Source organism: Miscanthus floridulus, unplaced genomic scaffold, assembly GCF_019320115.1.
Source record: "Miscanthus floridulus cultivar M001 unplaced genomic scaffold, ASM1932011v1 os_2624_1_2, whole genome shotgun sequence".
Lineage (NCBI taxonomy): Eukaryota > Viridiplantae > Streptophyta > Magnoliopsida > Poales > Poaceae > Miscanthus > Miscanthus floridulus.
This window is the reverse complement of record NW_027098412.1, coordinates 1-60000: the sequence shown is the minus strand read 5'-3', so window position 1 is coordinate 60000 and position 60000 is coordinate 1. Positions and strand designations below refer to the sequence as shown.

Below are 60000 nucleotides of genomic sequence, written 5' to 3'. Positions count from 1 at the left end.
TTGGCAATTTTGTAGGAATTTATTTACACATTCAAAAATTCTGAAAATTTTTGTGTAGCTTCTGTACATGTTCTAGTATGATTTAAAAATTTGAAACTTGGAATTTGAATAAATTTTTAATGTTCAAATATTTGGTCCATTAATTGAAAAATGCAATTTCCATGATTTTTGTAGGTCACTATATAACTCCAAAAATTATGAAATTTATTTTGGTACACTAATTTATCATGAGGAAGCTTACATAAAAATTTGAGCTTAATTGGACAAAGTTTATTTTATACCTAATGTAGACTTAATTATTTATTTAATTATTTATTCATTTAATTAATGTTTAATCAATTAGGATTAGTTTGACTTTTGATTTGATTGTTGACCTTGGGTCATTAACTTATAATGATCCTTAGTACCTTAATTAGTATTTGAACTAATATCTAATTTGTGATTAGTAAAGCTTAATGACATTTCATGTGATAACAAAATTCATTAACAAGCTAACTTGTCGAAACCCTAAGTGTTGATTAGTGTTGGATCTTGTTTTGGTCATGTTTTGTGACTAGTAGCGTTCCAAGATCCGTTAGGTCAAGTCACATGTGTGGTTCTTAATGATAGGATTTCAGGTTGGTTTTGTTGGCTTACAACTGTACCGCGAAATCAAATCGTTTGCGGGTGTTTTTACATTTTATGTACTGTGGAAGCATCATGTTTACATTATCATCATGTTAAAGCATATGTTATCATTTCGTGTAGAATCCGAGAACGAAACGATTCTAGTTGAGCAAGTTCTGGAAGAATCCCCGGTTGTCACGGGATTTGATAATTGTGGTCCTAATCCGGAACCGGAAATCGTCAACGAAGGCAAGCCCCGGTTTATGCATTAAGCCCTTACCTTGTTTACTTTGAAAAGTTATCACCTATGTTATTTATTGCATTAAGTTGTTTAATTCAAATGTTACCTACTTGATGCATTACCTACCTTGATAATTGTTTACCATCCTTGAAGATGTTTTCGTTTATAAAGGCGTAGTGTGCTTAGTATGCTTTATGATAGGCTTTCAAAGCAAAAGTTTTGATACAATCAAAGATGGCATACTGGCCAAAGAAAGAAAGAATGTAGAATGAATTAGAGACTAGTCGGGTGACTTATCTTGAATGTTGGGTAATGTTACCGACTATGTCGCTTAAAGGCCACTCATTGTGGATCTTCTGAACGAGACACTTTGTAGTACTGGTCACATACTCCGGTAAGCCTACTTCGGCTAATCCGATACTAAGACGAATGCCCGCGCACTGGGAGTGGAGAGATGGCGGGAGTAGCGTGTACCCTCGTGGCTGGAATGTGGCCGGATTTGAGGTGTGCTGTACTCTCGGGTGGCGTGGAGACGGCTTAGTATAGGAGGATCCTGTAGCGAGGTTGATATATGCAAGATTAAGTTCTACATATGTCGTGTGATAAGGAATCCCCAGCTGGGACCTGAATCAATTCGAATTGCCGGTGCTCCGCGGATATGGAGACTCGATTCATTACAGAAGCAATGTAGTACTGGTGAATTACTAAAATATGAGAAAAAGAATGGAATGGGAAGGAATGGAATATGGGAAATGTATATTTAGTTGAGATAATGAACTAAAAGAACTTAGTGGTAAACTTGAAAATAGAATGAAGGATAGTAAGCTTTTGGCAAAGAACTTTTGAATCTTGTTACATCCTTACCTTGCCCCAAATCCCTGCATCTCTAAAGTATTACACCCCGTTACGTCGGGTTAGTCTTGTTGAGTACCTTTGTACTCAGGGTTTGTTAACCCTTGTTGCAGGTGAGTCGCATGCGCAGGCTTGTTTTGGTCCCTGCTGCATGTCAGTGTTTGAAGTCAACGATGATGATGAGGAGTAATGAATGGCCTTTGGACAAGGCACTAGTTTGTTTGATAAATAAAGTTAATGTAATATTATCCCGCTACTATGGTTGTATAACACTTATGGTATTGTAAGTTTGAAAACAACTGGTTTGTAATTATGTTATCTTAAGACTTCCGCTATCTTTTACTCTGGTATATATTTGAATAAACTGTTGTAATCTGCAATGACTGTGATTGGGATCCTGTTTGAAAAGAGAATCGTGGATGATTCGGGTCTCCCTAGGACACCCGACAGACCTGTTGAGTTGTTGGGAACTCTTGTACGCTATCCGAGGTCTGTTAAGACAACGATAGGTGCATGTGGGCCCAATTTCTTAGGAGGTTCTGCCACAGCTGGTATCAGAGCAGTTCCCATCTAAGATCATTGTAGGTTACTTTGGAAAACCTTCAAAATGATTTGGATCAATGAAAGTGAATATGATATTTTGAAAGTTCAATTTCTTTCTTCTTACCTATGATCTAGCCTCAATCCTGACTTATTTGAAAAGTTTGTGGCGGATAATATGATTAGGTTTGTCCTATGTAATATAAAAATCTAGTACTTATGGTTATATTAATCTTTTGTACGTAGATTCGTAAGATCGATTCATGCATCATGCTTGAGCACATTGCATAATAATTCCCCTTAATAATGGTTGGGTAAGTAATGTCAATCCCATTCTTGCTAACCTCCGTTATCCTCAAGCTATTCTTATAGTCCTACCCTAAATTCTTCAGGCTATGGCAAAGACCAAGAAAACCGCACGCAAGTCCACAGGACCTCATGGAGTCCCTCGTCACCAATTGGCACCAAGAAATCACGAGCTTGGTGAAGGAAGTTCCAAGAACCTAGGAGAGGAAGGATCTTCGAGCAACCCCGCCAACGTCGAGAACCTTAACAAGGAGCTCAACACTCTTCGTCGAGCTCATGCCAAAGACCGAGAAGAGCTGGCGGAAATGCAAAGGGGCATCACCATGACCATGGAGCTGCGGAATGAAGCCTGGACACGAGAAGATGCGGCCAATGAACGCGTCAATGAGTTGGAGTTCTACGTAGAGGACCTGGAGATGGACAATGCCATTCTTCACGAGAATGTCCATATGCTGTATGCTCAACTTCATCCTCCTCATGGGGATGGTGAAGTTACCGATGAAGAAATGATTGTAGCTCCAGGGGAAGTCGAGAATGAAGAAGAGGAGGAGGACCCTGAGGAGTTAGTGTACTTCTCAGATGAAGATGAGGTTTCGTCTGATACGGGCACGGATGCCGAAGACTGAAAGCTTGGAGTAGTAGTAGTTCCTTTACGGCTTTCCTAGAGAACCAGGGTTGTCTTGTGGGATGCAAGACATGTAATCTAAATAAGAACCCTTTGTAGTATGCAACCTTTTAAAAGCTTTCAATAAAGAATAATGTAAGTAAATGTGTTTCTCTAACAGATGCATTTACTTACATTATTCTTTATTGAAAGCTTTTAAAAGGTTGCATACTACAAAGGGTTCTTATTTAGATTACATGTCTTGCATCCCACAAGACAACCCTGGTTCTCTAGGAAAGCCGTAAAGGAACTACTACTACTCCAAGCTTTCAGTCTTCGGCATCCGTGCCCGTATCAGACGAAACCTCATCTTCATCTGAGAAGTACACTAACTCCTCAGGGTCCTCCTCCTCTTCTTCATTCTCGACTTCCCCTGGAGCTACAATCATTTCTTCATCGGTAACTTCACCATCCCCATGAGGAGGATGAAGTTGAGCATACAGCATATGGACATTCTCGTGAAGAATGGCATTGTCCATCTCCAGGTCCTCTACGTAGAACTCCAACTCATTGACGCGTTCATTGGCCGCATCTTCTCGTGTCCAGGCTTCATTCCGCAGCTCCATGGTCATGGTGATGCCCCTTTGCATTTCCGCCAGCTCTTCTCGGTCTTTGGCATGAGCTCGACGAAGAGTGTTGAGCTCCTTGTTAAGGTTCTCGACGTTGGCGGGGTTGCTCGAAGATCCTTCCTCTCCTAGGTTCTTGGAACTTCCTTCACCAAGCTCGTGATTTCTTGGTGCCAATTGGTGACGAGGGACTCCATGAGGTCCTGTGGACTTGCGTGCGGTTTTCTTGGTCTTTGCCATAGCCTGAAGAATTTAGGGTAGGACTATAAGAATAGCTTGAGGATAACGGAGGTTAGCAAGAATGGGATTGACATTACTTACCCAACCATTATTAAGGGGAATTATTATGCAATGTGCTCAAGCATGATGCATGAATCGATCTTACGAATCTACGTACAAAAGATTAATATAACCATAAGTACTAGATTTTTATATTACATAGGACAAACCTAATCATATTATCCGCCACAAACTTTTCAAATAAGTCAGGATTGAGGCTAGATCATAGGTAAGAAGAAAGAAATTGAACTTTCAAAATATCATATTCACTTTCATTGATCCAAATCATTTTGAAGGTTTTCCAAAGTAACCTACAATGATCTTAGATGGGAACTGCTCTGATACCAGCTGTGGCAGAACCTCCTAAGAAATTGGGCCCACATGCACCTATCGTTGTCTTAACAGACCTCGGATAGCGTACAAGAGTTCCCAACAACTCAACAGGTCTGTCGGGTGTCCTAGGGAGACCCGAATCATCCACGATTCTCTTTTCAAACAGGATCCCAATCACAGTCATTGCAGATTACAACAGTTTATTCAAATATATACCAGAGTAAAAGATAGCGGAAGTCTTAAGATAACATAATTACAAACCAGTTGTTTTCAAACTTACAATACCATAAGTGTTATACAACCATAGTAGCGGGATAATATTACATTAACTTTATTTATCAAACAAACTAGTGCCTTGTCCAAAGGCCATTCATTACTCCTCATCATCATCGTTGACTTCAAACACTGACATGCAGCAGGGACCAAAACAAGCCTGCGCATGCGACTCACCTGCAACAAGGGTTAACAAACCCTGAGTACAAAGGTACTCAACAAGACTAACCCGACGTAACGGGGTGTAATACTTTAGAGATGCAGGGATTTGGGGCAAGGTAAGGATGTAACAAGATTCAAAAGTTCTTTGCCAAAAGCTTACTATCCTTCATTCTATTTTCAAGTTTACCACTAAGTTCTTTTAGTTCATTATCTCAACTAAATATACATTTCCCATATTCCATTCCTTCCCATTCCATTCTTTTTCTCATATTTTAGTAATTCACCAGTACTACATTGCTTCTGTAATGAATCGAGTCTCCATATCCGCGGAGCACCGGCAATTCGAATTGATTCAGGTCCCAGCTGGGGATTCCTTATCACACGACATATGTAGAACTTAATCTTGCATATATCAACCTCGCTACAGGATCCTCCTATACTAAGCCGTCTCCACGCCACCCGAGAGTACAGCACACCTCAAATCCGGCCACATTCCAGCCACGAGGGTACACGCTACTCCCGCCATCTCTCCACTCCCAGTGCGCGGGCATTCGTCTTAGTATCGGATTAGCCGAAGTAGGCTTACCGGAGTATGTGACCAGTACTACAAAGTGTCTCGTTCAGAAGATCCACAATGAGTGGCCTTTAAGCGACATAGTCGGTAACATTACCCAACATTCAAGATAAGTCACCCGACTAGTCTCTAATTCATTCTACATTCTTTCTTTCTTTGGCCAGTATGCCATCTTTGATTGTATCAAAACTTTTGCTTTGAAAGCCTATCATAAAGCATACTAAGCACACTACGCCTTTATAAACGAAAACATCTTCAAGGATGGTAAACAATTATCAAGGTAGGTAATGCATCAAGTAGGTAACATTTGAATTAAACAACTTAATGCAATAAATAACATAGGTGATAACTTTTCAAAGTAAACAAGGTAAGGGCTTAATGCATAAACCGGGGCTTGCCTTCGTTGACGATTTCCGGTTCCGGATTAGGACCACAATTATCAAATCCCGTGACAACCGGGGATTCTTCCAGAACTTGCTCAACTAGAATCGTTTCGTTCTCGGATTCTACACGAAATGATAACATATGCTTTAACATGATGATAATGTAAACATGATGCTTCCACAGTACATAAAATGTAAAAACACCCGCAAACGATTTGATTTCGCGGTACAGTTGTAAGCCAACAAAACCAACCTGAAATCCTATCATTAAGAACCACACATGTGACTTGACCTAACGGATCTTGGAACGCTACTAGTCACAAAACATGACCAAAACAAGATCCAACACTAATCAACACTTAGGGTTTCGACAAGTTAGCTTGTTAATGAATTTTGTTATCACATGAAATGTCATTAAGCTTTACTAATCACAAATTAGATATTAGTTCAAATACTAATTAAGGTACTAAGGATCATTATAAGTTAATGACCCAAGGTCAACAATCAAATCAAAAGTCAAACTAATCCTAATTGATTAAACATTAATTAAATGAATAAATAATTAAATAAATAATTAAGTCTACATTAGGTATAAAATAAACTTTGTCCAATTAAGCTCAAATTTTTATGTAAGCTTCCTCATGATAAATTAGTGTACCAAAATAAATTTCATAATTTTTGGAGTTATATAGTGACCTACAAAAATCATGGAAATTGCATTTTTCAATTAATGGACCAAATATTTGAACATTAAAAATTTATTCAAATTCCAAGTTTCAAATTTTTAAATCATACTAGAACATGTACAGAAGCTACACAAAAATTTTCAGAATTTTTGAATGTGTAAATAAATTCCTACAAAATTGCCAAATCTCTGCACTATTCAAAATCAGAAAATAAACAAGGCTCACTGTTCTTCTTCCTCAGCATCACTGACAGCCTGGGCCCGCTGTCAGCGACACAACGAAGCCGCACGGTGGCGCGGCCAATTCCGGTCAGCAAAACGCGCCGGTGGTGACTCTCCGACGATACGGATTGCTCCTACATGATCCTCTACTTCCTACGAATCGAACTCAGCTATCAGAAAGGAATACGGTGCACCGGAGACACCTCCACACCGGGCATGGCGGGCGGAGCACGTCGGTGAACGGCGTAAACACGATGATGGTACAGCAGGGACTAAAGCGAAGTGATAAACACGTTCAGGAGCTTACTGTGATCACGATGGTGGACTCGGTGCAGCCGGAGATGGTCTGGAGCAGCCTGGCCACGGTGAGGCAGTCGCGGCGGAGCTCCGACCGGTCACGGGGAAGATGGGTTACGCCGGGCGATTCCGGCCAACACCAGCGACGTGAGTAAGTCGAGGAGGAGCGCAAGACCAATGCGATCACGTTGACGTAGCTGGGAACGACTGACGCGGCTCGACGAGACCAACGGCGAGCGGCGGAGCTATGCGGTGGCGGAGCAGAGCAGAGGGAAGAAATGGGAGCGACGGCGACGACGGTGGTTATTTATAGCCCGGAAGGAGGCGTACGGTGTCGCCAACGCACGGGCGGACTCGCCACGGTGACAACGGCGTGTCACCGCGCGTGAAAGCGGCGAAGAAGGGCGGCGGCAAGCTGACTGCGTGTCGACGGCGGTGAGCAGTGAGGTGGAGGTGAAATTTTGAAAAATTTACAAAACTGCCATTGCGTCCATTTCTCAAATTACTCTCAAATCTTCAAAAGAAGTTGAAAATCTCCAAAAATGAAAGTTGCTCAACTTTTCAAGTACTACAACTTTGATTTAAGAAACATTTTCAAATTCTACCTCCATTTTGAATTTCACATTTGGGGTACATTTACAGATTTGAATCATTTCAAAATTACTCCAAATTTTGTATGCAACTTGAAAAACTTTGAATACCAAAGTTGATCCTTATAAAATAATCTCCAACTTTGCTTTTTACCTCAACCCCAAATTCCTCATGGATTTTGAATTAGTAAAAAGGGGCAAAAAGGACTTTTATAATTTGAATGTGAATTCAAATTTGATTTGGCTTCCTTTTACTTAGATTTTGATTTTTGACCAGTAACATGGCCCATTAGGGTTATTTGAGTCAAAGGACATATGACCTCACATGATCACATGAAATTTAACCCCTGTGGTCATGATCTGTATTTAGGGTTTTTAAAACACATCACATGAAATAACAACATTATGAAATAAACCTTATTTAGTGAATGCATTCAAAACTTTATACTAAATGAATGCTTTGCAATGCACATGATGACATGTCAAATTGTAGTATTAGGTCAAAACACCAGAGGTGTTACAACCCTTCCCCCTTAAAGAAATCTCGTCCCGAGATTTAAAACTTAAGGCTAAGTAATGGAAAAGGAAATGTGTCAAGCTAACACTTTAAAACTTTATTCAAAAAGACGAGCGAGGGGGTTTTCCATTCTGGAATAGATTCCACTTGCGTATAGAATACCCTTCCAGTTTTCTTCTCAGCCGGACCCTTTTGATGGTTCTGAGCACTGCCCTTGTACTGATTTGGAGCTTGAATAACAGGGGCTTTGGTTGCATCAGAATTGTTTTTCCTAGGATACGGACATTCTCGGGAAAAATGCCCGGGTTTACCACAATTATAGCATGGAAAATTGTGATTCTGAGGAGTAGCATTGCGGTTTGCATTGGCATTGTTCTGCTGCTGTGGTGTTTGATGTGTATAAGGTGTATTAGTTGCAGGGCGAATAAAGATTTGTTGCCTGCTTTGGCCTTGTTGTGGGCGGAATGGCGTACGGCCATGATTCTGAGGATGGTATACTATCTTCTGACGCTTGCCACTTGATGATCCGGAAGCAAATATTTTCCTCTTCTTCGCCTCCTTGTGTCGGCGGTAATTTTCTTCCGAAGCGATAGCAATGTTGATTGTTTCATGGTAAGTTGCATTACCACAGGCTGCCATCATTGTCTGAAGTTTAGTGTTCAAGCCTCGAAGAAAATGATTCTTTTTCTTCCTGTCCGTATTGACATACTCAATAGCATACTGAGACAGGTGGTTGAAACGCCCAACATACTGCATCACTGGGTACTCCCCTTGCTTAAGAGCCAAGAACTCTTCTAACTTCATGGTCATCACACCATCCGGAATATAATGTGCCCTGAAGGCATCCTTGAACTCCCTCCAGTTGATTTGGTGACCAGCGGGCTGTACTGCTACCAAATTTGCCCACCAGGCACCAGCAGCTCCTCGGAGTTGCTGTGCCGCAAACCTTGGTTTTTGAACCTCAGTACAATGGATTAGCTCGAACTTTTGCTCTATTGTCCTAAGCCAATCATCAGCTTCTAAAGGTTCGTCTGCCTTAGAGAATACAGGCGGACGTGTGTCAGTAAAATCCACATAAGTTGACTCGTCGTTTCCATTATTGCGACGGCCACGATTAGGGTATGGTGCCTGCTGGTTCTGTGCCAACTCCCTTAGCAGCCTAGCATTCTCTGCCGTTGCGTTGACAAGTGCGGCTATGGCATCTGCCATAGTCGAGGGCATAGGTGGAGGATTTGGGCACTCATCATCGTCGTGCGAGCCACTAGCACCAGTTCGGGTGATAGGACGAGGCATCTGTTAGAGAAACACATTTACTTACATTATTCTTTATTGAAAGCTTTTAAAAGGTTGCATACTACAAAGGGTTCTTATTTAGATTACATGTCTTGCATCCCACAAGACAACCCTGGTTCTCTAGGAAAGCCGTAAAGGAACTACTACTACTCCAAGCTTTCAGTCTTCGGCATCCGTGCCCGTATCAGACGAAACCTCATCTTCATCTGAGAAGTACACTAACTCCTCAGGGTCCTCCTCCTCTTCTTCATTCTCGACTTCCCCTGGAGCTACAATCATTTCTTCATCGGTAACTTCACCATCCCCATGAGGAGGATGAAGTTGAGCATACAGCATATGGACATTCTCGTGAAGAATGGCATTGTCCATCTCCAGGTCCTCTACGTAGAACTCCAACTCATTGACGCGTTCATTGGCCGCATCTTCTCGTGTCCAGGCTTCATTCCGCAGCTCCATGGTCATGGTGATGCCCCTTTGCATTTCCGCCAGCTCTTCTCGGTCTTTGGCATGAGCTCGACGAAGAGTGTTGAGCTCCTTGTTAAGGTTCTCGACGTTGGCGGGGTTGCTCGAAGATCCTTCCTCTCCTAGGTTCTTGGAACTTCCTTCACCAAGCTCGTGATTTCTTGGTGCCAATTGGTGACGAGGGACTCCATGAGGTCCTGTGGACTTGCGTGCGGTTTTCTTGGTCTTTGCCATAGCCTGAAGAATTTAGGGTAGGACTATAAGAATAGCTTGAGGATAACGGAGGTTAGCAAGAATGGGATTGACATTACTTACCCAACCATTATTAAGGGGAATTATTATGCAATGTGCTCAAGCATGATGCATGAATCGATCTTACGAATCTACGTACAAAAGATTAATATAACCATAAGTACTAGATTTTTATATTACATAGGACAAACCTAATCATATTATCCGCCACAAACTTTTCAAATAAGTCAGGATTGAGGCTAGATCATAGGTAAGAAGAAAGAAATTGAACTTTCAAAATATCATATTCACTTTCATTGATCCAAATCATTTTGAAGGTTTTCCAAAGTAACCTACAATGATCTTAGATGGGAACTGCTCTGATACCAGCTGTGGCAGAACCTCCTAAGAAATTGGGCCCACATGCACCTATCGTTGTCTTAACAGACCTCGGATAGCGTACAAGAGTTCCCAACAACTCAACAGGTCTGTCGGGTGTCCTAGGGAGACCCGAATCATCCACGATTCTCTTTTCAAACAGGATCCCAATCACAGTCATTGCAGATTACAACAGTTTATTCAAATATATACCAGAGTAAAAGATAGCGGAAGTCTTAAGATAACATAATTACAAACCAGTTGTTTTCAAACTTACAATACCATAAGTGTTATACAACCATAGTAGCGGGATAATATTACATTAACTTTATTTATCAAACAAACTAGTGCCTTGTCCAAAGGCCATTCATTACTCCTCATCATCATCGTTGACTTCAAACACTGACATGCAGCAGGGACCAAAACAAGCCTGCGCATGCGACTCACCTGCAACAAGGGTTAACAAACCCTGAGTACAAAGGTACTCAACAAGACTAACCCGACGTAACGGGGTGTAATACTTTAGAGATGCAGGGATTTGGGGCAAGGTAAGGATGTAACAAGATTCAAAAGTTCTTTGCCAAAAGCTTACTATCCTTCATTCTATTTTCAAGTTTACCACTAAGTTCTTTTAGTTCATTATCTCAACTAAATATACATTTCCCATATTCCATTCCTTCCCATTCCATTCTTTTTCTCATATTTTAGTAATTCACCAGTACTACATTGCTTCTGTAATGAATCGAGTCTCCATATCCGCGGAGCACCGGCAATTCGAATTGATTCAGGTCCCAGCTGGGGATTCCTTATCACACGACATATGTAGAACTTAATCTTGCATATATCAACCTCGCTACAGGATCCTCCTATACTAAGCCGTCTCCACGCCACCCGAGAGTACAGCACACCTCAAATCCGGCCACATTCCAGCCACGAGGGTACACGCTACTCCCGCCATCTCTCCACTCCCAGTGCGCGGGCATTCGTCTTAGTATCGGATTAGCCGAAGTAGGCTTACCGGAGTATGTGACCAGTACTACAAAGTGTCTCGTTCAGAAGATCCACAATGAGTGGCCTTTAAGCGACATAGTCGGTAACATTACCCAACATTCAAGATAAGTCACCCGACTAGTCTCTAATTCATTCTACATTCTTTCTTTCTTTGGCCAGTATGCCATCTTTGATTGTATCAAAACTTTTGCTTTGAAAGCCTATCATAAAGCATACTAAGCACACTACGCCTTTATAAACGAAAACATCTTCAAGGATGGTAAACAATTATCAAGGTAGGTAATGCATCAAGTAGGTAACATTTGAATTAAACAACTTAATGCAATAAATAACATAGGTGATAACTTTTCAAAGTAAACAAGGTAAGGGCTTAATGCATAAACCGGGGCTTGCCTTCGTTAACGATTTCCGGTTCCGGATTAGGACCACAATTATCAAATCCCGTGACAACCGGGGATTCTTCCAGAACTTGCTCAACTAGAATCGTTTCGTTCTCGGATTCTACACGAAATGATAACATATGCTTTAACATGATGATAATGTAAACATGATGCTTCCACAGTACATAAAATGTAAAAACACCCGCAAACGATTTGATTTCGCGGTACAGTTGTAAGCCAACAAAACCAACCTGAAATCCTATCATTAAGAACCACACATGTGACTTGACCTAACGGATCTTGGAACGCTACTAGTCACAAAACATGACCAAAACAAGATCCAACACTAATCAACACTTAGGGTTTCGACAAGTTAGCTTGTTAATGAATTTTGTTATCACATGAAATGTCATTAAGCTTTACTAATCACAAATTAGATATTAGTTCAAATACTAATTAAGGTACTAAGGATCATTATAAGTTAATGACCCAAGGTCAACAATCAAATCAAAAGTCAAACTAATCCTAATTGATTAAACATTAATTAAATGAATAAATAATTAAATAAATAATTAAGTCTACATTAGGTATAAAATAAACTTTGTCCAATTAAGCTCAAATTTTTATGTAAGCTTCCTCATGATAAATTAGTGTACCAAAATAAATTTCATAATTTTTGGAGTTATATAGTGACCTACAAAAATCATGGAAATTGCATTTTTCAATTAATGGACCAAATATTTGAACATTAAAAATTTATTCAAATTCCAAGTTTCAAATTTTTAAATCATACTAGAACATGTACAGAAGCTACACAAAAATTTTCAGAATTTTTGAATGTGTAAATAAATTCCTACAAAATTGCCAAATCTCTGCACTATTCAAAATCAGAAAATAAACAAGGCTCACTGTTCTTCTTCCTCAGCATCACTGACAGCCTGGGCCCACGCGTCAGCGACAGCGAGCAAGGCACGGCGGCGCGGCCAGCTCCGGCCAGCAAAACGCGCCGGTGATGACTCTCCGACGCTACGGATTGCTCCTACATGATCTTCTACTTCCTACGAATCGAACTCGGCTATCAGAACGGAATAAGGTGCACCGGAGACACCTCCACACCGGGCATGGCGGGCGGAGCACGTCGGTGAACGGCGTAAACACGGTGATGGTACAGTAGGGACTGAAGCGAAGTGATAAACACGTTCAGGAGCTTACTGCGATCACGATGGCGGACTCGGTGCAGCCGGAGATGGTCTGGAGCAGCCTGGCCACGGTGAGGCAGTCGCGGCGGAGCTCCGACCGGTCACGGGGAAGATGGGTTACGCCGGGCGATTCCGGCCAACACCAGCGACGTGAGTAAGTCGAGGAGGAGCGCAAGACCAATGCGATCACGTTGACGTAGCTGGGAACGACTGACGCGGCTCGACGAGACCAACGGCGAGCGGCGGAGCTATGCGGTGGCGGAGCAGAGCAGAGGGAAGAAATGGGAGCGACGGCGACGACGGTGGTTATTTATAGCCCGGAAGGAGGCGTACGGTGTCGCCAACGCACGGGCGGACTCGCCACGGTGACAACGGCGTGTCACCGCGCGTGAAAGCGGCGAAGAAGGGCGGCGGCAAGCTGACTGCGTGTCGACGGCGGTGAGCAGTGAGGTGGAGGTGAAATTTTGAAAAATTTACAAAACTGCCATTGCGTCCATTTCTCAAATTACTCTCAAATCTTCAAAAGAAGTTGAAAATCTCCAAAAATGAAAGTTGCTCAACTTTTCAAGTACTACAACTTTGATTTAAGAAACATTTTCAAATTCTACCTCCATTTTGAATTTCACATTTGGGGTACATTTACAGATTTGAATCATTTCAAAATTACTCCAAATTTTGTATGCAACTTGAAAAACTTTGAATACCAAAGTTGATCCTTATAAAATAATCTCCAACTTTGCTTTTTACCTCAACCCCAAATTCCTCATGGATTTTGAATTAGTAAAAAGGGGCAAAAAGGACTTTTATAATTTGAATGTGAATTCAAATTTGATTTGGCTTCCTTTTACTTAGATTTTGATTTTTGACCAGTAACATGGCCCATTAGGGTTATTTGAGTCAAAGGACATATGACCTCACATGATCACATGAAATTTAACCCCTGTGGTCATGATCTGTATTTAGGGTTTTTAAAACACATCACATGAAATAACAACATTATGAAATAAACCTTATTTAGTGAATGCATTCAAAACTTTATACTAAATGAATGCTTTGCAATGCACATGATGACATGTCAAATTGTAGTATTAGGTCAAAACACCAGAGGTGTTACAACCCTTCCCCCTTAAAGAAATCTCGTCCCGAGATTTAAAACTTAAGGCTAAGTAATGGAAAAGGAAATGTGTCAAGCTAACACTTTAAAACTTTATTCAAAAAGACGAGCGAGGGGGTTTTCCATTCTGGAATAGATTCCACTTGCGTATAGAATACCCTTCCAGTTTTCTTCTCAGCCGGACCCTTTTGATGGTTCTGAGCACTGCCCTTGTACTGATTTGGAGCTTGAATAACAGGGGCTTTGGTTGCATCAGAATTGTTTTTCCTAGGATACGGACATTCTCGGGAAAAATGCCCGGGTTTACCACAATTATAGCATGGAAAATTGTGATTCTGAGGAGTAGCATTGCGGTTTGCATTGGCATTGTTCTGCTGCTGTGGTGTTTGATGTGTATAAGGTGTATTAGTTGCAGGGCGAATAAAGATTTGTTGCCTGCTTTGGCCTTGTTGTGGGCGGAATGGCGTACGGCCATGATTCTGAGGATGGTATACTATCTTCTGACGCTTGCCACTTGATGATCCGGAAGCAAATATTTTCCTCTTCTTCGCCTCCTTGTGTCGGCGGTAATTTTCTTCCGAAGCGATAGCAATGTTGATTGTTTCATGGTAAGTTGCATTACCACAGGCTGCCATCATTGTCTGAAGTTTAGTGTTCAAGCCTCGAAGAAAATGATTCTTTTTCTTCCTGTCCGTATTGACATACTCAATAGCATACTGAGACAGGTGGTTGAAACGCCCAACATACTGCATCACTGGGTACTCCCCTTGCTTAAGAGCCAAGAACTCTTCTAACTTCATGGTCATCACACCATCCGGAATATAATGTGCCCTGAAGGCATCCTTGAACTCCCTCCAGTTGATTTGGTGACCAGCGGGCTGTACTGCTACCAAATTTGCCCACCAGGCACCAGCAGCTCCTCGGAGTTGCTGTGCCGCAAACCTTGGTTTTTGAACCTCAGTACAATGGATTAGCTCGAACTTTTGCTCTATTGTCCTAAGCCAATCATCAGCTTCTAAAGGTTCGTCTGCCTTAGAGAATACAGGCGGACGTGTGTCAGTAAAATCCACATAAGTTGACTCGTCGTTTCCATTATTGCGACGGCCACGATTAGGGTATGGTGCCTGCTGGTTCTGTGCCAACTCCCTTAGCAGCCTAGCATTCTCTGCCGTTGCGTTGACAAGTGCGGCTATGGCATCTGCCATAGTCGAGGGCATAGGTGGAGGATTTGGGCACTCATCATCGTCGTGCGAGCCACTAGCACCAGTTCGGGTGATAGGACGAGGCATCTGTTAGAGAAACACATTTACTTACATTATTCTTTATTGAAAGCTTTTAAAAGGTTGCATACTACAAAGGGTTCTTATTTAGATTACATGTCTTGCATCCCACAAGACAACCCTGGTTCTCTAGGAAAGCCGTAAAGGAACTACTACTACTCCAAGCTTTCAGTCTTCGGCATCCGTGCCCGTATCAGACGAAACCTCATCTTCATCTGAGAAGTACACTAACTCCTCAGGGTCCTCCTCCTCTTCTTCATTCTCGACTTCCCCTGGAGCTACAATCATTTCTTCATCGGTAACTTCACCATCCCCATGAGGAGGATGAAGTTGAGCATACAGCATATGGACATTCTCGTGAAGAATGGCATTGTCCATCTCCAGGTCCTCTACGTAGAACTCCAACTCATTGACGCGTTCATTGGCCGCATCTTCTCGTGTCCAGGCTTCATTCCGCAGCTCCATGGTCATGGTGATGCCCCTTTGCATTTCCGCCAGCTCTTCTCGGTCTTTGGCATGAGCTCGACGAAGAGTGTTGAGCTCCTTGTTAAGGTTCTCGACGTTGGCGGGGTTGCTCGAAGATCCTTCCTCTCCTAGGTTCTTGGAACTTCCTTCACCAAGCTCGTGATTTCTTGGTGCCAATTGGTGACGAGGGACTCCATGAGGTCCTGTGGACTTGCGTGCGGTTTTCTTGGTCTTTGCCATAGCCTGAAGAATTTAGGGTAGGACTATAAGAATAGCTTGAGGATAACGGAGGTTAGCAAGAATGGGATTGACATTACTTACCCAACCATTATTAAGGGGAATTATTATGCAATGTGCTCAAGCATGATGCATGAATCGATCTTACGAATCTACGTACAAAAGATTAATATAACCATAAGTACTAGATTTTTATATTACATAGGACAAACCTAATCATATTATCCGCCACAAACTTTTCAAATAAGTCAGGATTGAGGCTAGATCATAGGTAAGAAGAAAGAAATTGAACTTTCAAAATATCATATTCACTTTCATTGATCCAAATCATTTTGAAGGTTTTCCAAAGTAACCTACAATGATCTTAGATGGGAACTGCTCTGATACCAGCTGTGGCAGAACCTCCTAAGAAATTGGGCCCACATGCACCTATCGTTGTCTTAACAGACCTCGGATAGCGTACAAGAGTTCCCAACAACTCAACAGGTCTGTCGGGTGTCCTAGGGAGACCCGAATCATCCACGATTCTCTTTTCAAACAGGATCCCAATCACAGTCATTGCAGATTACAACAGTTTATTCAAATATATACCAGAGTAAAAGATAGCGGAAGTCTTAAGATAACATAATTACAAACCAGTTGTTTTCAAACTTACAATACCATAAGTGTTATACAACCATAGTAGCGGGATAATATTACATTAACTTTATTTATCAAACAAACTAGTGCCTTGTCCAAAGGCCATTCATTACTCCTCATCATCATCGTTGACTTCAAACACTGACATGCAGCAGGGACCAAAACAAGCCTGCGCATGCGACTCACCTGCAACAAGGGTTAACAAACCCTGAGTACAAAGGTACTCAACAAGACTAACCCGACGTAACGGGGTGTAATACTTTAGAGATGCAGGGATTTGGGGCAAGGTAAGGATGTAACAAGATTCAAAAGTTCTTTGCCAAAAGCTTACTATCCTTCATTCTATTTTCAAGTTTACCACTAAGTTCTTTTAGTTCATTATCTCAACTAAATATACATTTCCCATATTCCATTCCTTCCCATTCCATTCTTTTTCTCATATTTTAGTAATTCACCAGTACTACATTGCTTCTGTAATGAATCGAGTCTCCATATCCGCGGAGCACCGGCAATTCGAATTGATTCAGGTCCCAGCTGGGGATTCCTTATCACACGACATATGTAGAACTTAATCTTGCATATATCAACCTCGCTACAGGATCCTCCTATACTAAGCCGTCTCCACGCCACCCGAGAGTACAGCACACCTCAAATCCGGCCACATTCCAGCCACGAGGGTACACGCTACTCCCGCCATCTCTCCACTCCCAGTGCGCGGGCATTCGTCTTAGTATCGGATTAGCCGAAGTAGGCTTACCGGAGTATGTGACCAGTACTACAAAGTGTCTCGTTCAGAAGATCCACAATGAGTGGCCTTTAAGCGACATAGTCGGTAACATTACCCAACATTCAAGATAAGTCACCCGACTAGTCTCTAATTCATTCTACATTCTTTCTTTCTTTGGCCAGTATGCCATCTTTGATTGTATCAAAACTTTTGCTTTGAAAGCCTATCATAAAGCATACTAAGCACACTACGCCTTTATAAACGAAAACATCTTCAAGGATGGTAAACAATTATCAAGGTAGGTAATGCATCAAGTAGGTAACATTTGAATTAAACAACTTAATGCAATAAATAACATAGGTGATAACTTTTCAAAGTAAACAAGGTAAGGGCTTAATGCATAAACCGGGGCTTGCCTTCGTTGACGATTTCCGGTTCCGGATTAGGACCACAATTATCAAATCCCGTGACAACCGGGGATTCTTCCAGAACTTGCTCAACTAGAATCGTTTCGTTCTCGGATTCTACACGAAATGATAACATATGCTTTAACATGATGATAATGTAAACATGATGCTTCCACAGTACATAAAATGTAAAAACACCCGCAAACGATTTGATTTCGCGGTACAGTTGTAAGCCAACAAAACCAACCTGAAATCCTATCATTAAGAACCACACATGTGACTTGACCTAACGGATCTTGGAACGCTACTAGTCACAAAACATGACCAAAACAAGATCCAACACTAATCAACACTTAGGGTTTCGACAAGTTAGCTTGTTAATGAATTTTGTTATCACATGAAATGTCATTAAGCTTTACTAATCACAAATTAGATATTAGTTCAAATACTAATTAAGGTACTAAGGATCATTATAAGTTAATGACCCAAGGTCAACAATCAAATCAAAAGTCAAACTAATCCTAATTGATTAAACATTAATTAAATGAATAAATAATTAAATAAATAATTAAGTCTACATTAGGTATAAAATAAACTTTGTCCAATTAAGCTCAAATTTTTATGTAAGCTTCCTCATGATAAATTAGTGTACCAAAATAAATTTCATAATTTTTGGAGTTATATAGTGACCTACAAAAATCATGGAAATTGCATTTTTCAATTAATGGACCAAATATTTGAACATTAAAAATTTATTCAAATTCCAAGTTTCAAATTTTTAAATCATACTAGAACATGTACAGAAGCTACACAAAAATTTTCAGAATTTTTGAATGTGTAAATAAATTCCTACAAAATTGCCAAATCTCTGCACTATTCAAAATCAGAAAATAAACAAGGCTCACTGTTCTTCTTCCTCAGCATCACTGACAGCCTGACCCCACGCGTCAGCGACAGCGAGCAAGGCACGGCGGCGCGGCCAGCTCCGGCCAGCAAAACGCGCCGGTGATGACTCTCCGACGCTACGGATTGCTCCTACATGATCTTCTACTTCCTACGAATCGAACTCGGCTATCAGAACGGAATAAGGTGCACCGGAGACACCTCCACACCGGGCATGGCGGGCGGAGCACGTCGGTGAACGGCGTAAACACGGTGATGGTACAGTAGGGACTGAAGCGAAGTGATAAACACGTTCAGGAGCTTACTGCGATCACGATGGCGGACTCGGTGCAGCCGGAGATGGTCTGGAGCAGCCTGGCCACGGTGAGGCAGTCGCGGCGGAGCTCCGACCGGTCACGGGGAAGATGGGTTACGCCGGGCGATTCCGGCCAACACCAGCGACGTGAGTAAGTCGAGGAGGAGCGCAAGACCAATGCGATCACGTTGACGTAGCTGGGAACGACTGACGCGGCTCGACGAGACCAACGGCGAGCGGCGGAGCTATGCGGTGGCGGAGCAGAGCAGAGGGAAGAAATGGGAGCGACGGCGACGACGGTGGTTATTTATAGCCCGGAAGGAGGCGTACGGTGTCGCCAACGCACGGGCGGACTCGCCACGGTGACAACGGCGTGTCACCGCGCGTGAAAGCGGCGAAGAAGGGCGGCGGCAAGCTGACTGCGTGTCGACGGCGGTGAGCAGTGAGGTGGAGGTGAAATTTTGAAAAATTTACAAAACTGCCATTGCGTCCATTTCTCAAATTACTCTCAAATCTTCAAAAGAAGTTGAAAATCTCCAAAAATGAAAGTTGCTCAACTTTTCAAGTACTACAACTTTGATTTAAGAAACATTTTCAAATTCTACCTCCATTTTGAATTTCACATTTGGGGTACATTTACAGATTTGAATCATTTCAAAATTACTCCAAATTTTGTATGCAACTTGAAAAACTTTGAATACCAAAGTTGATCCTTATAAAATAATCTCCAACTTTGCTTTTTACCTCAACCCCAAATTCCTCATGGATTTTGAATTAGTAAAAAGGGGCAAAAAGGACTTTTATAATTTGAATGTGAATTCAAATTTGATTTGGCTTCCTTTTACTTAGATTTTGATTTTTGACCAGTAACATGGCCCATTAGGGTTATTTGAGTCAAAGGACATATGACCTCACATGATCACATGAAATTTAACCCCTGTGGTCATGATCTGTATTTAGGGTTTTTAAAACACATCACATGAAATAACAACATTATGAAATAAACCTTATTTAGTGAATGCATTCAAAACTTTATACTAAATGAATGCTTTGCAATGCACATGATGACATGTCAAATTGTAGTATTAGGTCAAAACACCAGAGGTGTTACAACGTACCCAAACCATCTCCAATGCAACCGGCTATAGCATGTACACGTGGAAAGCATCTCCATTGGAACCACCCACCAGCGTGGCAATCCCCCTATCACGCATGCCAAAATAGTTCTACAATGTTCTGTTTTCATCACAGATCAAGCCACTTCTATGACATTTTGCAAAAATCATCATAGAATTTGAAGTGTGATGCGACTTCTATGACAAACCAGTTTTCATCATAAATTCATCATAAAACTAAAATTATAACGAATTTGGCTCATTTAGTGATGAAAGTGAATCATCATAGAAGTGGATATTCCTACTAATGGTTTGATGTTTCTGCTTGGCCACTTGTCTGAGGGTGGTATGGAGTAGCGACATTGTGACGGATCCCATGTCTTAACAAGTAATTGTGAAAGTTCTTGTCAGTGAAGTGAGTGCCTTCATCACTAATCACCATTCTTGGAACTCCAAAACGTGGAAATATTGTCTCTTCAAATATCTTCTTGGAGTTCTTAGCATCAGCAGCTTTGCATGGCATGGCTTCAACCCACTTGGAGACATAGTCAACTGCCACCAAGATGTATTCACAGTTCTTCAATTTTGGAAACGGTCCCATCTAATCGATTTCCCAGACATCGAAGAGTTCGATCTGGAGGTTGTTGGTGAGTGGCATGGCATCTCTTGAATTAATGGTCCCATGCCTCTGATATGCTCCACACCTTCGGATAAAGTCCTTCGTGTCTTTATCAAGGTTGGCCAAAAGAATCCACTTTGCTAGATCTTCGAATGAGTGCGGAATGCACCATAATGCCCTCCATATGGTGATGAGTGGTATCGCTCGATGATCTTGATGCCTTCTTCTACTGGTACACATCTCCTAAGTAGGCCATCAGAGTAGACTCTGAAGAGGTACGGCTCATCCCATATGTGGAGACAACTTTCATAGATAAGTTTCCTTTTGTTCTCCCCTAGTGGTACATAACCTACAACTATAAAATTGACAATATTTGCGTACCAGGGGTCAGATTTTGTGATCTTAAAGAGCATGTCGTCCCGTAGAGAATCATTGATGGGCAATTCCTATGGATTTTCAAACTGCATTCTGGACGTGTGATCGGTAACAGAATTTTCTACTCCCTTTTTATCTTTTATTTCTAAATCAAATTCTTGGAGTAGCAAAATCCATCTTATAAGTCTAGGTTTAGCATTTTCTTAGTGAGCAGGTATTTCAAAGCAGCATGGTCAATATAAAGAATCACCTTAGCTCCTACTAAGTAAGATCTAAACTTATCAATAGCAAAAACAGCAGGCAAGAGTTCTTTTTCAGTCGTTGCATAATTAAGTTGAGGTCCTATCAGAGTTTTGCTAGCATAAGCAATAGCATGATGCTTCTTTTCTTTTGTTTGTCCCAAAACTGCCCTAATAGCATAATCACTAGCATCACACATAATTTCAAAAGGTAAAGACCAATCAAAGGGTTTAATGATTGGTGCAGAGATAAGTGCTTTCTTAAGAATTTCAAAAGATTTTAAGCATGCATCATCAAAATCAAAGAGAACATCCTTGGCCAAAAGATTTGTTGAGGTCTAGCAATATGTGAAAAATCTTTTATAAAGCGGCGGTAAAACCCCGCATGACTAAGAAAACTACGGATCCCTCTGATATTTATGGAGTAGGTAACTACTCAATTACTTCAATTTTAGCCTTATCTACCTCTATCCCTTATTCTAACACCAAGTGTCCAAGCCTATGCCTTCTCTTACCATGAAATGACATTTTTCCTAATTAGGGACTAAGTGCTTTTCTTCACATCTTTGCAAACCTTGTCTAAATTTTCAAGACAATCATCAAAAGTTTTTCCATAAACAGAAAAATCATCCATGAAAACTTCCATGATTTCTTCAATCATATCGGAAAATATAGACATCATGCATCTTTGAAAAGAAGCTGGAGCATTACATAGTCCAAAGGACATTCTACGATAAGCATAAGTTCCATATGAACATGTAAAAGTGGTTTTACTTTGGTCATCTGGATGGATTGGTATCTGGTGATAACCTGAATACCCATCAAGGAAACAGAAGAAAGAGTGATTTGCCAATTGCTCCAACATTTCATCAATGAAGGGCAACGAAAAATGATCTTTCTTTGTTGCCTTGTTAAGTTTTCGGTAGTCAATACACATCCGCCATCCAGTGACGGTTCTTTGGGGGATTAATTCATTCTTTTTATTTTTAATAACAGCCATGCCTCCCTTTTTAGGCACAACCTGAATAGGGATAACCCACTCACTATACGGAATAGGATAGATGATCTCGATGTGCAGGAGTTTTAAAAACTCTTTCTTAACAACCTCCCTCGTTGCATTATTAAGCCTACGCTGTGGCTCCCTAGAAGGTATAGAATCAGGATCTATAGGGATGCGATGGGTGCAAAGAGCAGGGCTAATTCCCTCAAGGTCTTGGAGCGAGTAGCCAAAAGTAGAGCAATGCTTTTCTAAGGTAGTTAGCAAGCGTAGAGATTCTTCCTAGGAGAGTTTATCACTTATGATCATAGGATAATCCTGATCATTATTGAGAAAAGCATATCTAAGACCAAAAGGCAGGGATTTAGGTTCAATGGTGGGCTTAGGTGGTTCTAGCAATTCATCTAGAGGTCTAGGCTCTGTAGGATTTTCCTCTTCTTCTTCGATGAAGAACTGGGCATTGTCTTCTAGGTTGGGTTCGATCAAGTCATCAAGAGATACAACCTTAACCTCTTCCATTAGGTCTTCCTCTGGAAATGGCTCAGTCTCAGCATTTAGAGAGTGAATAATAGGTATAGAAAGTTTAAAGTTTTTCCCGAGACTTATTTTTAACATCCCCATTTGTCCTTCTTGGATAAGTCTTTCAATTGGTTGTCATATCAATAGGTCGAACTCTATGATATCAAAGATATAAAAGCTCAAGTGAACCATGGTTCCTTGTAACTAGATAGGGAGAACATACAAAATTCCCAAACTTGGGAGAATGTGCCTTAAAAGACTTTTCAATAACTTTGTTGTTTGGGTTAATGGCATATCTTTTAATAAATCATGAGCAAAAGATGCAGACATTATATTAACATCCACAACTGGATTATAAAGAGCATCGAAAGGAGCTTTGTTAATTTGGCAATGAATGGAAATAGAAGGTGAGTCTAGATGAATCACATCAGAGGAAAGCTCTGATTCTTCTAACCATTCATTGCTTATAATAGACACTAGCTCTTTTGTAGTCTTTTTAAGGAAAGCTTCCTCAAAAGGATCTATGATTTCTTCATTGGATGATGATTTTCTAGGCTTCTGGGGTCTGCTCATCGTATGATAACTCGAGGTATCTTCGTATTCATCAAAAAGTTCATCCTCAAATTCAAGCATGAAATTTGAAATTGGAGTTTCATCCTTTTCCGGTGGTTTGGGATTTGGGATAGCTAAAGTTGGTGATGGGTTAGGCAAAGATTCTGATTCAACTATCTAGGATTCCTCCTCTAGCGGCTTCTTTTCTACTTCTTCAGGGGTGTTCTCTAAGATTTTAGTAAGAATGCTTCTCCCTGAATTAACGAAGACATGCAAGAATGAACCTCCTAGGGCCATATCTAGACGCTTCGAGGTTTTCCTATCAAGACCCATATAAAAATGTTGAAGAAGAACGAGTCTTGAATGGTAAGGTCAGGGTCAGTATTAATGAGAGCATTAAAACATTCCCAAGCCATGCCTAGAGATTCTTTTTCTTCTTATTTAAAAGATAGAACCTCTAAAAGAAGGCTGACAACACTAGAGATGAGAAAGAATTGCAAGCAAAAGCTAGAACACAAGGCTTTCCAATCTGCTTGTCTACTCTCTATGGTGAGCTTGTACCAACGTTTGGCTTTTCCTGTCAAAGAGAAAGGAAAAAGCTTCTATCGTAATATCTCGTCTGACATGCCCGCAATACATAGGCATGCACATGTCTGCTCAACTCATTTAGGTGGGAATAAGGATTTTCATCATCTTAGCCCGAAAAGGATTGATCCCGGACCATGTTGATTAAACACGGGCGCAGCTCATAGCAAGGTGTTAGGATAGACTTTGAGGATTCTAGTGGCTCTAGGCGTGCGCTTGTAGGTGCAGCTAATGGATGGATAGGGGTGGATTCTAAATACATGGTGAAAGAAAAGAATAAAAGATAAAAGATTAAAAAATAATGATACAAGGTTAAGCTAGGTTTGAAGTTAACTCAGCAACCATTTCCCCGGCAACGGCGCTAGAAATACTTGTTGGTATAAATTAATGCACACAGAATAATCAGCAAGCGCACGGATATTATACCGATGTAGCACTTCATAAGGAATATCTAGTTTTATATCGATCTCAAGGAAACGTGTGTGAGAATAACTGAATCTAACTTAACCCAACTTCACAATCAAGGCTAGATAATAGGAGTATTCACAGTCTAGGCTAGTTCTAACTTCAGTAAGCCTTGTCTTCTATTGTTCAATTCTGGGGATATTACTAAAGAAAACACAGGCAGAGTATGTTTTCTATAGCAACAAGGTCCTGCCAGGCCTACTGACGGGAGTTGGACTACAAAGGATTTAACGAGGCTATAAGAGTTACCCTCGCGAGCTACCACCGATCTAGAAAGTAAGGTACATCCACGAGTAACCGAGTCTAAGCACCACACTTACACTACGAATACTACTTTAACCCAGGAGCTACAAGGATTAAAGTACTCAAAAGAGAGTCGTAAACCTGAAGAACAATATGAACAAGATGCTTACTTGAATTTGAAGTTGATTATTAGAGAAATCTCATAAGCAAGCTCCTAAAGAACTTGATTCTGCCAGGGTACAAGTCGTAGAGAGAGTACCGACATGCTGGGACTCCTCCGAAACTCTTCCCTCTCACTCTATCTCTCTATCTCTTTATCTCTATTACAAGACTAGATCCTGTTGAGCACTAATCTTCTCTTGATTGCTAGCTCTAATCCTAGTGGAAATATAAATTAGGGTTTCTGGCCCTCAGACTCTCAGGATCAAATGCATGGCCTCCTGGAGGGGGGAACAGGTAGATATATATACAAGCATCCTGGACCCTCGGATCAAACCGACTTAAAAGGACGGCGTAGATGTGATCCTTGAGGCGGCGGAGAACCGACATAGCAACGGAAGGCTGACATGGGGGGCCCATAGGCCGGCCGGCCTGACAGTAGGGCTGGGCAGCCCCACATGTCATGGACACGTGGCCTGCTTGGGTGATTCGTCTTTTGGAGTCTTCTAGAGTCTTCCTATGTAGATATTATCATGGATAAACGTGATTTGCTTTGACGAATATGTCTTCCTTAGCAGTTTTCTGATTAAATCCTGCTGAAAACACATATTCACCAAAACTTGTGGAAATTATCAATTAAAACCCCTAAGTCTATGTTGGTGAACCATTTTAGTCATTTATGCAAGGTATACTGACGGTTTGTGATTAACATTAACTACCGTCAACTCCCATGCTCAATGGTAATTCTATGCGGTAACGTGTCAGAGAAAAATGCCCATGATCAGATCATATATCTTCATGCTTGGTCTACATACATCCATGCACTCATAATTTTGCTTCCTTTTCATTGTTGTATGCACTGCTTGGTCACCTTAGAGCCTTGGGCCACCATCTCACACGTGTTGTTATTGTGGGGCACTATTTTGGTACGAAGAGCGTGTTAAGCGAGACCGACATGCATCAGCCCCCGTATACACCAAATGTTGCAAAGAGGGGGAGTCTCATGTTGCCACCATACAGGCCGCCTCCAGAACCTCTACGTGGGCTTCTCACAGGAGTGGAAAGATCACTATCAGCTCATTTCTTCGACAGCATCAGGTATTACAACTCTATGTTCGCCATTACATCAATGGTCGTTCGTGTGATTGATTCTATCAATGATGGTCGAGGCCCATATGTGTTCAAGATAAGTGGCCAGCTCTGCCACCGTATTGGATCACTCTTACCAAGAGAGGGCCACAGACCTGAATATGCCCAGCTATATATATTTGACACAAGCAATGAGATTAGAAATAGGATGAATATTACAAGCTATACAGCGAGCAGTTTTAGTCCCAACCCAAATATTGTTGCTGCGCTTATAGACATGTTCAACGCGCATAATCCAATTGTCCAGCTGTTTAGAACAGCTCGTGATAGAATAGTTGGAAGTAATGGTGACAGGTATGTCATCAGATTATTTGGTGACCCTGATAAGCATGGTGACATATTGTGCTCCTGTAGCCTCCGAGGTTGGGTTGGTGGTTGGTGATGTAGGTCAAAGTGATGGTGGCCGTGATTTAATTGTGTAAGATCAATCTGGTCAGTTGCAAAGAGTTGAAAAGAAGCACCGCAAGTTCATGGCAATGCAATATCCTATTCTGTTTCCATATGGAGAGGATGGCTACCATGAGAAAATCAGTTATCATCAGTGTCGTCGATCCCAAGCTATCAAGAGAAAGGATGCTACTATGCTTGAATACTACACGTATAGGCTGCATGATAGGACTCATCACCATTGCGCTGCAGAAGAGGCACACAGGCTTACTTGGTTGATGCCTATTGTTGCGTCGAGGAACCCCGGTTAGCCAGAATCGTTCCAGCAAAAATATAGATCTGTGTCATTCAAAGAAATCCGTGATAGTGTCGGTAAGGGCATCACACATGCATCACACGCTGGACAAAAAACCGTCCTACCTTCTTCCCATGTTGGAGGACCAAGATTTTTGTACCAAAATTACCTTGATTCTGTTGCGCTTTGTCGAACCTATGGCTGCCCTGACCTATTTATCACTTTCACATCAGATCCTGCATGGTTAGAAGTTACAGAGGCATTGGCTTCAATCCCAGGGCAACACTCAAGTGACAAACCTGACATTGTTGACCGTGTGTTCCATATTAAGCTGCAGCTCTTAATCGATGACATCATGAAAAGAGATTTTTTTGGCCCTGTCATCGCAGGTACAGTATGCACTGTGTGGTATTTACGTGCAGTGTTTTGTTGTTCCTAAATACGCTATAATTCTTATAGTGATTCCTCTTGCAGCTGTCTACACAATTGAATTTCAAAAACTTGGCCTTCCACATGTTCATATAATAGTATGGTTACAAAAGAATGGACCTCTAGCAGCTTCTGATGTCGACAAACTCATATCGGCACAGCTACCAGATCAATCTATTGATCCAGTTGGGTACGAAGCTGTCAAAACATTTATGATCCATGGTCCTTGCGGTTCTGCTAACCCCAAGTGTTCATGTATGGTTGATGGTCAGTGTTCAAAGCACTATCCTAAAGAATACTGTGAGAAGACAGTAATCTTGCAGAATGGCCATGTTCGGTATGCCCGACCAAATAACGGAATCACTGCAAAAAAGAACGGTGTTGACCTTGACAACAGATTTGTTGTTCCTCACAATGTTGACTTATTGATCAAGTATCAGGCCCACATAAATGTTGAGAGAGTTAATCGTGATGGAATGGAAAAATACCTATTCAAGTACATTGCTAAAGGCTTTGATTGTGCAAGAGTAGGATTCCAACGTACGCGACCATCCAGAGAACCTTCTGTACAAAGATTTGATGAGATACGTGCCTACCTGGAATGTAGGTGCATAGCTCCAAATGAAGCAGCATGGCGTCTACTTCAATTTGATGTTCACTACACTAACCCCGCTGTTGAGCGCCTTCAAGTCCATATGCCATTTGAAAATTGTGTTGTATTCACGGAAGATGACTATCTAGAGTAGGTCTTAGAAAATCCGAGAAATAGGGTTACAAAGCTTACAGCTTGGTTTGATGCAAACAGAACATTTCCTCAGGCTTCTCAATATACATACGTTGAGTTCCCTCAGCATTTTACTTGGCATGGAGATGGAAAATATTGGGATACTGTTAGAATAAATCTACTGTTTCCTTATGTGAACACACAGCATGGGGAAGACGGTGCCGAAAAGGCCCCCTAGTGTGATACTATAGCCGCTGCAGGTGCAGGCGCCAAACGACTCACCTGCACTACATGCAGAGGCCAGCGTAGAGTCAGCCCTGCTGTGTTATCTAGTTACTGTTGCAGCATGTGCGCTGTACTAGGACTAGATGGATAGAGTTGTATAAATAGACTACCATGGTAACTCGGTAAAGAGAGTTTAGATTTGTCATCTCCCATAAGGGCTTCGGCCAACGCTGGTGTCCTATACTGTGTGTATGCTCTGTTCTCCCTCTTTTTCAACCTCTAGCCATAGTGTGTGGGGACGGACAACGCTTGTTCGTGGTCGGCTTAGCTAGTGGGTACTCGGCAACACTAGCGGGTGCTCGACAAGACCGGTGAGTGGTTCACTCACCTGAGCTAGTGATCCTGTGGGCTAACAAGTGGTATCAGAGCTGTACAAGCGTTGTCGCCAGACTAACCGCTGGTGATGACGGGCGATTCGGAGATGGGCGACAGCAGTGGCACTGCTGTGGCTGCCCAGCCACGACCGGAGGTCGTTATTCGCATGGTGCGGGAGGTCAGCGGCACCAGTTGGCCGACGCTGACTCGCACCAACTATGGAGAGTGATCGGTGACCATGAAGGTCAAGCTCAGAGCCCGACGGCTCTGGAATGTTGTTGACAAAGGCACTGATAATGAGGAAGATGATATGTCAGTGTTGGAGGCTATCCTCGCTGCTGTACCGACGGAGTATAGGGAGCCGTTGGGAGCGAAGAGCTCTGCTAAGGAGGCGTGGGAGGCTACTGCGGCGATGCACGTCGGTTCCGACCGCGCAAAGAATGCGACGGCCCAGCTTCTGAAGCAGGAGTACGCCAACCTCAAGTTCAAGGATGATGAAATGGTGGAGGACTTCTCTCTCTGCCTACAGACGCTCATTAGCAAGCTGAAGAGCCATGGCGTCACCATCGACGAAGAGGAGGTGGTCTCCAAGTACCTCCACTCCGTACCAGCAAAGTACATCCAGATCGCTCTCTCCATAGAGACGATGTTGGACTTGTCCACCCTCACCATTGAGGATGTGACAGGCCATCTGCGGGCGGTGAACGAGCGCCTAGAGTAGGCAACAGCAACGAAGGACAGCGGTAAACTGCTGCTAACAGAAGAGGAGTGGGCTGCTCGGAGGAACTCCGGGAAGGCAACCTCCTCCAGCCGCGGTGGCGATGGCAAGCGCTGTGGCAAAACTTCTTCGGAGAAGAAGAAGCAGGTTGACCACAACGCCTGTCGGCGCTGCGGAAAGATGGGCCATTGGGCATGGGAGTGCCCAAACCGCAAGCAGGAGAAGAAGGTTGAGGCTCATCTAGCGCAAGCTAATGATGAGGATGAGGCCACTATCCTGATGGCGATGTTCTGTGCACTGCACGGCATCAAGGTCGAGGAGAAAGAAGAGGCAACGACGGTGGAAGGACCTGGGAAGGCCCTGAAGACTGTCAACCTCGACAAACCATGCGCCCAAGTCCACCTTGGATGCGTGGGCGCCGACTAGGAGCAGCGGTGGTATCTGGACTATGGTGCCAGCAACCACATGATGGGCTCCAAGGCATCCTTCTCCGAGCTCGACGACGATGTTACCGGTATGGTGAAGTTGGTGACAGCTCAAGGGTGGCTATCCAAGGGCGCAACACCATTATCTTTAGGTGCCAGAACGAGGAGCACCATGCGCTAACGGATGTATATTACATCCCACAGCTGCATTCCAGCATCATCAGCATTGGTCAGCTGTATGAGCACGGTAGCGAGGTACTGATCAAGGACGAAGTCCTTAGGATCAAGAACCGAGAGCAGCGACTTCTCGCCAAGGTGAAGAGGTCCCTGAACCGATTGTACCTGCTCGACCTGAAGGTAGAGCAGCCGGTGTGCCTGGCGGCAAGGCACTCTGAGGAACCGTGGATGTGGCATGTCTGGTTCGGACATCTCAGCTTCGACGCGCTTGGTCGGCTAGAGAAGATGGTTTGAGGGCTACCCCACATCAAGCACGGAGGCAAGCTGTGTGATAGCTGTCTGGTCGGGAAGCAGAGGAGGTTACCATTCCTAAGGCGGCCAAGTATCGCACGAAGGACGCTCTCGAGCTCATCCACGGCGACCTCTGTGGGCCGATCATGCCAGCTACAAACAGTGGTCGGGGGTACTTCCTCCTGCTCGTGGATGATTGCAGTCGTTACATGTGGCTGCAACTCCTAACGAGCAAGGACGAAGCGGCGACAGCGATCAAGAAGTTCAAGATGCGCGCAGAGGACGAGAGTGGCAAGAAGCTCTGTGTGCTAAGGACTGATCACGACAGCGAATTCGCTGCGTACTGTGTGGATCAGGGTGTGGTGTGACACCACACCGCGCCGTACTCGCCACAATAGAATGGCCTGGTGGAGTGATGGAACCAGACGGTGGTCGGCATGGCCCGATCCATGACGAAGGCCAAAGCCATGCCGACAAGGTTCTGGGGGAGGCGGTGACCACGGCGGTGTTCATCGTCAACCGTGCTCCGACGAAAGCCCTAATGGGCAAGATGCCATTCGAAGCTTGGTATGGGCGTAAGCCAAGCATGTCCTTCCTCTAGACATTCAGCCACATCGGCCACGTCAGGAAGATGAAGCCGAACCTCACCAAGCTGGAGGATAGGAGCACAACCATGGTGTTCCTAGGCTACACGGAGGGTACCAAGGTACTTGTCTCACACGACGTCATGTTTGATGAGAAGGCAGCTTGGGACTGGAGCAGTCCGAGCATAGTGGAAGCTAGCAGCTTCACCAGCACCTTCGTCGTCGAGCACTTGGTCATCCACAGTGGTGGAGACGCTAGGGAAGAGGTGCCAAGCACTTCAGGAGGAGCGCCCAGCACTCTAGCGGTAGAGCCGAGCACTTCGGGAGGGATGCCGAGCACTCAGGGAGGAGTGCCGAGCACTCCTAGAGGGATGCCGAGCACGCCAGGAGTGGCACCGAGAGGTTCTGCAGTGGTGGCGACCACTCCAGGAAGGGTGCTGAGCACTCCTGTGACAGAGCCAAGAGGTCTTGCAGTGGTGCCGACCACTCCAAGACTGAGGCTGAGATGTCCAGAAGTAGTGCCGAGCACTGCAACCAGGGTGCCGAGCACTCTAGGTGTTGTGTCGAGCACTCCAGTGGAACAGGAAACTCCATCAACGCCGATCGAGTTTGCCTCACCTCCCGGTGACTTCACTGAGTTCGTGGATGCCTTCCACGAAGGTGAGGAGGTGTGGTTCTGCAGGTTGGACGACATCGTCGTCAGCACAGGGCCCTTAGGACTAGCGGGTAGGCTGCTCAATGACGTAGAGCTGCTGCTCGTCAGTGCAAAGGAACCACCCACGTTCACGCTAGCCGAGCGCAATGGAAACTGGCGATGGGCGATGCTGGAGGAGACGAAGGCGATCGAGGAAAACAAGACATGGCAGTTCGTCGAACCACCTCTAGGATGTCGTCCGATCAGCCTGAAGTGGGTGTACAAGGTCAAGCGGGACGAGCTCGGCGCCATTGTCAAGCATAAGGCATGCCTCGTCGCTCAAGGCTTTGTTCAGCGCGACGGCATAGACTTCGAGGAGGTCTTTGCGCCAGTAGCGCGTATGGAGTCGGTTCGTTTGCTACTAGCTTTGACAGCAGCAAAGGACTGGCACATCCATCACTTGGACGCTAAATCGGCCTTCCTCAACAACGAGCTAGCGAAGACGGTCTTCGTCAGGCAACCTCCAGGTTTCGCCGTCAAGGGACAGGAGCACAAGGTGCTCCGACTACGCACAGGCTACGGCAGGCCCCACGAGCATGGAACGCCAAGCTTATTGCCACGCTAGGCGAGCTTGGGTTTCAGCGGTGTGCAACCGAGCACGTGCTCTATACTTAGTGACGGGGGAAGGAGGAGCTCGTCGATGGTGTGTATGTGGATGACTTGATCGTCACCGGCGCACGCACGGATGACATCAACGGCTTCAAGCGTGAGATGGCGGCTCGTTTTTGAATGAGCGATCTCGGCACACTCTTCTACTATCTCAACATTGAGGTGAGACAGGGGAAGGAGGAACTCATGCTCGGTCAGAGCGCGTATGCCTCCAAGCTGTTGGAGCGGAGCGGCATGGCTGAGTGTAAGCCATGCGTGACTCCGATGAAGGAGTGGCTGAAGCTGACGAAGGCCAGCACCGCGACGAAGGTAGATGCAACACTCTACCGGAGCATCGTCGGCGGTCTGTGCTACCTAGTCCACATGAGGCCGGACATTGCGTTCGTTGTGGGCTACGTCAGTCGCTTCATGGAGGATCCCAGAGAGGATCACTGGGCTGCAGTGAAGCGGCACTGCGCTACGTCAAGGAGACGGTGGATCAAGGGATCATCTTTCCCAAGATCGACGAGAGTAGGCTGCAGCTCACTGTGTTCAGCGATGCAGACATGGCGGGGGACATCGACGGACGGCAGAGCACCTCTGGAGTGCTCGTCTTTCTTGGGTCGGCCCTAATTTTATGGCTGTCGCTGAAACAGAAGGTGGTGGCGCTATCTACGTGTGAGGCAAAGTACGTAGCGGCGGCCACAGTGACGTGCCAAGTTGTGTGGCTGCGCCGGCTGCTAGGCGAGCTGACCGGCGTGGAAGCTCACCCACCAGCACTGATGGTGGACAACCAGCCCGCCACCGCCCTCGCAAAGAATCCGGTTCTGCACGACCGGAGAAAACACATCGATGTGAAGTTCTACTTCCTCAGGGACGTGTCGATGGAGGGCAGATTGTCATCGAGTTCGTCAAAACTGGTCGGCAACTCGTGGACGTCCTCACCAAGCCGCTCGGACGTCTTCGACTTACGGTGTTGAAGGAGATGATTGGCATGGAGGGGGTACAAGGGATAGCAGTAGGATTAGGCGAAGAATTGTTAGAATAAATCTACTGCTTCCTTGTGTAAACACACAGCAAGGGGAAGGCGGCGTCGAAAAGGCTCTCTGTTGTGATACTGTAGCCGCTACTGGTGCAGGCGTCGAACGGTTCACCTGTAGCACTGTAGCCACATGCAGAGACCGGCGCAGAGTTAGCCCTGCTGTGTTATCTAGTTACTGTTGCAGCATGCGCGCTGTAATAGGAGTAGATAGATAGAGTTGTATAAATAAACCACCATGACAACTTAGTAAAAAGAGTTCAGATTTGCCATCTCCCATACAGGGCTTCGGCCAACGCTGGTGTCATGTACTGTGTGTGTATGCTCTGTTCTTCTCCTTCTTCAACCTCTAGCCATAGTGTGTGGGGACGGACAATTCTTGTTCGTGATCGGCTTAGCTAGTGGGTGCTCGACAATACTAGCGGGTGCTCGGCAAAACCGGTGAGTGGTTCACTCACCTGAGCCAGTGATTCTGTGGGCTAACATATACCTGAAAAAATAATGGGAAGAAGATTAGGAGGCTACCAAATATTAGCCCTAACCAAGGAGATGCATATTACCTCCGCATGTTGCTGCAGATTATTAAAGGAGCCAAGTCTCACTCTGACCTTCGAACCATTGAAGGACATCTATATCCAACATTCCAAGATGCATGCCAAGCCTTGGGTCTCCTCGGTGATGATCGTGAGTGGTCCTATGCAATTACTGATGCATCTCATTGGGCTCTTCCCCGTCAGCTTCGTGAGTTATTTGTCACAATCCTTATTTTCTGCCATGTTGCAAATCCGCTCAATTTATTTGAAGAACATATGTGTGTCATGGGTCAGGATGCTTTACGCCACATGTATCGTGGTACAGCGCACATGGATTTGTCTATGACCTCTTTAATGGATTACATTAGATCCTATACCCTTGCTGAAATAGATAGATTGCTTAAAAATTATGATCACAGTTTGAGCCGCTTTCATCTACCTCAGCCAAACATAGCAGCCATCTCGATGGTACACAACAGCCTTCTAATGGATGAGCAAGCATATGACATGGACCTGCTATCAACGGAGGCATCCGAGCAACTTAGTAAATTAAACCTGAATCAGAGGCATATATATGACGCTATTCATCAGTCTGTAGACAACAATAGTGGGTTCACATTCTCTGAATCAGAGGCATATATATGACGCTATTCATCAGTCTGTAGACAACAATAGTGGGTTCACATTCTCTGTCTATGGTTTTGGTGGCACTGGAAAAACATTCCTTTGGAATACACTATTGAATGATGTCAGATCCAAAGGAAAAATTGCTTTGGCAGTTGCCTCTTCTGGAATAGCATCTCTTTTACTTCCGGGTGGTCGCACGCCCCATTCACACTTCAGGATTCCATTACATACATGAACATTCTGTTTGTTCCATTAAGAAGAACACTCACATAGCTCAGTTGGCGCAGGAAACATCTTTAATAATATGGGACGAGGCCCCAGTCAATCATAGGCACTTATTTGAAGCCCTGGATCGAACATTAAAGGACATCATGTCATCTATACAATATACATTCATCTCTCTCCAGCCAGCAATTTGGAGGTATCACGGTTGTGCTTGGGGCGGATTTTCGACAGACACTGCCAGTCTTGCCAAATGAAAGAAAGCAAAAAATCTTATCTGCATCCATCACACGATCACATCTATGGCAAGCCTGCAGAGTTATGCGCCTTACAGAAAATATGAGACTTCAGTGTCCATCCCTGTCTGATGCTCAGCGGCAGAACCTCCAGCAGTTCGCTGAATGGTTGCTCCAAGTGGGTGAAGGAACAGTACCTGATTCTTCTCCTGTTGATCAGGGCGATGCTTCTTGGATTAAGATTCCAGAGTACTTGCTGTTGCCACCAGAGTCAAGAACCCTTCGGAGTTTGATCTCATTTGTATATGATGACTCAGACAATTTCGACCCAGCTGCCTACCATTGCGAGCGAGCCATTCTGGCGCCAACCAATGAAATAGCTGCTGGAATAAATTCTCAGATGATTGCAAACCTAACAACAGAGGAGATGTCATACTACAGCTCAGATACAATTGATGATGATACAAGCAATCGTGCCACGCTTGAAGCCCTTTATCCTACTGAATTTCTTAACACATTGCAACCAAGTGGCTTGCCAGACCACCGCCTTCGACTAAAGATAGGAGTGCCAGTCATGCTGCTTTTTTTTAAAAATAATGGAAAATTTTTGGCTTCAGCCTTCTTCTAAAAAGAAGAAGCATCAGTCCAAACTTATTACATTAGCACATCTATAATTAAAACTTATTACAGGTTCAAAACTAAAGTCCAAGACGGTAAATGAAAGACCATCTATGCCATGCGAAGAACTCCATGGCTCTCGATTCTAGTAGCTTGCAAGCGTCAACAATTCGTTCCTTGCCATCATCCGAGCGCTGTAATAGAGCCCAAAACCATAACCAGTATGTTCCCCTGAAAATAACCTGCAAAAAAGTTTTTAGGTGACCTTTATCAAAAACCACATCGTTCCTTGTGATCCATATTGCCCAGCAAAACACCGCCGCCCCAGTCAATAAAAGATGATTATGGTTCGAACCTCCTAGCTTAGACTAACTATTGAAAAGATGGTTCGTATTCCTTGGAGGATTAATGCCAAACAAAACAAACACAGCACGCCAAAGAAAACTGGCATAATGGCAATAAAAAAACAAGTGTTGGATAGTTTGAGGTGTGCTACAAAAACAAGCCATACTACCATTCCGATTCCTTCTAGCAAGATTGTCTTTTGTTAGTATCACTCCATTCTTTAAGAACCAAAGAAAAATCTTAATCTTCAGGGGCACTTTCATATGCCAAATTTCCTAGGTAACCTTAATCCCGTTATTGATTTGGTATTTGTACATGGATGTAACAGAAAACAAGCCATTATTATTTAAGTTTCTGATGAAAGTATCCCAGCCCTCATTTAAGTTAATAAAAGCAACTCTCGCAACTAGACTTTGTCATTCCAACAGCTTGTTCCCAACTAGTGCCCTTCTAAAAAGACACATTGAGAGGGGTGGAATTAAGTACATCAGCCACCGTTGCTTGTTTCTTTCGCACTATATTAAATAAATTTGGGTATTGGATTTTCAAGGCTTGGGAGCCCAACTATTTATCTTCCCAAAATCAAATTTGAGTTCCATTGTCTAGTTTAAACTTCCCAAGACTTAAGAAAATGTCTTTGACTCCCAGCAAACTATTCCAAATTTGCGAAAACCCGTTTTCCTTTTCAATTTGACTAAGAGTCTTGTTCTTTAGGTACTTGTTCCTTATTAACTCCTGCCAAGTGCCCTCCTTGTTGCAAAGTTTGAAAAGTCATTTGCTTAAAAGACACTTATTTTGTAAATCTAGATTTTGAATTCCTAAACCACCTTGCTCTTTTGGTTGGCACAAAATATTCTACTTTGCCGGTCTATATTTCCTTTTGTGCTCATCATTTTGCCAAAAAAAAACCTTGATCTAAAATATTCAATCTTTTTTAGAACACATCTCGGGACTTCAAAGAAAGGCATCATGAACATAGGTAAGCTTGACAAAACAAAATTGATTAACACTAATGTACCCCATATGATAAATATTTTCTTTTTCACCCACTTAACTTCTTTCCAATTCTTTCTTCAATTAATTTCCAATCCTTATTATATAACTTCCTGTAATGCATAGGAAGGCCCAGATATCGAAAAGGGTATGATCCCATTTTGCATCGCAACCTCAATCCATCAAAGGGTCTTTGCAATGGAACTAGGCTCATAGTTACCCAACTGACCCACCGTGTAATTGAAGGAGTGATAATTACAGGAAAGGCTAAAGGTTGCACAGCCTATATACCAAGGATAATGACGACTTCAGTTGAGAAAAAGTGGCCTTTCAAAATAAAGCGGCCCCAGTTTCCCATTCGAGTTTCATATGCGATGACCATCAATAAAAGCCAGGGACAAACTCTCATTAGGGTCGGTGTCTACCTAGCCACTCCGGTGTTTTCACATGGGCAGCTATATGTAGCTTTATCAAGAGTGACATCACCTAATGGTTTGCGTGTCTTAATTGAAAATAACCCTCCTGAGCAAGCAGACACTCACAATGTTGTCTCTAGAGAAATCTTCAACGATTTGGCACATCCCTAGCACCTTCAGACAAACATGTTCAAGGTAATCCAGACACGTAACCATTTTTTCACTGGTTGACTTAACCTCAACAATACCATATGCATCAGACCTACACTAATGCTACACTGCACATCCTCGGTAATCTCATGGTTTCTTCCATCCTTCTGCTTTCCTTGTTATCATCGTGCTAATCGGTGATGCTTGTGAACAATCTGCATTCTTTCGCCGCATTCTCACCTACATGTCTGTACATGCACAACAAAGTTATTAACTGTGCCAGACTATTGTAAAGGTTCAGCACCATTTATAAGCAACCCGATTATAACCACTGCACCATTTATAGGCACCCGACCCTGGAGCCTGTTCGACTGGTATTAAAGCTGACTGAAGCTGATTTGTTGTGAGAGAAAAATACTGTAGACTAGCTGATAAGCCAGCTGATAAGTTCAAGCGAACAGGCCTTGCTAATTATTAGATACACCAAGGTACTGCAAATCAGCATGTTCAGCTCGACTTGTCTTGCTTGTTTCAATTTGTTTCAGTTTATTCTCTCTCACAGAACACTATTGAATTAGCTGAAACCAGCCAGAACCAGCCGATAAATAGTAGTTTTGTGTACCAGCCGAACGGGCTGAATGTCAGGTCAGTGTCTTCCTAGTTCACTGTTTTATATGTTAATCAGTACAGTACAGTACCAGAGCTTTACAGCTATATTCGAAGTCCCATCTGTGTTCTGCCCAATTTCCCATGTACAACTATCCAACCATACAGGCATATGAACTAGCTTATTAACTCTTCATTTAGTTCTCAGTGTGCTTACTGATTGTTCAACTTCTTTTGCAGATATTCAGATTTTATTTCAAAACACAATCGGTAATCGTGTACAGAAGCAGGCAGACCCCTTAGTCACCTTCATTAAGGATTATTTTGCTCTCATCCATAACCATCAGTTCAAGTAACACCAGAAGACAGCAGCCTGGAACCGGTCAAGTACGGATACAAAGAATGACTCCACCAACTAACTAGTTTTAGACATCTATCACGGCTAATGAAGCAGTAAATCAGTGGCATGGGAAGGTCAGATTAATATTTTCTAGGGAAAATTGGCCAGGGAACACTGTAAAAACATGTCTTTTGCTATAGGACACCAAAAATACTTGTCCTTCCCAATAGACACTGTAATTCAGTGTTAATTTGGTGTAGGACACTGGACCTATTATTAAGGAGAAAATTCTTTATTTGACATTGGAAAAATGAGTCGTTCCTTTCTTGGTCCTGAAATTTTCTTCGTTCCCTATTTGACACTCACTTCAACTTTCATCCCTAATTTGACACTACCGTCAAATCCGTTAGCTAACGGTGTTAACTGGCTGTTAAAAAAGACGTTTTTGCCTCTAGAAAAAAAGCGGCGAAACAAATTTGAAAGGAAAAAAAACCTGCGCCTTTTTTTTAGCTGGGCGCATGCATCAGAGGCGGGCGCAGGTTTTTTTCCTCTCAAATTTGCTTCGCCGCTTTTTTTTCTAGGGGCCAAAACATCTTTTTAACAGTCAGTTAACACCGTTAGCTAACGGATTTGACGGTAGTGTTAAATTAGAGATGAAAGTTGAAGTGAGTGTCAAATAGGGAACGAAGAAAATTTCAGGGCCAAAAAAGAAACGACTCATTTTTTCAGTGCCAAATAAGGAATTCTCTCATTATTAAGTGGGAAGCTATGGGTGACTAGATTACCATTACCTGGCCAACACCCGACTCGATGCAATCGATCCCAAATCGATGAATGGATTCGCATCGTCCCCCGCTGGAACACGCGACAAAGACCAGGCGAGGTTTGCGGCGGCTGCCCTCCCCCGGCTATGGCATGCCTGCCAACACGGCTGCAGTGGTGGGGCTCGTTCCCGGAGGCGCCGGCTGCCGGAGGCCCGCGGCGCCCGCCTCCGGAGGTGAGCGGATGCGGCTATTGGCGGCGCCCGACAGATGGTAACCACCAGGGAATCACTCTCTTCGGATGTTTTTTAGGAGCGCGGAGTGCGGAGCTTGTTGTCCTCTGATTGCGTGTTTCTCTTTGCAGACGAGGGGACATCTCGGCTCTACTCGCCGTTTTGGCCCGAAGCCTAATGGTGGGACAGAAGTCACAGAATGGGGTTTCTTGATTCTCGGATTGAAGGCCAGTGAAGTGCCTAGCTTCTCGTGCTTAAGGAATTCATCGCTCGTCCATTTGCAACTGCAAAATTTGGAGTCCAAAAACCAACCAAATAGCTCTGCAGGACAATGAGCTTGTTGTTTCTGATGTCGCCGGTCTTAAGCCTTGTTTAGATTGCAAATTTTTCAATCCGGACACTGTAGCACGTTTCGTTTGTATTTGACAAACTTTGTCCGATCATGGACTAACTAGACTCAAAAGATTCGTCTCGTGATTTACAACAAAACTGTGTAATTAGTTATTTTTTTACCTACATTTAATGCTCCATATATACGTCTAAAAATTGATGTGATGGAGAGAGAGTGAAAAAACTTAGAATTTGAAGGTGATCTAAACAGGCCTTAGCATACTTCGAGGAACGAAACTGGGTGTGAGTATGCAGGACACTAACTACAGTGGCTTTGTTGGCATCATAGAAGGTCTGACACTCTCTGCAGCTTTTTCTGCTGCGTCTTTGGCCTTGTTTAGATACCATCCAAATTCTAAGTTTTTTCACTCTCTTTCCATCATATCAATTTTTAGCCGTTTGTATGGAGTATTAAATGTAGGTAAAAAAAATAACTAATTACATAGTTTAGTTGAAAATCACAAGATGAATCTTTTGAGCCTAGTTGGTCTACGATTGGATAATATTTGCCAAATAAGACGAAAGTGGTACTATTCATCGGGTTGAAAAAAGTTGCAATCGCCTATGTTTGTAATTCCATCATGACCCGATGCTACTGCTGCCTGCTGAAGCATTGGTCTGAAGGGGATAGGGGCATACTACTCTATTTCAAGTGCGTTCTTACCTGTTGGGCGAGGAAATGTTATTACGCAGTTGAGACCCGGCACGTTGCCGCGGGAATTATTGAATGAGTTGAACATGCAGTTGAATACAAACGACATCGAACAATTTCCTTCAATAAACAGCTGAGAAGCATAGAACGTTAAACAAAATCTAGGGATAGAAAATTGTGAAGATTCGGTATCGCAGATGTGCAGATGTGTGATGAAGTAAATCGCTGAAAAAGTCAGAGTCAGCATGATAGTTTGTCAAGTACCTTGACAAGATGGTAGCAAATGCAGAGGCCAGAGGTATATTACATAAGCTCTCCGCTGGATTCTATATTTTCTTGTAGAAAGCAAAGCGCTGGAGCTAACAGTGTATCTGCATACATATAAGAAGAAAGTGTGAGGAATACTGGAGTGTGGCTAGCTGATTTGAGGAGCAGCAATAAATAGTGGGACTATAAAGGGTGTACATTACTAATTCGGAATCTCATTGCGAAACTACTACTTACGGAGATCAAAACTAAATTGGCCAAGGCACGCAACATATTTTTAACAAAGTAAACAACAAAACAGGAACCAAGTGTACAATATATAGTAAGCTGGCATATAAGTGCAGATAAGCAAGGTTTGATTTTATCAATAGGTGTTGTAAGCTGATTGTCTAGGAAATCATTACAACAAGCCCTGTGACAAGGAGGTACATTATAAACTGAAAATCCCAAACCCCAGTCCTTCCTCCACTCCGACACAAATCCTCCGAACCGGCCACCGTGGAGAAATGGGGCGGCGCCGCCGGTTCGCGCAGCTGGACGACGACGACGACGACGAAGAGGACGTGTCCATCAAGTTCAAGCCCTCGGGTGGCGCCTCCTCCTCGGGCGCCAACCCCAGGAAGCCCCAGCCGCAGCCGCAGCAGCGCCGCCGACTCGCCGCTGACGACGACGAGGACGAGGAGGAAGTGGAACTCGAGGAGGAGGAGGACGACGAGAAGGATCTCGAGGCGATGCGACGGGCCGAGGAGGAGGAGCGCCGGGAGCAGGAGGCCGAGACGAAGACTCGCCGCCGCCGGGGACGGCCCAAGCGCCGCCGCGACCCGGAGAGCGAGGAGGAGGAACCTGAGGAGGTGGAGCCGCTGGAGGAGGAGCCCCGTGAGGAGGAGAACACGGAGGCGGTGCCCGTAGCTGTAGGGGACCCAGTCAAGATCACCGGCAAGGGGAGGAAGCAGAAGAAGCACTACGATTCCTTCGAGTACGAGGGCAACACCTTCGAGCTGGTAAGCCGCCGCCTCCGTTTCTCGCTTCCCGATTTCTGCTCTATTTGGATTTTTGGGGTTTCGGGAGGCGCATATTGTTTTCTTTCCGTTGGGTGATTGCTGTGGGCTCAATTGTGCAGGAGGACCCCGTGCTGCTCACGCCTGAGGACAGTACTGAGAAGCCCTATGTCGCCATCCTCAAGGTCTGCGATCGTATCAGGGACCAAACGTTGCCGAATAAACTGTTTTTCTGTTTAGTTTCATGAAATTTTACTCGATTCATTTGTAGAGTCTCATAGGTTTCGCTAAACTTGATGGGTTGGTAGCTATTGATGCTTCTGTTGTGTGATAGTTTGAGTGACCAGAGTCTTTATACCAGTATAAGATAGACATGTTCTTTTACTATGCAATATGAGATCATGCTAGGTTTCGGCTGCGGTATTTTCATACTGCCATTGTGCTTAGACTGTAATTGACCTATATTTGCATCTAGCTGTTTTGTTCTGTGACCTCACTCTTTTTTGCATAAATTCTTTCTTAAATGTATTCATCCCTTTTTTTAACTTATATTGTTCCCTGCATTTGGTTGCTACTACTAAATTAGAAGTGTTACTCTTGAATTGTTTAAAACTGGACATCATAGTTATCTCATTTTCATGAACATTGATTAAGTGCTTGCTGCTAGGCATCATTGTGGATTTTGGGTTTTTATTGCCATGGGTGCAACTGCAAATGGACAACCCTTATGTCAAGCAGTTTAATGTCAGCCTTACCTTATCTTTTGTGACTGGATGACTGGAATGGTTACCTGTTCTTGCTAGTGCTGAGGACAAAGTCTCTTATCATTGTACAGCTGGAACATGTCTTCTAATATAGTGGTCCTTATTTTACAATACAGTCACCTATGTGCTACAGTTCCTTGTGATATTTGATATTTCCAACTTTCATTTTCTGTATCTTAATATCTTTTTAATTATCTTCGAATAGGATATAACAGAAACTGAGGGGAGCCTGTATGTAACTGGCCAATGGTTTTATAGACCAGAAGAGGCTGACAAAAAGGAGGGTGGATGCTGGGTAGCACGAGATACATGAGAGCTATTTTACAGTTTTCATATTGATGATGTGCCTGCAGAATCAGTTATGCACAAATGTGTGGTCCATTTCATTCCTCAGCACAAGCAGATTCCCAGTCGAAAGCAGCACCCTGGATTTATTGTCCAGAAGGTCTATGATGCAGTTGAGAAGAAACTGTGGAACCGAACAGACAAGGACTATGAGGATAACAAGCAACAAGAGATTGATCTTCTTGTTAAGAAAACAATAGACCGTATTGGGCAGCTTCCTGATCTCGAACCTGAAGAGACACCTCTTGAGAACAATCATTTGTCAAATAAACGAGGCCTGCGTAAGAAACCTGTTAACCCTATAGATGTAACAAGAGAACCTCCAGTTGGCAAATCCGAGCAGTTTGCAAAAGCAGAGACACCTGGAAGTGATAAGCTAAGGAATTATGATATCCTTGTTAGGTATAAAGTACTTACAGGCGATACTTATCGTGATAGGTGGCTCGATAAATTGGTAGAAAGTATTCCGCTTGCATCAATGGAGAATGCTGGAACCTCTGCTGACGCTGATTCTACAGCCAAAAGTTCAATCAATGGTTCACCTGCAAAGGATGTTGGTTCTGCTGTAAGTTGCTTGTTCATTATAATTTGATTGTGTTAACTTTAAACTCCTATACATATCGTATCTAGCCATGTTGTCAGTGCTTTTTATATAAGCTCTGCTTCAGTTGGGTTAATTCTGGAATACTGGAAGGACGATGTGACAAAATATAGAAATTATTTTATTATGGTCCCTTAGAGCTTTGTGTTCACAACTTGTATTATTCTCTCAAATGCAACTGGATTAAGAGCACAGATTAATGAATTTTCATTCAATGAAATGAGAGAGATCTAATGTTTTGAGTAGAACTCGGATAAATTTCTGCAGTGTGCATTTGCCGTGTCATGTCTCTTGCTTGGGTTGCTTCCATTTCCATCTTTTTTACATATAGGTGAAGACATCATTCATTTATAATCCATTGTTAAACATCCTTCAGTTCCTTTAAATAATGAATAAGTCTCATGTTTAATTGTTCTTTTTCTATTGGCTGTTTCTCATGTTTTACTGTTGGACAATTTGCTTCCCTCATTCTATGTGTTCTATTGATCCTGTATTTCCCTTGGTTTATTATAATGGTTTCTATCTTTTCAATCAGGAAAATGAAAAATCATATGGACTTGATGTTGTTGTTGAGATAATGGTTGCATTAGAAGGATCTGCATATGAAGCTCTTGGAACAGATTTTGGGAAATATAACCAGAAACTGCGACAATTACTGTTCAACATCAAGGTATAAATGTTTTTTATCAATTACTTGTTTGGGCATTACAAGTTTTGGGGTTTACTACTTGAACATTTAGATCATGTGCCGCTTAATAACTGAAGATACTTAGCTGTTATGACCATATAAACCTTTATAGTTGATAGTTTATTTCTTCAAGAGCATGTCTGTCTGAGAAGAACCATGTAGCTACTAAAGCATGCATTCAACATGTGTCAAAATATGTTCTTATTTTCTGACTTGGTTTTGTGTTATGAAAACACAATATTGCATTCAGATTGTTCATTATGTCTGGCCAACCTAAAACGCTAGTTCAGAAGTGGCCTATTGAGGTTTTACTTTTCTGCATGCAGAGCTTGTGTATACTGCAAGTTATCAACAAGCAACCTCATCTGTATAGTTATGTTGGCTTCCTTGAAGTCGATTCTGTTTTTTTTTCCTAATGGTACATAACTTATAGTTCTACAATAATTTGTTTCCAAAATCTGTACTACCATAAATGGCTTTTACTTTGATCCTGTAGTTACCCAACCTTGGTTGTTAACTCGTTACAATGATCCAATCACTGTTTACTCTCTCCACAGGAATACCTTGTGTATCCTGTAAAACTACTCCCTCTGGTCGAAAATGTAAGGTGTTTTTGTTTTGCCCTAAGTGATATTTCTCTAAATTCGGCCAAATTTATATGAAGGTATATTAAGATCTACAATACCAAATAAATGCACTATCGAAACATATTTTATGGTGGATTTAATTAAGACTAATTTGATTTTGGTGAGCTCAGTTGGTCAGGGGTGTGGATGAATGCCCGGACCATCCAGGTTCAAGTCCTCATCGAGGCGAATTTCTGTGCCTATTTTCTAAATAAAATGCCACATAGTTCCTCCTAGGTTGGTCTAGTTTTTTTTTAACTTAGGAAACAACTAAAACACTTAACATTTTGGAACAGTGGGATAAAGTTAGAATTTGCACATCTAAGTTGTGTTCCACTTGAATATAGTTGGATTTTGTAAAGCATTGTCATCTTGACATACCCCTAGGTAAAGTACAATAACTCGTAGGTAAGGACGTAAGGTACAAATACAATGGCCTGATGATGCTTCTGCATTATTGCTGTACTGCCACTTGATAAAATGAGAACACTTTGTATGTCTACCTTCTTCTGTAAGATGTATCAGCTCCACATGTTCACCAAAGTACTGTAGAAAAATAATTGTTTGAACTGTAAGTTTATCTTCCTAGATATAATTATGTTAATAGTACTTTTTCCAGAGTCAACTCTGCATGGAATGGAATGAATCCAGATAGTCTTTCATTATGCTTTTGTATGTTTATATTATTATTTGAATATTTGACTTACCATGGTTATTTCGGATATACAGAATAGCTCTAAACTTCGCAGGAGGCTGATGGACAAGGAGCTTGATCCTCCAGCTCTTTTAACCATGTCTCCAGATGAATTAAAGGTCTAATTCTCATTTCAAATATTTTGCATTTTGGTTACAAGATCCAGATATTCCTCTTTACCTTGTTTACAAAAATTGATTTCATTCTTGTGGTAATTGCCTGGTACTCTAGTTATTTATATTGATATGGCAACATTGTTTGTACTGCCAAAGTTGATATGACAATTTAGCATACTATGGCAACTTGGGCAGCTGCTATTGCAGCATGAAACTGCATCATATGGCAGCGCTATAAAATATTACTGTGTATAACAGGCTAAGTTTTTATTTTTACTGTATATTTTTGGAAATTTGGTTTTTATCGGTGAAGTGCCATACACGATATATTTCCCTTATTCCTTCGGTTCTCATTTGAGTAGGGAGTGTTTGGCCTTCAAAGGCTGGATATGAATAGTCCTTTGGTTTTATTTGAGTATAAGGTGCATAGTTCCTTTTTCAAAGAGATTGATGATATGTGGTTGAGCATACTGACTGTCAGTTGTCTAAATTACTTCGTGGCTCACCTGTGGTTACTTGTTTGGTGTGGGGTGTGTGGGGTTCTGCTAAATATTTAAACTCTTCTTCTTAATGCAATTATACACAGTTCTCCCGTGTGTTTGAGGGGAAAATAAAATTATGACTATTAGCAGTGTTGTACTATTTCTATCTAGTCATGTTGAACTTGCAAGTACATGGTATTTGACAGTAATGCATTGAGTTTACTAAAGTATTGGTAGTGTAGGTTTACTATGGGGCCACTTCTATTATGAGAAAATGGTTTTATATTTTCTTAATTTTCTTAACATTTTTCCAGACTGTATGTTACACTATATCATGAAAACCACTGCCACTATGTGTTTATATATATTATTTACAACATTTCAGGCTGGCTTGACTTTAGCAGAGAAAACATCTGAACCAGAAGAATCAAGGAAATTGCAAGTATGGTACATATATGCTTTAAGATCAATAACGAGCGAAAAGAACAAAGATAAATATTCATTACAATAGCTGAATTTTCACATGGAGTTATTTATGCTATGATTCTCTAATTTTGTGTTTTGTTTTAATTAGATGACTGATAAAAGATGTGAAAGATGCAGTGAGAAGAAAGTTGTCATATCTAATATTATCCATGCAGGTCATGGAGACCGCTATCAGGTTCGTAAATGCTTGATCTTTTGTTGTCATTTTTTATATTATTTTTCCGATAAAAGATGGATTGAGTTTGGAGGAAAAATAACAAATGGTAGTGTTTATGTTGCAGTTGAGGGAATAAAATTGTCAGTTGAGGGAATAAACCGTACCATCTGCAATAATGGGAATAAAACCCGAAGTATAAGAAGGTACTCAGCTAGATTTACCCGTCATAAACAAAAAATAAGACGACTCTAAGGATCATCCAAGGTTTTATAAGTGGAGGTAGCTTGACAACATTTTGTATAAAAAGTGACTAATTCAGTTGTATAATTATAATTCGGTCATCAAGTTAATTATAGCTATTCATCTCTAGATTATCAACTAACCTGTGTCAAACATGTGGTATATCTTTTAATAGCATGCAGTAGTAACCATAGCCGGTATAATAATTCCATATTCATCATAACCATCATTCCATAATACAGTTACTACGATGTTGGGACTAGCCAAGTTTCTCACTGTCTGGGAGAGACGACAATTCGAATCGATTTCAACCAGCTGTGAATTTATTTCTAACACAAATCTAGGCAGACTAGATCAATTGTCACCTTAGGTCACCTTTGGTACAACTCAGGTACACATTTCGTGGGTTCGACCAGCGTCGTATAATCAGGGATAACCAGTCACCAGGATGATCAGGACTACCCTGCTCTTGGGCTCACATCTGGCTCTCCATACATCCTTACTACCATCCAGAGTGCGCACTTTTACAGAAAGGGGCCCAGCTTGAGTTGAGCTACTCGACTTCGCGGTCGGAACGAGTTATCAGGCCAGTTAAGTGATAGGCATGCGTTCAATCTTGTCAGAAGTACGAACAACGGTATGGTTCTTAACCGGCACAGATGGAATCACATGAGTTAACCTACATATAGACTCCGTCCGGCCTCTATTTCTATTTCCCCATGGTTCTTTTCTACGATAGCAAATATAACCAACCGTGTTTCGGTATCTACTTATAACTCGTATGTGATAAGAAATCATCCGACTTCTACCGGTCTAAGCATGGCTAAGCATATATTTGATTCTGAACCTACACAGGGCTAAAGATATATGTAACTGGATAAGGTAGTTCTATGCATCAAGTGTTTTCAATCAACTCTTATAACCTAATGCATCAAACATAACGGACTCAAGTGATATTTTATAAAACATGGGAGACTTAGAATGCTCCGGGGCTTGCCTTTGAGGAAAGAGGTTGGCTGATGATCTGGGCACTCAGGGAGGTCCTCGAGAGTTTGCTCCTCTTCTTCGGGAGCTGCGGCCTGAGGCGTCTCCGGCTAATTCTCCTCTTCTTCTTCGTTGAACTCTAAAAGAGTTATCCCTTCAGAGGATCCTATATGCATGAGCATGAATTAAGATATCACGAATGCATATATGATGACATGTATAATATGATATGGTATGATGAATGCATCCTCATAAGTGTTTTTAACAGCATTGCATTAAAGTGATAACAATTGCATCTTATTTTACTGAGTAGGTGCATATCTCTTCTCTTAGTAACTTAAGCAAAAACTTATGTAAATTATTTTCTGGATTACAAGACAGCAACCACTTGTTTTGACCATAACTAGAATTATACATATCAAAATGATATGGTTGGGACATTCTGGAAAGCTTATGAAATTGTTTACAACTTTCTTTTAATCATCTTAATGTGATTCAGCAGTTATCTAGGTCAAACAAATCAATAATTCAAATCTGTTCAGAGAGCAAGTATTTTGGACAGCAGACTTCTAACAGCCATAATTCTTAAACCATAAGGCCTATGACTATGAAAATTTAACACCAGGTAGATAAGTAAGTTATCTACAACTTTGTTATTAACAAGTTTTACTGAACAGACCATTATTACCATGAAATTATCATCACAACCGAAACTATACATGTAGCCATCTAGTTAAATTATAAAGCAATAATTAACTAGTTGTATACAATCAATTGCTTTTAAGCCTAACTAATAACATCAACAGATCATATGCATCACAAGCACCATAGAAAACATTATGGTTAAACATATCTAAATTATTTATATCAATTTGTTAATTTCCTTAAATGATAAGGTGATTTGAAGGATAAATATTTTCAGTGCATAATAAATTCTAAGAAAATTACAGTAGCCTACAAATGACTTTAATAGTCTACTGTACAAATTTCATGTCATTTGGATAAGTATAACTACCTCTACAAAAATAACAAGTTACGTAGACTTATTTTAGCAAAAATAGTTTAGCATAGAGAAAAGTGTCAAGCAACAGATTTAATATTTTTATTATATTCCTCCAAGCCTAGGAATACTGTGTAAATTTTTTCATGATCATATGTTATGTATTTTTACCCCAATTAATTTCACTAGAAACTAACAATTAATTAGGATTAAATAGGAAGACCACATCCAAAGTATGCTTTCTGTAGGTTTAGTATTTTTCCTAGCTAGAGCATGTCAACAAAAGACCAGCAAAATTAGAATTACAATCTTGTCACCTTCCTAGCTCAAGTTATGCAATTTATAAGATAGAAACCATTTAAAAAGTATTTATCTAGATACATTTTATTCTCCTACGAAAATACCAGAAACAGTGTATCTCATATTTTTATCAAATACTACACTTCATGAGGAATCCAATAAAATTTGGTTCACCAAAATTGGACACTCCTAGCTTGAGATATGAATTTTTGAAACATGCATTCAAATCTGTGAAATAAATCCAGAAAATCAAATTCAAATCCGACTGACAGCTGGGCCTGCGGTTAACGGACACCCACCCGTCGGCAAGACCAAAACAGGGGATGACGCTAACCGGCGAGAACTCGCCGACAGTGAGGTCCCCGGCGGTAGCGTCTTCACCACGGCACTCTTTTCACCCCCGCGCATCGACTGGTAGGCTTAGTTGGCTCGGTGGCTCGCCGGAGCAAGCTCGACGACGGCAATGGTGGACGGTGGAGGTCTGGCGGCGGTACGCCGGTCATCTCCGGCTATGGCACACTCAGGCGAGGACGGCTACTCCATCCTAGTGACCTAACAAAGCTACACGGTGCAGGTGAGGGCTCGAGGTAGCGTCGGTGAGCTTATCCGCGTGCATGGCCGTGCGGCGGCGCATGGAGACAGTGGTGCTCTCACTGTTCCAGCTAAATGGCGACGAAAGGTGGGTCTCTGTCATGCCACTAGCTAGTTCTAGGGTTACTCGACCTAAGGCGCGAGAGAAAGGAGGGAGACGGTGAACCAATTCGGCGGCGGCGAGCTCGAGTGCCACAGCGGCCATGGCGGACGTGGGCGGAGCGGCGACTCGTTCTGGCGCCGTCAAGCGATGGCGTCATTCCTAGCTCTGGCCTAAGCATCTAGACTCTAGCGCAGTGCTGGATCAGAGAAGATGGAGGTATGCAGTGCGGTGGAATGGTCGGGCCACGGCGACCTACGAGCGCTGCGGCGGCAACGGCGAAGCTAAATGCCGCTATACCTGGGGTCGATAGGTGATGCTGGTGGCTCGAGGAGGTGGAGGTGATGGCGGAGCAGCCGTGGCCGAGACGAATCGGGCGGCGAGGCTACGTCGGCGGCGAGCGGCTGTGGCGGCGCATAGCGAGCTCGACATGGAGCTTTGGTGAGGCCGAGCAAGAGGGAGGAAGTGAGAGCGGGTGAGTGGAGTGAGCAGCAGGGGCGCGGAGCTTATGTGCTCGCTCTGGCCTGACCGGCCGGGCCAATGCCGGCTTGCTGTCACCACGCAGCGGCCGCGGCCTGTGGTCGGTCGGCCACTGCCGTGCGCGCGGATGTGGGTTTAGACGCCGCGACGCCGACTGACAGCGTGATTTCAACCCCATATAACTCCTAATCCGTTCGTCCATTGCAAAAACTCCATTAATGAAAGTTGTAGAGCTACATGCCATCTACAACTTTGCTTTAGGATGCATCCCCTAATTCGCAACGGTTATCCAGTTACAATGCTCCTAAGTGGGGTACATCGAAACTAAAAACAGCATTAGGACAAAATTTTACAAGTCTCAAAACAGCATTTCCTTGCTACTTATGAGCTGTTTTTTAGCATGCTATGCACTGAATTAGACCTTGACCCAAAAATAAAAGTTGTTGCCCTAGTCAAGTACTACAACTTTTATTTAGGTCACCGCCATGCAAATACTCTAAGCTATTATTCAACTTTGGTCAAACTAGTATCATGAAAATAGTATTTCAAATGAAACCAACACTTATAAGCAAAATTGGCCTATGTCATAAATACAAACATTGTTCCATTTATCATCCTAGACGTGTCTAAGGTGTTTCCATGACCTCACAACCATTTCATATATTGGTCATACATGATTGCAAGCATAAGCATATATATAAATCAACATTTCATGTGACAATGTATAAGAATGTGATGAAATTTTATATGGTCATGTTCATGAATGCTGGGATAATGCTTGTGCTCATGAAATGCAGATGTCAAATACAATGCTTAACACCGGGGTGTTACATGGCCCGCAATACTGTTCATAGGATCCGTTTTTCTCCTCTCCTCTCACAGAGTTGGAGCCAGTTTTTTTTTTCACCAGCTCTGGTCCTTTTGATGCATAATGACTGAATAGTGTAGGAGTCGGAGCTGGTTGAATCCCTACCAAAGGGACCTTTTGTCACACCTGCAGCTAGGGATGAAATCAGATTAGATAGTAACGGACATTATGGATAGTGAACACGGGTGGTTGTGAATATAGGTAGTTGTGGATTCAGTCACATGCGGATAGTGTTGGATGTGTCGAATCTTGACCTACCCATACACATATTAGAAATATGACTCCAAGTATTCATATTTTGGTATAATATGGATATTAAATGTTCGAATTCATATACAAATTGTGATTATCCATTTAATATTTTAATCCTTTTAGGATAGTCAGATATCAGAAAATATCCACCCTACTTTCATAGCAAACTATAGCAACGTGTGGGTGCTTTGTCTGTGTTTGTTGAGAAGTGAAATGTAAAACGAACAAGAATTAGAAGAACTGTCTTTCTGTATTGATCTCTTGAGTATACATATAACTAAAGGAATTTGGTCAGGAGATAACTGTTGGCAATCCTTTGGCCAATGGAAATACTCCATCCGCCCATCGGGCACTGATAATTGCACTTGGCCATTGGAAATACCCCATGTCCCCATCGGTGGCACCGATAATTTGCCTAGTGCATTTAGAAGTCTAATGACTACTTGCTAAGTGAGATCACTAAAGGATGTCTCTTTGAAGAGATACCATTTTTTGAAACACTCTCCCTTTGAGGAGAATATCTAGATAGATTTTCATAAAACTCCTTTAAATATTATAGGAAAATATGAAAATAATAATGACATATAAGTGTGATATGTAAATCACTATGTCTTCGGTATCTCATTTTAAAAACATATGAGGAAAAATAAGAGATACAATATATAAGAGTAACTCCACAAAAACCTTACATGAAAATATGAGGAGAATATAAAGTAATATGATGGTAAAACTCTTGTAAAACCCTGTGGAAAAATCATGAGAAAATATGATGACATATTATAGTTATTTGCCATAAACGATGAACTATACCAAAAAACATTTATACACAAAAAAAAACATAAATGAGTTTTGAAGGAAATACATATCTTTGATAAAGTTCTGGCGGGTGAAGTGATGTGTGATTATGGGCCATCTGTGTGCTTGTAGGGACCGTGACGTCTAAGAGAGGAGGGGGTGAATTAGGCTTTCTAAGAATATACTCTAAACTATGGCATCTAATTTCCACCTATCTAAATGTGCTACTAAGGTTTGGCTAGGTGTGTTGCTATCTCTACTGAAAAAGAGTTATACAACTTAGGTTTCAATCCTATCAACTAGCCTAGCGACCTAAACTAGAATAGTAAAGCACATAACCAAAGTACACAACATAAATGTGCAAGCTTAATTGAGATAGAGATACAAATTCACGTTGATGACTCTAGTATTTTTATCGAAGTATCGAGAAGCTCACGTTTTCCCCTTAGTCCTCGTTGGAGCCCCTCACAAGGGTGCCCTCTCAAGGGCCAAGCTCCCCGATCGAATAACTTTGTGGATAGGCCCTAGGCCTTCCCCACGCGCGAATGGGTCTCCAAGATGGCCTCTCCTGGATTGCTCCCCACCATCTTAACTATTGAGCTTATGCAAACCTCACTAAATATTAGGCCTAAACCTAGAGCAAGTGCAAATACGGTGTCTAACTAGCCTAAACACTTCACAAAAAGCACCTACACTAATAACTAATATTCTATTAAGGACTTTGTGGTGGCTAGAGCACTTGGTGAAGTGTCTCAATATTCCTATATCTTCAACACACTCCAACTACCTTCAAAGGGCTGACATGGGGGTATAAATATGCCCCCAAAGAAACTAGCCGTTGGAGCAAGGCAACAGGTTACCACCAGACTAATCCGGTGCATGTCCAAAAACTAGCCATTGGAACTAGTTGTTGGTGACCATTGAGCACTGTTCATAGCGCATAGTCCAGTGCCCATCACCGGATCAATCTGATGCCCTCCTTTTGCTTCTAGAACCTCTTTGGTGACCACTGTTATAGTCTAGTGCCCCTTCACTGTTCACACTGGATCAATTCGATGAGTGAAACACTCCACTGGTGAACAATACAAGCGCATAGTCTGGTGCTTTCCTTACCGCCGCCACCAGATCAATCTGGTGCCCTCTAGATGCCTCTTTGCTAGGGTTTGCCATCCTATAGTCCGGTCCCCCTGGGGGTCACCACTGGACCAATCCGGTGCATGCAACCAGCATACACTAGGGTCTTTTTCTTCATGTCTAGCTTGGTTCCATCTTGTGTCTTGGACTTTTAGCATGTCTTATGGATCTTCAACATGTCTTCTAATATCTTGCTTGAGGTGTTGATAATCTGAATCGCCCCTTTGCCTAAGTCCAAGGCCACCTTGCATCCATTTGAACTATACCTTGTATATTAGCAAACATCATTAGTCCGAATGGTCATGTTGGTCATGAAACACTAAAATCAAACATGATGGCCCATAGGATCCACTTTCCTTATAGTGGTCATGGAAGAGACTCACAAGTTTTTGATGACTTGATGCACACATATCATTTGTAGTATCAACGGACCGTCCGAAGGTTCTACACTGTTGATGGTCACTAAATGATCCATCCGGCCATCAACACATCAATAAAGTGGATTAATCAACTCTAAAGTAGTAATTTGATTTTTAAATAATGTGGTTTCACTTGTATTGGTGAATATTTGAATGCAGGGACACAGGTTAAAATGGAGCAAAGGTGGAGGGCTAGGGGTCCAATAGGGGGGGTGGGGGTTGTCGCCTGACCCACCCCTTCACCGGCCAACATGGCCCAAAGCTCAATGAGGCTCAATCCTCGTGACAAGCCAGACAATACACTTTGGGACGATCCTACATGTTAGTCTTAAGAAACAAAGGAAATGGCAGGAGGTGCGAAGGAGGACGAGGACGAGGATGAGATTGAGGAATAATTATTGATTAATTTTCTTTCCACTTTTGTTGCATGGACGACGAGAAAAGTCGGAGGCGGCTATCGCGGCGGGAGGAGGGGGGGGGGGGGGGGGGGGGGGGGAGTTGAGGAATAATTGTTGATTGATTTTCTTTCCACTTTTGTTGCATGGATGACGAGAAAGCCGAAGGCGGCTATCGCGGGGAAAGCGAGCGGAAGCCAAATGCGTAGCGAGGATAGACAGGGGGCACCTGTGCAGGCGAGGCGATTACCAACGGGGGCGATTGCTCTGTATTTTTTAGTTGTAGAGATTGAGATAGAGGTTGCTGCTAGTCACCAGTTAAGGCTTTTGTTTGACGCTAAGGAGATTGGCCGGCGTACGATGAGAGCAATCTAGCCACCAGTTAAGGCTTTTGTTTGACGCTACGGAGATTGGCGTACGACGAGAAGCGACAAGCATGTCTACATGTTGACTCGAATAAAAATTGCCAACACTACACAGCTGCACTCAACCTGAATTCAGACATCATCTAATGGTCACAAGAACATACCAGACCAGTTTTGACCAATTTTCCAGGACAAAACTGGAACACTCTACACAACCAACAAAACTGTTTTGGAATTCAGACACCATGAACTAATATCCACAAACATTCTGGTAGTAAATGCATTAATGTTCGTTCATAGAGGTGAGCGTATGGTGTACGTGCATGTAGAGTGTCTGTGTCCGAACTATATAATTTCATAAAAAAACGAAGTGACTCGTAAAAAAACGAAGTGACTAGACGGAGCCATGCTTCAGAGTTCAGATGGCATGGCAGAAAGGGCAGAGTGGTCTTGCTTCACTCCCGCATGGAGCTTCACGCCAACTCACATGCTCCCAGATATGTAGGCTGCGAGCCTCTCAACGGGCCTTCGGCTGTCCACTTTCACTTCTCCATGGCACCTTATCTTAATCCGTGCCAGGTGCTCGACCGCGATCCATGCAAAGCTAAGCCTTGCTGGCATGTCCTCACAGTCAGGTTTGAGCATTTCCCTTGACTTTTGGACCCATTTGGGGTGGTAGGTTACCTGGTACCATGCAGAGGCCTTCATCTCATAAAACCGTTTTTTCTCATCATCAGAGATCTCAGTTTGATCTGTCACAAAGCTTTCGAAAATGCTCCTGAACTCCTTGTGGAGAGCAGAGTATGCATTCTTCAACCTCTCCTTTATGTCCCCCTGCTTTCTGCTGCTGTATTTGGGAAGCGACCATATGTGCTCTGTAACAAGCTCTGCTTCAGTGCGCACGCCATATTGGTTGAGCAGTGCATTCAGTTGTGTTTCATATGAGCACTTGCACTCCCAAGCACTTGAGAGAAAATCCGTTGCACCAGGAACTTCCATATCTGCATCATAAGGCAAATCGTTTAACGTGCAAGTTTCTTCTGGAACCAAATCACCACTGGAGGCTTCTTGGATTGACCGATAAAGCCTTCCAAGGATCTTCTCTGATTTATAGGAGATGGCATCCTCCTTTCCCATGAAGTCAGGATATAATTTTGGTCGAAGGGATGGTGGCATTGACACAATTTTGCCTGTCTTGGGGAAGTCCACAGCAGTTGCTGCTAGTTCTGCCAACTGAATGCACTTCTCATCCATTGCTCCATACTCGCTCATATCAGCGTGAACAACATGAGCATTACTTATTGGACCCAGTTTCTCATTTACCATGTTCTTCAAGAAGAAATCAACAATATCCTGTTAACAGTACAATATCTTATTAATAAAAGTGTACTGAAAAAAGTAATATTTTAAACAAACAAAGGACAAAGCATGTCATGGTCGGTAAGACCTACGCCAGGAAACAATGACAGAACAAGGCGACAGGCTAGTTAAAGTAGCGAGGGGCAATAGGCCCAGCTGTTATAGATTAGGCCTCGATAGGAGGATAGACTCATGGGCTAAGCCCATCAGCAATTGTAACCCCCCTTATATATACGAGGGAGACACTTAATGAGAAGGCAAGCAAGTTTAGGGTTAAACCCTTTATCTCTCTCTCCCTTCCCTCTGTTCTCTACGTGCCGCCCCTCTCCTCTCCTCTTCTGCCGCCGCCGCCCTTCCCTGCCCGCTGCTGCGCTGCTCCTCCGGTCGCCGCCTGCCAGGCTGCCCTGCCAGCCCGCTGCAGCCGCCCAGCCAGGCCACCGCCCCTGCCCTGCCAGCCGCTGCTGCCAGGGAGCTGCTGCTCCCCTGCCTGCTGCCGCCGCCAGCAAGCCCTAACCGGCTGCCCAATTCCCCGTCAGCCGCCGAAGATGATCAAGCGACTGACAAAGTAATTTGAAGAAACTATGTGAAATTATCATAATTTTGTATATTAGCAATATGATCAGATCGATTGGATAAAAAGTGCAAATATTAAGTCTCAAAAGCCAAGAGAGTGCTAGTTGATGATGAAGTGAAAAGTATTTATGCCTTATCTGTACTAATGTTCAGGAGTTCTTGACTTTAATTCCAACCTATGAAAACACCTTAGTCCTTGTTTGAAGTATTTTTGTTGTTTTATTAGAAAAATACCATGGTTTTGTGAAATACTTTGGTTTTGACAAACTATGTGTTTGGATGCAACGAGCTTTGTATTTTTGAAAAAAAACATGGTATTACTAAAAATAGTCCTTTTGGATTGAAATCCAGCTGTGCACATTAGACTTCCTAGCTTACTACCTTCAGAATGATCAAGCCTTTAACCTATACCTATACCTAATACACACAAAACACTAGGGATGCAAAGTTTTATTTTCTCTGGGTTAACCTTTAATTTAATTGAACTAATTAAGATCTCAAAGAAAAGGATATGGGATAAAAATGAAGTAACAAAGTGACCCACTACTACCAATTGGTGTCACCACTTGCATCCCTACAAAACACCCTCCAGTCAGAAACAAGTGATTTTTGCAACCAAAACTCTTTTAACTTTGACCAATAATGCCGTTGTGGATGTAGATTGTCAAATGAAAATTTAGAAACATGTATTAATTGAGCAAATGACATGAACACAGTTTTGCAGATTATACATGTAATCTGCAGAGCACATTAACTTCAAGAATTGTTATAGTAAAATTACATTATACGGGATTTTGCATGATTCATATTAAGATACTAGAATAAATACAAAGCATCATAAAATTATTGTACGATGATCTATTGTCAGTACAATAGATAGTAAGTCCATGAAAGTTGATATATAAGAAGAGATGGTAACTTTCAGGGTTGTTACTGAAGAAATGTCATCAGAGCTATCCTCATCTGTTATTCAAATACTCACTCCAGTCCGGTTTCTAAGGTGCATATGGTGAAATCACAAATACCAAGGAGCAATGGGATGTTTGTGACATCGTATTAATCTAGCGCTCTGTTTATTGGATCGTTTTTTCTGGCATGCATGTGATTGCAGCACAACAATCGCCTCGGTATTAGTCAAGTCGCTACCGATTTTTTATTGGATCAGTATTAATCATGCCAGAAGAAAAAGAGAAAAATCTCCATGTAAGTGACTGTTCGGTTCTGTCTATGAGTTAAATCCTGTCTCAGTATACGAGTGACGCCTAATAATATTACTCACTTTCTCTAAAACGCAAGGACGCTTTAGAAACCGGACTGGAGGGAGTAGAAGACAAATAATCATATAGACACATAGTTCAAAACTCTAGGATTTCACATGTCAAATATTAACAGGCATGGAATTAGTAGGAAGAAAAAGAATCCCTGATTCAGAGTCAATCCTATGATACAATTTCCATGGAAGTTTATGCTCAACTTCAATATTAGCTGCAACAGAGATTGCTCAGTAAGAACACTAACATGTCAAGCAGAAATTAGTAATGGGAGGGCATCAAAATGAACTAATATTTGAGGCAACGCATCCATATATTGAACTTTTAAGGGAAGAAATGCCTAAATGTCAAGAATAGTTGAGCTTACATGTGGGGATACTGCACGCGGTAGTTGTTTTGCTTCAGTTGGGGAGTAGTCCATAGGGTTCCAACTCTTTTTGCCAGGTGGTATAAGGTTTTCCTCCCATGTCACAAAGTAGAGATCCCCATCAAGATCACTCCCAGATGCTTCATTGGCATGTGGCCTCTCACCTTTCTTGGGGAAGACCAAGCAATCAACAAGGTGATGCAGTTCAGGCACATCAACAGCTTCAAGGATCCGGACATCCCCTGGATGAAGGCATGGATTCTTTGCCATTACGATAGTACCCACAATGGTCTCTGCATTTTTGTTTGCTGAGGAAAATCTTGGTCCATGCTTTACCAGACAATTATTGAGTGATGGAGATGACGCCCGGATAAAGCACTGTCCTTGCTCAAGGATCCCAAGTTCATCAAGGCAGCCCATCAACCACCTCCCCTTGGGCACAAAAATCCTTGTCTTCTCCAGAAGACCCAGTAGCTGTGAGGACCTTATAGCTAACAGCATTGCTTTCAGGTGTGGCTCAGTTCCAGGTGAAATGCCAGCACTCAACATCAGTGCTGCAGTGTTTCCTTGCTGAGCACAAGAGGTGGTTACAATGTCAAAAGCAACATCAGTGTCCGACAAAATATTATTGAGATTAGATAACATGGCTTCCTGCATTTGAGAAAAGATAGCATCCGGGACATTCAAGGAGGACAGTAATGTAATAATCTGACGATTTAAGAATCCTGGCTGAAACTTTGTCCATGAAACCACCTCTAACACAGTATGGTTAGACTCAAACTTGTGCATGCTCGGCCTCAGCGAAAGTCGTATCCCATCATTTTCTCCTTCCCAGACAGCTATAACACCCTTGAAGCCTGCATACCTAATCTGGTAAGCGGATGGGGGATTATCTGTCAATTGCAGCTTCTGAGAAACTTCAAGTGCAAGGTCGCACGTAATCTTGCCAATTCCATCAGAGAAAATGTACCCATTGCGTTCAACTTCCTCGAGACACTCATTGACCTCATGCGGCTGCATCACCACTGTAGCATACGTAGATGAGAAGCACTGCCCCATCCGAGCAGCGTGCTTTGCTACATTCTTACTTGTGAACCGCCCCATCCATTTCCTAATTGTTTCCACTGTTCTCATTCTGTCCTCTGCGAAGAACCAAGCTGACCTGTCCCTCAGCTGGTTTGATGAGAATGCAAGAAATGAGTACTTCCTGCCACACATGTGGAATCCCTCTGTCAAAAATGTTTTAATACGCTTGTACACTGTTGTCTTATGCAGGAACGAGTTTGACATCAAATCTTTGACAATTTGCGCAGCAGAGAAATTCAGCACATTACTGTTCAGTTGCTGCATACCCTCATCCATAAAAGTAACCCTGAGAAACCTGTCTGTGACTTCACGATAATGCCGGATGACACGATTAGAGCGCTCCACTTCTGGTGGCAGGCAATAAGCCTTGGTGGGCGTGACTACCAGCCTCCTCACCTCTGAATTGTCATCCCCAATCTTGTTGCGAAGAAGTTTGGGGTACCTGGCAACCCTATCTTGCAGATTCTTCAGCCTGCCACATGCATCAAAAACTGGAAATTTGTCCCCCCAAAATTCCCTCAAAGCAGCCACATTCACATCATCCTCCTTCCTCTGGAGCAAACCTAAGAATTCAGGCGTGAGGTGGTGTTGATTTATTACTCCCTTGTGCACCAGAGCATTCACGAGGAACAACACCGGAAACTTTAGACCCTCGGCGTGCTGCACGCAGAAGAACAGGTCCTGCATAGGCTCCCCAAACTCAGGCTCATCACGCACGGTGAGGCCCCTCCTGGCCCCCCACCCACCACCGCAATCAACGATCGGCACCCTCCTATGCCTCATGTATGCCAGCGCGCGTTCCATCTTTGGCCAGAACCGCGGCGAGAATGTGATTCTATACGCGCCGCACCGCCCAATCGCGCCACTTGGAGTGATGTCCGTGGTCCGTATCCACGGGTCATCGTCGTCGAGCAGGTCGAACGGCACGGACTCGTGGATGTCGTCATCCGCCGTGCGGTAATAAACCAGCGGTGCCGCCGACAGCCGGATCAGCAG

The 60000-nt window shown here is 42.9% G+C and overlaps 3 protein-coding genes, 1 long non-coding RNA gene and 3 pseudogenes across 4 annotated transcripts; 6 read left to right on the top strand and 1 right to left on the bottom strand.

The window, feature by feature from the left end:
* The first annotated feature begins 25934 nt into the window (after positions 1–25934).
* LOC136535237 (uncharacterized) lies at positions 25935–27985 on the top strand (annotated as a pseudogene).
* An 816-nt stretch (positions 27986–28801) lies between these two features.
* On the top strand, positions 28802–29707 carry LOC136535235 (uncharacterized). The gene is made up of 2 exons (XM_066527538.1): positions 28802–29167; positions 29285–29707. Exons 1-2 carry the CDS (start codon positions 28802–28804, stop codon positions 29705–29707), a joined length of 789 nt encoding a protein of 262 aa, XP_066383635.1.
* Positions 29708–31579: 1872 nt separating this feature from the next.
* LOC136535234 (uncharacterized) lies at positions 31580–34804 on the top strand (annotated as a pseudogene).
* LOC136535232 (uncharacterized) lies at positions 34801–35325 on the top strand. Its single transcript, XM_066527537.1, has one exon. The coding sequence runs from the start codon at positions 34801–34803 to the stop codon at positions 35323–35325; it is 525 nt and encodes a 174-aa protein (XP_066383634.1).
* Positions 35326–39061: 3736 nt separating this feature from the next.
* On the top strand, positions 39062–40402 carry LOC136535233 (uncharacterized). Its single transcript, XR_010778965.1, has 3 exons — positions 39062–39199; positions 39291–39517; positions 39761–40402. It is a non-coding gene; the product is annotated as an uncharacterized lncRNA (long non-coding RNA).
* A 398-nt stretch (positions 40403–40800) lies between these two features.
* On the top strand, positions 40801–46794 carry LOC136535231 (protein REPRESSOR OF VERNALIZATION 1-like; annotated as a pseudogene).
* A 7779-nt stretch (positions 46795–54573) lies between these two features.
* LOC136535230 (probable RNA-dependent RNA polymerase SHL2) lies at positions 54574–59952 on the bottom strand. The gene is made up of 2 exons (XM_066527536.1): positions 57919–59952; positions 54574–55701 (listed from the first exon to the last, which is right to left on the bottom strand). Exons 1-2 carry the CDS (start codon positions 59806–59808, stop codon positions 54832–54834), a joined length of 2760 nt encoding a protein of 919 aa, XP_066383633.1. The 5' UTR covers positions 59809–59952; the 3' UTR covers positions 54574–54831.
* Positions 59953–60000: the final 48 nt, after the last annotated feature.

What these genes read in the sequence shown, in the direction of transcription:
- LOC136535232 (XM_066527537.1), top strand. Translation starts at nt 34,801, where the DNA reads ATGAGACTTCAGTGTCCATCCCTGTCTGATGCTCAGCGGCAGAACCTC.
- LOC136535230 (XM_066527536.1), bottom strand. Translation starts at nt 59,808, where the DNA reads ATGGAACGCGCGCTGGCATACATGAGGCATAGGAGGGTGCCGATCGTT. An exon ending in CGCGTGCAGTATCCCCACAT is followed by an intron (nt 55,702 to 57,918) that starts GTAAGCTCAACT and finishes TACTGTTAACAG; the next exon opens with GATATTGTTGATTTCTTCTT.
- LOC136535235 (XM_066527538.1), top strand. Translation starts at nt 28,802, where the DNA reads ATGAAGGTCAAGCTCAGAGCCCGACGGCTCTGGAATGTTGTTGACAAA. An exon ending in TCTCCAAGTACCTCCACTCC is followed by an intron (nt 29,168 to 29,284) that starts GTACCAGCAAAG and finishes CGCCTAGAGTAG; the next exon opens with GCAACAGCAACGAAGGACAG.